Raw genomic sequence first — 69691 nt, 5'->3', positions numbered from 1 at the left:
ATTTTTTTTTAAGGCAAAAGACAAAAATGCTTATGCAGAATCTCAATTTCAAAATTATATACCGTGCAGTAAAAAACAACTGAAGAAAATACAACCTAAGATTAGCGTTGGTCAGTTTTGCATGGTAAGATATGGGGTAGCTTTCATTTTCCTCTCTACAATATTTTAAAATATTTTTGAAATTCTTGACAATGAGAATGTGTTACTTTTCTAACCATGCAGAAAAACGTTTTCTTTTGAAATGTGGGGATAGCCGATCTGACCAACATAAGGGCGCTGGTTTTCTACATTACAACTCGTTTTGTTGCATATTATGCATTTTTAAATGGCGTTTAGAAGACTGCAGAAACTTGAGAAGTTGCTTATAGCACAGAAAACGCACAGTGCTTTGAAACCAGAACAGAATACATAAATCTAAGTTGGAGAGGGGAGAGACCAAAGTAACTGGTAACACTGGTTGCAAATTGTAAAACATGAGCATTGGAATAAAGAATGGAAAAATGTCAAGAAGGTTGTTGAAAGTTTTAAAACGATGTATGTGTTTAAAGCCTCCCCGCCCCCCCTTCTATTTTCTGTGATCTGGATACGTTTCTTGTGGCTTTTTGAGTTTTCTTTTTTTTGAGGTTAGGAATGTTGGGGGTAATTATTTCAATGTGTTTATTCTGAAGCTTTTGGGTAGCCGGGTAGATGTGGCCTCTTCTTACTCGGAGTCAGATTCCACAGAAACACGAATACAACCCTTAACTTTCACAAACGCCAGGGCTTAGCGAACGCAAAACGACCCAACGCTTCAGACCATTTCTGGGAACCTCACTCCATGAAACCTTCTCCTTTCTTCTCCGACGGAATTATTTGTTCTCTTGAGCTGAGTGGAGGGGAGCGCGGGGCTGTAGTAATAATGGACCCGCCACCTAAAATCGAAAACCTTCTAGCAGTTTCTGCCCCCCCCCCCCCCCCCCCAACACACACGGTCCCTATTGCTTAGGACCCTCCGGGTCCGGATGAAAAAAAGTGGCCCCATTTGCCCTAAAAGATGCGTGCCGGTTCGTGAACTTGACCTAGGCGCCCACACTTTTTCCCCCCCCCAAAGGCTGGGTCCTGTCCAGGCCCGGGAGGCCTGGGGATCAGGTCGGGGAAGACAGCCAACCCCTTTGGTCCGAATCCTGCGGCAGGTAGCAGCCACATCGGGGGTGGGAGCAGGTAGAACCTGAGAGCGTCGTCCTGGCAGCTCTCTCCGGCCTCGGCGCCAGTTCGCCCCCTCGGACCTGCCTCTGGGCATTTTCCCCGGCCCCAAATGAGGAGCCGGGAGCTGTTCGTTGGCTCGCGGGCCGGGGCGGGTGCCGCAGCCGGTCGCCGAGCCGCCCGCCCCGGCTGTTCGCTGGAGCCGAGGCTGCCGCGCCGCCCCGGACGCTGCCAAGTCCCCGCGTCTCCCCGCCCGCCCCGCGCGGCCGGTGCCCCGGAGACCGGACTCGAAAGAGCCAGGAGAAGACCCCGGACCGAGTCTTTGATGCTCCCTCGCTCCAGGATCCCAGATTCTTAAATGACGAGAAAACAAAAGCATCAATACCGGCTCCGCGGCCGCGTGGGCCAGTCGCTGGAGGGGACGCGCCAGGTTCCCGGGCTGGCGGCTCCGGCTCAAGCCCCGATTTCCTCCGCCGGGGAGGGCCCGGCGGGGAGGGGGCTCCGGTTCATCACGTCTAACTTTCCGGGGCTCCGCGGGACTTCCGCCGCCCGCTGGGATTATTCCGCCGAGGGCGGGGCGCTTTTGTTTATTTTTAAAAAATTTTAATCTTTATTGTTGAAAATATTACATATGTCCCCTTCTCCCCCCATCGCCCCCCTTGCCCGCCCTCGCCCCATCCCCACCCCCCGCGCCCCAGACCCTCTCCACCCCACTGCGTCGGGAGGGGCGCTTTTAAAATGGAGGCGGCGGCCTCGGGTCATTTACTGCATCTTCATCTGCTTTAGCTGTTATTTGTTTGCTATTCGTGCATTTGGTCTTTTTTTTTAAAATAGGGAATTTGTAGTGCCTAACGCTAAGGTATGAAAAGATGAATTACTAATGAGCGAAAGTGAAAAGTTACATTATGTTGATCCTGACTAAAATATTGGTCTACCTTGCCGTCCGGCCTCAAAAATCGGTTTTTTTAATGCAGACCTGGGAGTTCTCCGCGGGAGGCAAGGAGCCGAGCTCGTTGATACCGCAATGCAACCCGATCTTCCCACCACCCTCCTCCGCGCCCTTGCCTTCCACCCCCTCCGCGCCCCAGTCCAGTTCCCCGAAAGGTGAAGGAATGTTTATGGCCTGACTCAAGTTCAATGACAAAACCCTGCCTGGGGGGGAGGGGCAGCGGCCAACAAAAATCAACCAGACAAAGGCCCGGCTCAGGTCTAAGGCGGGGGCGACAGGCTGGGGCCACCTGGGCTCAGGGAGCCCAGGGTCTGCAGGAGCGGGGTGCACGGATCCTGCCCTCCCAGGATCCTGTCCCCCGGTCCCCAGCCTGTGTCCTGCGGTGCGGCGCTTAGCTCCGGCACCAACATCCGGTGCGTGCCCACCTGGGTGGGAGGGGGGCGGTCACAGTCTGAATGGGCACGAGGATGTCTGTTCTCAGAGCCAGGTTCTCCAGGTGCTCGGGACTCGGTGAGACGCCCCTGCCTTCTTCCCCGGCCCAGCCCGAGCCGGAGGCCAGACGTTCTTCCTCTAGGATCTGCGTTTCCCTGCCCCCTCCTTCGAGTTTTGCTCACATTTCCTCCCCCTCCCCACCCCCATTAGATAGTCTAAGCATCTTCCTGAGTCCTCCGTCAACGAAGTCTTTTCTGGGGAGCCTTTCCAGCCTTGGGTGTGTGTGTGGGGGGGGTCTTTCTCACCCCCTGTTCCCCTTTAGCTCCACCTCACAGTATCAGAGTTGATGGAATATAGCCCACCAGCCTCAGGTCACAACTGAGGAAGCTGCAGACCCCAAGCTCTAGGTCGGAGGAGAGGCAGGGCTGGATGGAAAGGGAGGTGGTATTTCCACTGTCTCTCCTCCAGCCTCTCACCCCCAAGGGAAGGTTTTGCATGCGACGTGAGTAGCAGATTGAACTCAACTTCCACTTGTGTTTAATCCGTGTTGCACTGAAGTGTAAATCAGCCGAGGGAGTTTGCACGTGTGTGACACCGGGGGCTGGCTCCAGCTGGAAACAGGTGTCTGTCAGTGTCTGGGGGGGGGGAGGGGGGATCTTGTGAGGAGACTATGTTGGGGGTAGGGAGGAGGCTGTGGGTCCTATTCTCTTCCCTTCGTGTAGACCCAGGAGCTAAACCCTTACACACTCCTGCTTTGGGGCCTGGTTCTGCCTGCTGTCTCCGGATACCACTCAAGTAACTTCGTCTCATTTTTTAGAATTCTATAGCGTCCTCGCTCAGTCGCAGGTTTTGTCAATCTGAGGCGGTAGCTCAGAGAGGGCGTGGGCAGGAGCTGAGTGGAGGGGCGGGTTAGGGGAGCCCTAAGAGGGTCTGTAGAATACCTTGCCATCCCAAGACCAACGAGTCAGCAGTGCCAGTGGCTAAGGACGTGGGCATGTGGCCCCACACTACTTCCGTGCCAGGCCCGGACCCGCTGTGCACAGGTACCAGTTGCTCCTCACATCCTGGCCCTCCCCAAGCTTCTGAAGGGGGCACAGGAACGGGGGAAAGAATGTAGGGGCTCAGAGATTGCGTGGCACTGATTTCTTTAAGGGCCAGAGCCCTTTTTTGTTTAAGGGTGAGTTATAAATCATTATCATTTCAGTTCATTTTCACCCAGTTTTCAAAGTGAGTGACTTGTAAAGGATTGTTATACCTTTAAATAAGACTAATAACAATATTAATTGTATCTGTGCCAGGACTCCATCCAGTGGGAGACAAAGTTACATGGGGGCCTGGCGCTGCGCCTGCTCTCCGTGCCGAGGCCGACCCGCGTGCTGCGAAGCGCTTTCTTTGTCTCCGCCCTGGCGGCTGCCTGGCCCCTCCAGGAACCCACAAGCAGGGCCCCCCGCTGGGTGGTCGCTAGGAGAGCCTGCCTACCGCCTTTCCCGGCCTACCATAGAGCTGAGGCCCCCCCCCCAATTCCTAGGGGGACCCCTCCAGGGGCCGTGGTCCACGGCTCAGGCAGTTTACCTTGTTAGGGAGTAAAGCGCTCTTGGAGGCAGTGAAACGGCCGGCCTCTGGTCTGAGAAGTGGGCGCATAACGCCCTGTTCTCCCTGCAAAGGCCAGGATCCGGTTCAATTTGCCTCAAGACCCTGAGCCCCGCGCGGCTGGCCTGGGGGTGCAGCCTCCACGTGGCGCGGGGCTCTGCTCGCGCTCCTTAAGCTGGAGGAGGAAGAACAGGAAGGCAGCTCTGAGTGCACCCCCCCCCACCCCCCCCCCCCGGCACAGTCTGAGGAGAGGCTGAGCGAGAGGGCGCCCCCGTCCGCGGCTCCCCACCTCGAGGTCAGGGAGGCTGCGAGCCGGGCGAGGACTGCGGTGCCCCCCTCCCTCCAGGGCAGACCGAGACCGAGGCTCCCCGCCAGCCTCTGCGTCTCCCGGGCACGCTGGCCCTTCTCTGGCCGCTTGGCCTCCTCCCTCCTTCCCAAGGCCAGAGATGCGCCCCCTCCTTCCCTCACCCTCTTCCTATAAAGCTTTTAGCGGAGTGGGGTGGGGGCCTGCAGCTTCAAGTTCAATGGCAATGTCCCTGACCCTCCCCTCCCCTCCGGGCGCCGGCTAGACGCCGCCTTTCCCTTCCCGTCCTTCTGGGGACGATTGAACTCTTGTTGCCCCTACCCCTCTCTCATTTGGGGGGTGGGGCAGTTGAGGGGTGGGGGCAGCGGTGGAACTCGTTTTTTCTCCCTTTGCTCCGACCACCCCACCCTCTTTCTACGCAGAAACAACTGGTGGCTGAGAGAGGGAGAGCGGATGGCACCCCCTTTGGATGTTTTAAAAGCTCCGGCCCCACGGGGTGAGAGGCTGAGGGCGCCCCGGGGCCTTCTCCCCCTTCCCCAGAGAGGGCTGTTCGGGTGGGTGGGGATGTGATCTACATTTCTTTCCCCAAAAGGGAACCTCCTTTCGCCCCCTCCGCAGGAGTCGCCTCTGCGCTTTATTTCAAGTTGACGGTAACGGATTCCTTCATTTCATTCAGGATTGTAACTCTCGGGGCGAGGGCACAAGGAACCTCCCCCGCCCCGCGCCCCCGACTCAAGAAAACCTAATTAACGCGCAGCACTTGGGACCTTGAATAAAACTTTAATGAAGGGGAGGAGAGGAAGGCCGTCTGCTTCGCCTTGGAGGAGGGAGCCGGCGCCAGCCAGAGAACTGGGGGGCTCCATCGGGGCCTTTTTCCTTCCGCTGGTGGGGCTTCCGGCCCTGGTTCAGAGTCTGGGTGACCAGTGGGGCGCGGTGGGGGGCGGCGGTGCAGATAGAAACACGGCCGCCTCGGCCTCGCGAGTTCCAGGGCGGCCAGGCCCGGCGCGTTTGCCAGGATGAGCCCAGGATCCCGGGCCCGGAGCCCCGGGGGCGCTCTCCGCGGGGCCGCTGCGGGCACGGAGATCCCCAAAAACAAGCGCTTCCCGAGGACGCGTCTGCGCACCTTGTCCCTCTTGCCCCGTAATTGGGCCTCTGGACGCCTAATGAAATCCACCTGGTTTGCAGGTCCAAGTGCTCACGCTCCCGGAGCCACGCAGGCGCGAGCCACGACCCTGTTCCCACGTTTGCCGGGGCTCAGCCGGTTGACTCCGAGGGAGGGGCCGGGGGGGGGGCGGCGGGGAGCGCAGCGCCGAGTAAAACTACCGCTTGTCGGTGGAAAGACGCCGGGTGGGTCTTCCGGAGAGTGTGTGCACCTGTGCGTGCATTTGTCCTTGAGACGGTTGTCTGATTTACCTATTTGTGAACAAACGTCGGGTTTACAGGCTTCGGTCTGTGTAATTTTAGCAACACCCCCTCTCTCATAGCTCAAAAGGGTCCCCATTAAAAGCAAAGCTGCAGGCAAGTAAATATCATCGATGGGTGAATTTTGTTGCAATTTAGACACGAATTAGAGATTTTTTAAACGGTCGGTCTTGTTGGCGGGCAGTTATAATTCGCCTCAGAAGTAAAGCTGGTGATTGGTGATTTTTAAAAGAAGGTTTAGTACAAAACAACACTTAAAACAATTTCTTTTCTTTTTGCTCAGGGTCCATACAAGTAAATCGCTCAGAAAAACAGTGGGCGGTTGGCGGAGAATTGTTCAGGAGAGGAAGAGAACTATCATCTTCCAGTGGGACGAGGACCGGGTCCGAGGGTAGATGGCGCCGCAGCCCTGCTCCCGGAGGCCGGACCGCCCTGTTCGTTCTCCTTTCGGGATCGCCAGTACTGCCCTCCTGGCTTCCCTCCTGGGTCTCTTGTCGTCGGGACAGACACGTCGAAACCCTGGCCCAATTCCAGGTCCTCGCGCTCTGCAGGACGCGCAGCCCGGAGCTCTGCGACCCCGAGGCTCCCGGCACCGCGAAGCCAGACGCTCGGCTGCGGGTTACCGCGGAGCGGATCCGCAGGTTTCCCTGGAATGACGAGCTCCGGCCGGAAGGGGGCGCCCTTGTCTTTTTAATCGTCCAAACTCGCATTAGTAGCGAAATAAATCTGAAATCTCAACTCTTTTGTTCGTTCTGAAATTGTTCCCAGAGAATCATAGAGGAACCCAGAAATTTCAAGTCCCTGATAGTGAAGTGGAGGAAGTCCAGAGTCTCCTTCAGGCCTCTCTACCTAGGCAGCCCCTCTTGTGGCCTTTCCCCTCCGCACGTGGGGACCCCGCAGCATGGCGCTCCTGGTCATTTGTCCCACACCCTCCCCACACGCCTGTCTGCGCTGAAGGCTCGCCATTTCTGGAGCAGCGAGAGAGGGGTTTGCACACACTCTCCTGGAGAAACTGATACTAAAAGCTACTTGCTTGGGGCTTCCCTTGAAGGGGAACAAGAGAGGCAGAAAGCAACTTCCTCTGAGCCCGGAGTGTTACTTACGGTGGAGCTTAAATTAGGCCACGGGGCTTGGATGGATTTTTTTTTTTTAATCACAAAATTGGCACACACCACCCCCCAGTACGCACACTCTAAGAGACCCAGGAAGGGAGGGGGACCGCCCACCTGGGGGGGGGGGGGGGCTTTCCTTAGCCCTGGTTGCTTTTTGGTAAACAGATTTAGAAGAGTCCCAGCCGCTTCCCAACTCATTCCCTGGAGAGGAGCCAGGACTGAAGGGTGGAAATACCCGGATTTCTCGGCTGCAGCCTGCAGCCTGCAGCCTGCAGCCCTCATCCTGAGGTTTCCCGGAGAACTACAAGCTGGCTCCCAGAGGGAACTGCCAAGATCATGGCCGCAGCCCTCCACTGGCTGTTCTTGCGTTTCTGGGTGGCTTGGAAGTGGGTACCCCGGGTCCTCTTCACTTCACTCCTGCGGGCTGGACTGTGGGAGTATCTACCTAGATCCCCCAGCCCAGGCTGCAGGAAGATCCAGCATGAACCTGCTGGCTTTGCCGCCGCCAAGCTAGCAAGTTCCACCAGGCGCTGTGCCTCCGTGTAGGACATCAGGGAGCTGGCACAGAGGCGGAGAGTTTCTGGCTCCCCAAACAATGGGTCTGACCCAGGTTTCTGGGATTCGGCACTCTGGGTCTCTGTCTGCACGACCCAGGGAAAAGAGTTGGCACCAACCCTTCATCCACCCACCGGGGGCTCAGGGAACAGGGGCTGAAAAGTGAAAAGAAAAGGAAGTCTGTGCCCATGTCACCAAGGCCGCATGGCGTCCCCACCATGAGCCTGGATCTTTGGGCTTCTGTCACCTTGCCAGCCTCAGTTCTTGCACCCACAAAAGGGCCTAGTGCATCTCCCAGCTGACCAGCTGAGGGCCCCCAGCTCCTCTGGGTGGCATGAGGAGGCAAGCAGAGGAGAGAGGGTGGGAAATGGGGCCATTTTCTGGGGTTTTCTCTCCTGGCCAGCTCTACTAGCATGCTTGGGACATACTTGCCAGCAGGGTAGGATTCTACTCTTTGTGCCCGGAAGGGACCGTGTTAGAAGACCACGGATATCTGTTTCACACGGCTCCCAAATGTCCAATGAACCCTGGCCTGCTTAGGTCAGAACCACCAGGAACCTTAGGGGAAGACTAGGGAAGTTTTGGGGCAGAAGTGAGAAATGGTGACCTATCCAGGCACTTGCCCAAACTCCATTTCTCTGGAAGAAGACGATAGACCAGGGAGGGCAGCCTGCTGGCTTCCTTTTCACACAAGGACCCAGTAAGTGCAACCTATGGGGTGGGCAGGGGGGGGATAGAGAGGCACCCTCCAGCATGGTCCATCCTGCTGTCATCTTAGGGGTGACGCTGCCTTATCTCCTCTCCCCTGCCGGCACTGGGGTGAGGGGTGGGCTTTGGAAATGGAAGGGGATCCACAGGAAGCTTCCCGGTCACCGTCTCCTTCCAAGTTTATTCGTGATCAGTGATCAGTGATCAGTTCATTCCATGACAGCGGTTTGTAATGCTCCGCAGAGCTCTAGTAGAAAGAATGAGACTAATTATCATGGCAACTAGGACTGGTTATGGTGACGATGGCCACGGCCAGGGTGAATGCTAATGACTGGGACAGGTCCTTTGGGTCGTGTCACTCTGGCAGCTGAGGCTTTAACTTGGGCCTCCGTGGCTCACTGGGACATATGGGGTACTCAGGTTGTCCCTGGGAAATGGCACAGGAGCCATGGCCTGAAGGAAGTGTCACCTCTGGGGACCCCTCAACAGAGTCCTGGGTCCCAGCCTGTCCCTGGCAGGTTCCTGGTCTCCCCAAGATGCCGCCCACCTTCCCCCACCACCTCCCCAGCCAGAGAGCACCCTCACAGAGTTGTGTTGGTCTTGACCTTGGCAAGGACCTTCTTCTCCTTGACCCTGCGATTCTGAAACCATATGGTGATCTGGCGCTCTGAGAGGCTGGTGGCCACCGAGATCTTGCGCCTCTTGTCCTTGGTGATGAACTTGTTAGCTGAATACTCTCGCTCCAGCTCACGCAACTGCCCCTTGCTGTAGGGAATGCGCTTCTTGCGGCCTCGGTGGAAGGTGCAGCCTTCTGGAGGGTGCTGAGCGCTTGAGTCTGCCAGATGGGAGAGGGAGGAAGAGAAAGACACATTCAGATCCCCACCGACACACAGACCCAGGCCCCAGAAACTAAGGCACCCTGCAGGCCACCCTACAGTCTCATGTGCACCCCCACTGCCCCAAAGCACCCAGGGATACCTGGGCTTCTGGCTGGTTCTCTGATCACCTCTCAGCCTTGGAAAGAGCAGGCTCCTATAGGCCACCCTCACCCATCCCTGCCCTCACACCAGCAAGTCTGCAAATACACCCACTACATACAGCCAGACCTTTGCCCACAGTCATATACATCCACCCTCACGAATTCGAGACTCTTGGCCACCCTTATAGATTCTACAGGCAAATTCTGTACAGAAGGGAACACGTTTCTGCTCCTACTCCCAACACAAAACACACACACACACACACACACACACACACACACACACACACACACCAATGCACATACCTAAGTTATGACTGAGGAAAATCTAAATTTTCCTTTGGAAACTGAAAAACTCATCAAAGAGAAAGTGAGGGGTTGTATTCTTTACAGACTTTCCGATAACTGTTCCCAACCCCTTCCCACCCCCCACACTCACTGAATTGAGAGTTACTTAGCCCTTGTGTGGAATTAAACTGGGATCTGCTGGGCAGGGACACCCTAAGCCCCATCCAACGGCAAAGACAGCCAACTACTGGGATATATTGAGAGGCCTGTGGCAAGGCCTCTGGGGTTCTGTGAAGGGGCCTGGTGGCCTCCGGCTGCAGATGGTCCCCAGCTCCGGCCCCTCACACTGACCTGGGGGGGACCTCCACCCAGGCTCTCGGACTACCTGGACCCTCCTTCAGAGTCCCCATAGCCCAAGGGGCTCACCAAACTCCTCCTCCCCAGCCTCAGGTCTCCCTCTTCCTCCCAGGCAAGTGCCAGCGGGGTCTGCAACCCCGCGGCGTGGCGCCCAGGGGACCCAGAGGAGTGAGTGAGGTTACCTGCAAAGGCCGTCTTCCAGAAGGACCCCGGCGGGTTCTGGTCTCCCGGGCAGCACATCTGGCTGTTCCAGCCCCCGGGGAGGGCCCAGGGCTGGTAGCTGTCCACGGGCAGCAGGGCGTCGTGGCGCGGCTCCCCGGGGGCGCCCAGCGTCTGCACCACGGACACATCTAGGTAACTGGCCATCGGCTGGTAGGGTGCCGGGTACCCCGGGTAGAAGGCGAACTCGGCGTGGCGGCCGGGGTAGTCCTCGGCGGCCGCGGGAGGCTCGGCGGGGTAGGCGGCCAGCGCGGCTGCCTGGGCGCAGGGTTTCAGCGAGCCGCGCGCCAGGCGGCAGGAGTAGTACCCGCCTCCGAAGTAGCCGTAGGGCACCGGAGCTGGGGACGCCCCCTGGGGCGCCCCGGGACACGGGTGGCACTGCTTTGGAGGTTCCGAAGAGCCTGGCAGATCCAAGGGGGCATAGTTGACAGCTGGCATCAGCGTGGGCGCCGCCGGGTGGCTGGCCAGCGGGGAGTGGGCGAGTAGATTCCGGCTCCCTCCCGCTCCCAGCAAGCCCTCCAGGTCCTTGGCCCCATCCGCGGCGGCATAATTGCCCGGCTCCATGGGGCCGAGGGTCGGCTCATGGGGTGCTGAGAGCGGGGGATGCAGGGGGCACCCAGCTCGCTCTCCCCACCGGGCCCTGGGAATCCAAAGCGTTTTAAATCACTCCCAGCGCCAAGGGCGCCAGCGCTGGCTCGGCCCGGCCGTCCTGACGCAGGAGACGCAGGTGCCCGGGCCCTCGCGCTGATTGGCCGCCGTCTGGGGGAGAAGCTAATAAAGTCTTCGTGGCAGAAATTGCGAAAATACTTTAACTCCCCCCTTTCCCTCTCCTCTCCTCTCCTCTCCCTCTCTCCCTTCTCTCTCTCTCTCTCTCTCTCTCTCTCTCTCTCTCTCTCTCTCTCTCTCTCTCTCTCTCTCTCCTCCCACCCCCAAAGTGAGAGAGATGATGGGTGTCCTTTCGCTGCTTTCCTGGGGGGAGGGGAGAAGTGGGGGAGACGAAGGAAGAGCGGACAAGGAGCCCCCCCCCTCCTCCGTTGCTCCTTTCCCTCCCTGGCTCTGTCTCCTGCGCTTCGGCCGGTTTAACGAGAGAATAAAGCTCTCCCCATAAAGTGTCTCTCCCGTGGGGGAAGGGGAGTCGGGGGTGGAGTCGGGAGGCCGCTGGGCCTGCAAGGGGAACCTGGGAGTGCGTGCGCCTGGGCCAGCGGGAGCAAGCCACTGGGAAGGAAAGGGTATTTCTGGGGGCCCTTTCCTTTGGGTCCTGGGTGCTAGCATCCCCGTCCACCCCAGGTGCCCCTCCCATCCTGGATGCACTATAAGCGGCTCCTGGTCCCAGGAAGTGCCTGGGACGCCCCTTCCCCAGAGACCCCAGCGACTGCGCCACACAGCTCGGCTGGCTCCGGGATTGGGTTGGGGCAGAGAAAGAGGAAGGAGGACAGAGCTCCAAAGAAAGCGAAGAGAGATCTGGAGCCTGGGGCACAAAAGGTTTAGACTTAAAGGGGAAACGGGGCTTCCAGACCTGGCCCGTGAGAGGGGCTCTGGATTTCCGTTTAAGGATGGAGAAAGAGGTAAGGAGAGAAGACGCACAGGACATGTGTTCAGAGAGAGGGGTAGAGGCAGAGACAGAAAGAGGAGAGCCAGGGACAGCAGCAGGAAGAGGGAAAGAGACGAGTTGAAGGAGGGGATGGGAGAGGACCTTACAGAATCCTGGGATACCAGTGGGAAAAGATCATTCCTTCCCCCATCTATGAGAACTAAAGAATTTCCAGGAAGTCGGGCCTGATTACCTAACTGGCCATGAACTAGTTGTGGGGTTCTGGACCCCAAGAGCACAGGAGCCTGGCCTGGGTGCCGATGCCTCTCTGCCTGCAGTCCTCCTCCCTGCCTCTGGACACGTCCACTCAAGCTGAGAGGCCAGAAAGGCCAGCACCTGTCTACTCCCTACAGGCTCTACATTTTCTCAGACGGAAAGGGGATGAGGGATGGGGGAGGGGGCCCCCACCACCGGAGAAATTGCTGGAGGCCCCTCTGATGGGGCCTATTGTGCGGTGTAATTCAAGAAACTAAAACTGCTTTGTTTCACAAATCTGAGGCTTTGTGTTTCTTCGCCACCGCGCCCAAATCAAATCTGTCCAAGTCCACTTTTTCTAGAACCCCCAGTTTTTTTCTGGGGAAGACAGGAATGATTCCATTTTGCACGGGGGTCATGGCAATTATTTAGAACAGACCACCCTGAGCTCTAGGTGGTTTCGGTCATGCCCACTCACCAACTTGAACCTGAACTTGAGCCATCTTTCCAGAATGGGCCCGTGCAAACTGGAGTTGCAGGACTGTAGGGGAAATTATAGACCACCTAGAACAAATATTGCTGCCAAATATTCCTGGCCAAGTAGCTCAGTTGGTTATAGTCTCATCCTGATATGCCAAGATTGTGGGTTTGATCCCTGGTTAGGGCACATACAAGAAGCAACCAATGAATGCATAAACAACAAGTGGGACAACAAATAGATCTCTCTCTCTCTCTCTCTCTCTCTTTCTCTCTATATTTTATTGCCTTTGAAAACCACATGAGAGAAAACGGAGGTGTCTCTTCAAAGGGTCTAGGCACTTTTGCTGTAGCATCTCTGTCTGTAGACATCTTTGCTGCAAATATTTTTGCTGCAAACATTTTCACCATGTAACTCATTGGCTTAAGGCAAATTTGCCTTTAAAAAAGATAAAATCACAAGAAATAAAAGAGGGATGTTAAAAAAACAGACATAACAAAATTAAAAAGGCTTTATTGAGAAATACAAAACACTAGCATATATTTCAAATGTGTGTAGATTCATGGCAATCCTGTGCAAATAGCCGATTTTCTTTTGTGGATTGTATCTAAGCAGTTGTCTTCATTGTATGGGAACTGTGGGTTCGACTTGGTGCCCTCAAAGAGAGCCCTCAGACTCTTATCTCCTCCCAATGTACAGGTCTACCTCAGAGATATTTTGGATTCGGTTCCAAACCACTGCAATAAAAAGAGTGTCACAAAAATGAGTCACATGAATTTCGGGGTTTCCTAGTGCATATAAGTCATGTTACATGACTGTAGTCTAAAGTGTGCAATAGCATTATGTCTAAAAAAAGTACATAGCTTCATTTAAAAATTCTGTACTGCTTAAAAAAAAATATTGACCATCACCTGAGCCTTCAGCAAGTTTAGTCTTTCCCCCCCCCCCCCCAGCAAGTTTAGTCTTTTTGCTGGTGGAGAGTCTTATCTTCAGTTTGTAAAACACACAGTATCTGCGAAGCCAATAGAACAAAGAGCAATAAGATGCCTGTAGTGTGTTTCAAAATAAGAAACCAACGCTTGGGGCAAATTATTGTCCTCTGGAAGAATTAAATGCTAACTATTTTAAGACCACCATCATAGCCACTCACTGTATGGACCTTTATGTGGGCTAGCTAAGCTTTATATATAATATAAAAATGGAAGTGACTGTGAGAACTTTGTCAATGCAGAAATGAAACCAAACAACTAGCTTAAGTACATTGTCTTCAACGCAGTTACTTGGTTTGTCAATGGAGAAATAAAACGAAGCAAAAAAAAAATTAAACTGTCAACCAGTTATTTTATCTTTTTTTTTTTTACAGCAAAATTGCCTTATGGTAAATTACTTATGTGGTGAAATGTTTTTGGCAAAAATGCTTTCAGCAAAGATGCCGAAGGCAAAGATGCTTATGGTGAAAATTCTTGAGCACACTCTGGCGCTTCCCAGTTTCTTATCAGAGCTTGTAGCTTGTCTCACTATGAAAGACAGAAATATCGGGATTTTTACCTAAAGACAAAGTTTTTTTCACTTGGTAGTACAAGCATGAATAAATCCCTAAATTAAAACATAAATAATCATAGTCATTCCTGGACATATACCCAACAGAAAATGTTCCTGTCCATCAAACGCCATGTACTGGAATGTGCAAAGCAGCTTTATTCGTGATAGCTCAAAAATAGAAACAAAACTGAATGTCCACCAATAATGAATGGGTAAGTAGATTGCGCTATAATTAAAAATTAGAGTACTACACAGCGATAAAAAAAAAACTACTGCTACACACAAAATGAATAACCACAAAGGCATGTGGGTGAAAGAAGCCAGACCCAAAAGATTAACTTTTGTCTGACTATTTCTATGCAGTTCACGAACAGGCAGAATTAGGTTAGAGGAGATGACGCTGGAGAGAGGGGCTCCTGAGTGGGAGGTGCCGTAAGGAAGCTTTCGGGGGGGGGGGGGCTGCACATGTTCTCATTTACATGGGGTGTTCACTTTGTGAAAACTCAAGCTGTACGCTGGATATTTCTGCACTGTATATCAGTTTTATCTGTTTTGTAAGTACAAAAACTTAAAGATTCATAACCACATGGCTCGCCGCTGTGCTTTTTGGATACATGGTTTCCTTATTCGTGTCTATGAAAATAAGCAGCGAGGCCCTGGCTGGCTTGGCTCAGTGGATAGAGCATCAGCCTGCGGACTGAAGGGTTTGATACCTGGGTTGCGGGCTCGATCCCCAGTGTGGGGCGTGCAGGAGGCAGCCGATCAATGATTCTCTCTCATCATTGATGTTTCTATCTCTCCTCTTCCTTCCTCTCTGAAATCAATAAATATTTTTTTAAAAGAAAATAAGCAGCGAGGCTCACATAGCTCTGCGTTGTTGTGGAATAACAGCTCACCGGCAGTCAAACAGATAGATTTCCATACAAATAAAAATGATGGGGTTTGCTGGTTTTGGTTTGTTTTGCTCTACAATTTATTTAGCAACTACTAGGTCCTAGGGAACTGTTCTGAATGTCATATATATTAACATATGAGCATGTGCTCCCATTTCCAGTAAGGCATACGTATAGGCAACTGTCAGTGACGGATCATAGACCTCAACCTGAGTCAGATAAAGTAGGATTCAGTCTCATCTGTAAAAAGTATCTGTCTCCTCATGGGCACAATAACCCCTACCTCACAGGAATGCTGTGCAGATTAAATTGATATTTTGCATATGAAAGCATTTTATAAATTGAGTAAGTATGAGTTCCATTTGTGTTTCTGCGTGTGTATCTATTTCTAATGAACTACAAGACGCCTGTTTTTATTTTAAAATTAAAGGACAATTGTCCCAAAAAGTATGGGTCACTTTGTATTTGCCTCTCTCGGCCCTGAATCAGCCTGAGGTTCCCACATAAAGAAACTGAGGTTCAGATAACACGCCCCCTCCTCCCCCGCTCCCAAACCTCCCTAGGGCTCTACGGGAGGTTAAGTCTAAGGTCTCAGGACAACCCAGGCGTCTGACCGCCCAGCCAGCCCAGGCTGAGTCAGCCCTCCCCCCAGCCCCACAGAATCCTTTGTGTCCTGCTGGGAGCCTCCAGGCAGCCCCTCTCAGACCCTGAGCCTCCCCCTCCCCAGCCCCCTTTACCGACCCAACCAAACGCGCTGAAAGCCTCATCTGCTCCTTTACATACCGGCCAGACACCTCCAGGAAGGTCAAGGCCAAGTTGAAAGTTAAGAGTCTGTTTATCACCGGGAGCCCATTCAGCGCGGCCCCACAGACCGCCTGTGACCTTTACTGCTGGGCCTTTGAGCGCGGCCGCCGCGCCCCGGGGGGTTCTGGCCACGGGGACTTGGCACCTCGGTGTCAGCTCCCGCCCCCGCCCGGGCTCCGGCCCGCAACCAAAGGGAGGGGGCGAGAGGCGCCCACCCGCCCACTTGCGGCATTTGTTAAATTCTGTTTTACTTTTTTGTAAAGCAAAGATTGACCCGGTGACTTCGTTCTCCCACGTGGAACAGTGTGCGTGGTCGCGACCCCCGAGGCCCTCAGGTTGGTGGTGATCAAGAATGAGAATTTATTTGCAGTGGCGCCGCTGCTTTTTCTGGAAAAGTCGGGGCTCCGACGTCCGCCAGACTGCAAGGGGCCTGGCTAAACGGCTGGGGATCGCTTCCTTCCTGCTCTGGGTTTTATGAACTTGGCCTCATTGGGTGCGCTCTTTTCTTCCTTTCGTCTTTTCTTTCTTTTGTCTTTTCTTCTACCCTCTCTGTCTTCAGTCTCTTGCTATCTTTCCTTTCCTTCTTATATTTGTATTTTTTTCTTCCTGCCTTTCTTTCCTCCCGTTTTAGTTCTCTTGCTTCGTGTGCGTTCTTTCTTGTTTTGTTTCTTTCTGTCTTTATTGCTGACTTTCTCTCCCCTCCGGCCGCGGTTCCTCTAGCCCCCTTTTGTTCCTTTCTCCTTTCCTTTCACTTACACTATTTTTTTCTTTGTTTGCTTCTCGTCCTCTCATTTTTCTTTCGTTTTCAATTTTCCCTTCCTTCCCGCTTTTCTCTCTTTCCCTTGCATTTATTTCTTTAATTTACATCTATTTCTTTCTCCCTTATCTCCATTTTACTTTTTCTACCCCCTTTCCCTCAACACATACATACACACTCAGTTTTCCTTTCCACCCTCTCCACTTTCCATTGTTCTCCGAAGTCTGGGAAGGGCTTGCGGGCAGCTGTCTGCCTTGGCAGGGGGCAGCCTTGCGGGCAGGTCTAGATCGGTGTCGCCACCCTCGGAGCTCCTGCCAGTGACTGGAATTGCGAGGCCTCGTTGGGGATGAGAGGCGCCGGGCCCTTCTCCCTGAAGTGAAGTCAGACGGGGCCTCTCCTGGCTGTAGAGGGAAATCTTTTGGACGAAATGAAGGCGGGGTCCAGGAGCTACAAGAACCAGAGAGTGAAGGCCTGGCTGGTAGGAGGAGGCCACTATCGCCTTCGGGCTCCCCCCATCTGGGCAGCCCTGCAACATCCTTGGGATTAGGACCCTCTCAGGACAAATCCAAGTGCTTCTGAGGCTGAGATTTGAGGGCGCCAGCTATGAGGTTAGAACTGATCAACCGCGGACTCCATCGTGGTTCAAGTGTGTCTATGAAGCAATGAAAAGATGGTCTGCCAAGAGGGGAGGCTACCTCCAACCACACTGTTCCCTCACTATTAAATGCCTAAAAACAGGAAGAGCCTTAGCCAAGTCCACCAACTGTGAGTGGGGTCCTGATCAGAGGCGGGGAGTGGGGAAGGGGAGACAAAATTGAGGGTCACTGAACAGAGACCAAGGCCCCTGGTCTCTGGTCTTGCAGCTCTGGGCAGGCCAGGGGGCTGTTCCTTGCCTGCCACGTGTGTAGCTGGCAGAGTTGGAAGGCCCCCTGACCCGAGTCCCCTGGCTCCTCTTCTGACCCTGGGCTTTGCTGGGGAGGCCTGGACTGTGCCCCAACCATTAGAAATTCTGAGCCTAGAGGGCTGCACTGTAGAGCCCAAGTATCAGGCAAGGTTTTGTTCAGCTCAGTGTGATGAGCAAAGTCATTTCTCCTCTCTGTGCCTCCGTTTTCCTATCTGCACTGTGTAAGGAGGGCAGGGCTGGGCCAGCTGCTCTTTAAGTCCTCCTCGGTGCTCACTTTGGGCAGAAGAGAGGCAAGCGGGCAGAGGCAGGGATGTTACTAGAGGCTGAGGGTGTCGGAGTGGAGGAAGACTGCAGAAGGAGCCACAAAGAGGCCACTAAGCTCACCATTGAGTGTTCCATGTAGACCTAGGGTGTGGCACAGTTATTAGGGCCTTGAGGGAGCCCAGCCCCTTCACCTGGCATCTGTGAGGCAACCATCATGGCTCAGTTGAACCATCAGCTCCAGGGCATGAACTCCAAAGTACCCATTAAAGAGGTCCATTCTCACTCCATAATTCCATGAGGAACCTTCCAGCGCTCCCCCTACCCACCCACATAAACTTGGAAATGGAGTAACAGGGGTGGGATTCTTTTAATTTTATTTTAACATTTTTATTGATTTCAGAGAGGAAGGAAAGGGAGAGAGCAAGAGATAGAAATATCAATGATGAATCATTGACTGGCTGCCCACAACCGAGGCATGTGCCCTTGACCGGAATCAAACCTGGGACCCTTCAGTCCCTAGGCCGAAGCTCTATCCACCGAACCAAACCAGCCAGGGCGGGGGTGGGATTTTTAAATGGAACCCATAACCAAGGTCTTTGTTGTTTGTAGCAGCTTCCAGGGTCCTGGGAGACTCAGCTTCCTTTGTTCCAGCCCCTGAGATCCTGGCTGGCACTCAGAAATGAGGAATATATGGGAAAAAACTACCTACAAGTTCAAGAAAGCAATTAAAGTTGCTTACAACCACCACCCCCATCTCCACCTTATAATCCCCCCCCCCCGCCTCAGGGAATGTAGAGGTAGGTGATAATTATCAGGATAAATACTGACTATTCTTAGGGCTGCTCTTGTATAGACGCTGCTAGAGACAAAGACTGAGTTTTTACTCTTTAAATCAAGAGGAATGTCAGTGCCAAGGCCCTGGTCCCCTGAGTCCCAAACCCACCTAATTGGCCTGAAGTGGAGCTGTCAGTTTGAGGCTTGGAGGAAAGTACACTTTGAGAGGTTGGATCTCTTGCTCTGATTCCCCCATTTCCCTTGCTGAGAAGCCTGAGACCATTCCAGTGGCCCAGAACTTGACCATCTCTCCCTTCTCTGTCTCTTCCCCACTCCCACAGCAAAAGGTTTTCCCTTCTCTTCCCACTAAGTTATCTGTTCCAAGAAACGAAGCTGGGAGAGGAGAAAGGCAGACATCTCACACACACATGAGATCCATCCGTGGGTGCCTTTCTGAATTTCGGCTCTAGCCTGAGATGAGCCAGGTTGTTCCCGGTTACTACCTGAGGACTCTGACCTGAGGGGGGCGGGAGGGGCGTCTATCTTAGCATGAGGTTCCCAAGGTTCTGGACCAGCCATTTACCCCAGATCCCAACACCTCATGAGGCGGGAAGAGTCTGCCTGATCGTCTGCAGTCTGTCTACACTGATCCTAAATGTCCAGAGCTGATAGTGAGCCATACACATGGACCCCTTTTATCAAAGTGAGATTTGGAGCAGAGCTCTGGGCTCATACTCTGTGTTGGCTCTGGACTGCCTGAGTTTAAACTAGTACTTCTTCCCCTCCAGCATCCTTCAGAGATTTTCTAAGAATGCCTTTCACTTTAAACCAGAAAATCACCCAGAAAATAAATTTTTTTAATAATCTCCAGAGAGTCTGTAGCTTTATCCATGACTGGAGGGGATTGTAGCTGTTACTGGGCCTGGGTGCCAGAACTCTTTCCCCAAATACATTAAGATCTTTGCTGTCCCTTTGTGTGGCTTATATCATTGTGATAGGGCTTGAGAAGAGATTCCCATCTTGGAGGCTACTAACACCAGGGGCTAAGAATCTAGAAGCTTAGAAGAATAAAAAAAAAAATTTTCCAATGAAATAATTAATTAGAGCAGTGCTGTCTCTGATTGAGGGGATATGTGGGGCTCCCCCTTTCTCCCTTCTTTTGAACAACAGGAAGCCCCAAATTCCCCAGTTATGCAAACCAATCAACTGGTGTTTGGGGTTGGGAGGATCCTTACAGATCATTCCCTTCTAGTCAGCTATGTGCTCAAGTGGCTGGGTGGCAGATACCTAGGGAAATAAGCTGTTTTGTCCAAGTCAGAATGAATTGACTTCAAGAAACCAGTGGTCAGTTCTGTGGTTCCAGGCAGTTCCAAAATGCCATAGCGGGAGCAGGAGGAGGGGTGAATCACAGGGCATGTAGGCACGATGGCAGCTGGATGCAATGTTGGACCTTCCAGGGATGCTCTGTCCTTCCCAGGGGACTCCCAAAAGTCAGACAGACTGGGACATGAGAGTAGAGAAGCTCCTCAAGTTCAGCTCCATGTCTACCAGGTCCTACAGGGCCAAAGCTTGGTCACACGGCACCCCCTCCCAGGCACTGCTGGTCGAGCTGTTCCAGCTCCACTATACTAGGCCAGTGCTCCCAGTTTCTTATCCCTAAAGTCAGCCTGGAAACTTTCCATAGAATGGAGGCCTAGAGCAGACTCCATCTCTCTGTCCCCTCCAATCTCTCAATAACCCTGGGATCTGGCACAGGCCCAGCCAGATCTCCAGGTGTGTGTGTGTGGGTGTGTGTGTGTGTGTGTGTGTGTGTGTGTGTGTGTGTAGATGGTGCAGAAAGGGTTGGGGTGCTCTCTGACTTGGAATCCTCCACACCAGTCTGCCTTCAGATTCTGCTTCATTTGTCCTCTGCTCAGACCATCTGCATGATTCTTCCGGCCTGTGAATCATCTGTCCCAGCGGCACAGGTCAAGCCTTGGGCCAGGGAAGGCACAAATGGACCCTGGGCCAGCCCCTCACCCCAAGGCCCTTCGTGGCCCTAGATCCGTGTATGGTAGGCCGGCGAGGGGGCCCCTCCAGGGTAGGAGAATTCATAGGAACTATGGAGACCACAGCAACTCTCCATCTAGATGAGGGGCGGCCTAAGGACCTTCCCTCTTGTGTCCAAAAGCTTTACTTCCCCTCCTTCCGCGTGTCAACACCTAGCCCGGCAGATTTGTCAGTAATGAGACGGTAGACTCTGCACCCCGCGAGGTTTACCTCGGCTCTTGGATGGCAAAGCGGTCCGCGGGGCGGGCGGGTGAGTTCTCTAACTGCAGCGCAGCTGGAGAGCGCGGGAGCTTCCTCCCAGACCCTCCTCCCAGACCCTCCTCCACACTCCCAGAGACCTCCGCTAGGCCAGCAGGTGCGCCCTGCCCTCCAGGGATCCCTCACCTTGAGCCGGAGGTCCCACCGCAAGGCGGATGTGCCCGCTGGACCAAATCCCGTTTAGTGCGTCTGCGGGAGGCACCCTCCCTCCTGCGGACCCAGTTAACACCCGGGGAGTGGGGTGTGGGGGGAGGCGCTCCCTCGATGCCACTTTGCCCAGCACCTGGCGCCCAGACTCTTAAGTTACATCCCGGGGTTCTCGGGGGCGGCCCGTTCAGAGTCCTCATCATCTTAGCGGCTGTGCCAGGAACGTAAATGCCCTGTAAGCGTGTGCCTTTCATTTAATCCGCACAATAGAATCGGGTAGAGGGCGATTGTCACTCCCGCTTCCCCGTTCCACTTTGGAGCTGTGTCCATATGAACAACAAGGGAGCCAGGCCTGGAAAACTTCACCTACAGCGGAATCAACTGAGGCCCTAACTCCCCAGCGTCTGAGAGTGGGCACCTCCAGCACCGCAGAGGGAAAACATGGTTGGGTCCATTTGGTGCCAAAACATTTTCCAATTCTGACCTCTCCCTGGGGGAAAGTTTGGTGAATCCATGGGGGTTCTCGAAGGCTAACCCTCAGAAAGTGAGGGTGAACGTTGATGTGTGTGTGTGTGTGTGTGTGTGTGTGTGTGTGTGTGTGTGTGTGTGTCCTGTTTCTAGGACATTACTGACGTGGGGAGCTTGAACTTCTGTCCCTGCTCTGGCCCGTCGTGGCAGCTGTTTGGTTTTCAGCTCTCTGACCCTCAGTCTCTTCAGCTGTAAAATGGAAGTGATCCTCTCTGCCCACAGGAAGATGAGGGAAGTGGAAACTCTATAAAGAGTACAACACGTTCTAACTAATCTCTTGTAGAGAGCTCACTCAGTCAGCTGGGGTACGAAGAAGAGATTGAGTCTTGTTTTCTCAAATGCTGGTTTCTTTCTTAGAGGTCTTTTCTCTCGTAGTTGGTGGTCTTTGAGGACTTCTGCTGGGGAATAGGAACCAGCCTACCACCTTGTGCTGGCCTCATGGAGAGACCCCCCCCCCAAAAAAAAAAAAACTAAGAAGAGACCTGTGTGTGGTGGTTCCCAGACAGAAAAGCTGTGACCTCCTGGCACAGAGGAGAGTGTCAGGACACCACTCCTCTCCCAGAAACTGCCAAGGAGCGTGGAGCCGGGATTTTTATCTCATCCCTGAACCCCACTCCTGCTCCTTCCCCCTCCCCCCCCCTTTCCAGGGCTCCAGCTTTGGTGCTTCAACCACCCCAAAGCCCCAAATTGTCTTCAAGAGGAACTCCTGGAAACACTGGCTGGGACGTGGGGGCAGAAGCTGAAGGGGGTCCAATAAATTGGCTCTACCCTTCCAAGTCAACCCCTCTGCTGGGTCCTGCTCTCTGGGACCGGTGAGAGGGAGTCTCCATGCCTGGCCATGCCTGGGCAGAATGCGGCGCAGACAGCACTGAAGTCCTCGCATTTTCCATTTCCCAACTATAGCTAGGTCATAAAAAGCCAGCAAGTGGAATAAATTCTCCCTGTAGAACCTGGTTTTACTAGTAATTGATGGTTGGGTTATTCAAGGTGAGTTGTGTGTGAAACACAGTTTGCCTTCGTAAACTTAATTGCACGAAATCCATCCTGAGCAACAAGGCTGTGTGTGATCCCCTTCAAAGACTTGCACAAAACTTCTGTTTATCCTTTGAAGGTCTTGGGCTGAAATTTAAGTGTGACTTTAGCTTGTAGAGAGCTCACTCAGTCAGCTGGGGTACGAAGAAGAGATTGAGTCTTGTTTTCTCAACTGCTGGTTTCTTTCTTAGAAAATCTAGTGTTTTATACACGCCATTTATCTATGCTAGTTGCTAGTCACTTGTTTTGCACTACCTGCAAAGGACCTGTGAAGCCATCTCATTGCAGAAGAGAAAGTTATGCTGAATGTTGTTTCAGCTGACCTGGCAGCTGTCTCTCCTTCTACTACTGGGGCCTCTAAAATTCGGTCTTATCACCCAAGGTTCATGTTCGCCTCCCATCACGAGGTCTCTGCTGTGCCGCGTGGAATTGCTCTTGTCTGGCCTTTAGATTCCTCTCTGTCTAACTGAAAAGCCCCTACTCTAGGCCCCACATCTACAAAGCAGGCTGCTTCCCAGAATGAGTGCAGGGTCCCTGCAGAGCCGTTAGCCCTGCAGGGCTGGTCCACGGCATCAGGGAGTCTACATTTTAAAAACATTTTTGAGATAGTGGGGCTGGGGGACCTGAAGCTGTTTGGTTAAAGAGAATCTGGAATATAGAATGGGGTAGGGGGGAGGGCGTGTAGGCTGGGCAGTGACACCTGTTTGCCAAGCTCCTTGCCCAGACAGACCAAGGCAATTCAGAGTGGGGGATGGGAGGAGGAAGAGGAGCAGGGATCCGAGGCCAACTTTGAACACCCCCCCCACCCCCCCCCCCCCGCCGCCCCAATCCAGGGTTTAACTAGAGAAGGGGAGGGAGACTCAGCATTGTCTGGGTTCCTATCCCAGAGGAGCATGCGGGGCTTTTGGAGGAAGAAAAGAAGGGGAGACTTAAGGAAGAACAGCGGGGTGGCTTGTTTTGTCTTAGTCTTTTGTTTGGCCCCAGAGCTGGGTGTGGAGGGTTCTGACAAGGGGCTCTGTACTGAGCCAGTTCCGCTCCAGCTTTCTTCTTCCCGGTTTTCTTTTCCCTTCGGACTCCTTTAATGTTTTATCTTGATCTGGACACCAGCATTTATTCACTTAGTTTTTAGTAAAAGGGAAGCTAGGTTTCAAACACCCTGTAGCTCCCTCCAGGCCCCAGAACTCTACCCTCGCTAGTCCCCAAAGTCCCCCAGGTCCTACCAGATGGTAAAGTCTGTCTCAGCTTCAGTGGCGGCCTGGAATTTTTTTCTACTCGCGGCCAGGCCAAGGAGACTGCAAACTGAAACAAAATTAAACCCTCTTCTCTCCCTCGGCCACTTAACAATTTCAGTTTCAGGAGGAAAAAAACAATGGATGTCATTTCAAAGTGTGTGGGAATGTAACAAACACAAACTGTGGCAGCTCACCCGCCCCATGAAGACAAATTTACCTACTCCATAAGGCATCCGAAACCCTTCCCACGAGCACCACCTGCAAAAAGACAGGCGGACAGAACCACAGACAGCAGCCGCCCACACATGCTCCGACCTAGCATCTGAATGAGCCAGTTAACCAGTGACTGGTTAACTCCTTCACCAGATCTGAGGCACTGGATCCAAAGGAACCTCCCACCTCCCAGAGAAATGAATGCAATCTGTGACAGGCAGACAGGAGGAGAGATGGGAGCATAGATGGAGACAAGAAGAGGGATGCAAATTAGAGTTAAAGGAATTGGGGAATTCAGTGCACACAGGGCCGAGGGGAAGTCCTAGCCAGCTGGACAGGAGAGCAGCAGGGGCTGGAACTGTCCAGAACCCATGTTGATACAGACACAGATCGCCCAGCTCAGCACCCATCCAGGTTGGCTTTCTGAGATGCCAAAATAACCAGCCAGCTCAGCCAATTCCAGGAGAAATCAGCCAGAGCCACTGTTTGGTTTTTCTTTGACCAAACAATAGTTGATTGGCTGGAATTTTCACTTTACCTGAGTTAACTCCTGGGGAGTTGGTCAACTGCCTCCCCCTTTGCCCTCATCTAGGAGTAGGCGTGTTTCCCCACCCACTGCTCCCCATGGTGGGGGTGGGGGGGAGGGATCCTCTCACCTCCACGGATTGAACATTGGAGAGAAAGTATTCTGGTTTGTTGCTTATAAACAAAACAACCTAGAGTGATCCTGAAGTTTTGCCAACTCTACTCTCATCTCCTAGGTCAGGTTAGAGGCCAGAAGTAGGACCAGAGAGAAACCCACCCACAATTTTTAAGTCCCGAAAAGCCAACGCATTTTTGTTTTAATTTGTATTATTTGTCTTATTCTTGGTCATCTGTTCTTGCTTGGTGTCACAGAGCCACACCACGTTTAGACAAAGAAAACTGGTGGTTTGGGGCAAATATTCAGATTCCAAGCCCCCCTCCCCCCATTTTAGCCACGCAAATCAAATGGAACCGAACTGTATACTGGGGGGGGGGGGGGGGGCGGGGGGAGGTGACAGAGGAATAAAATTCCAAGGACCCTGCTGGTCTGACAAGGATCTTTCCAGCACGTAACAGTTTTCCTTTGGAGGGGACTGACAATGGGGAGCAGGATCCCCAGGAAGGGAGAGAAAGGAGGAAAGGGAGGGAATTGCTGTTGGGGATAAATCCAGTCGGTTTGTAATTCCTGTGGTGTTTGAACCACCTCGGACCCGCAGCCCAGGAGGTTGGCTTGCCCGCTCTCAAGTCAGAGACCTCCTCTCAGGGGCTCTTTGTGGGGTTCCTGGACCGTGGGCTCTCCCTGCCCCCCTCTCCTAACCCAGATGTTCCCCAGCCCCAACTTGAGCCCCCCTTCCCGGTCTGTTTCCCTTCACACAATTCATTCTCCAAGCTTCCTAAGGATCCTTCCGACCAAGAAACCATCCGCACACTCTTTTTAACCCAGTTTTCAGCAGATCTCTTTCCTCTTTCTGTGCGTGCCTCAGTTGCCCTATATTTTTCGCGAGGCAGACTCCAGAGACAGCGGAGACGCCGCCAGGGAAGGCAGGAAAGGGAGGGTGTGGGCAAAGCTATGGGGAGGGGGACCTGCGTTTCTCCTGCGCGAGTAGGAGCTGTTGCTGCTCGCTCCAGGGACCCCCAGCCAGCGCCTAACCAACGCGGGTGGGAGCCGCGGACCCACAGAGAACAGCCGAGGGCGGGGGTGCAGCTCAGGGCAGTGAGCCTGGGAACCCCAGGACGCCCGCTACCTCGGCGAGTCCGGGGATAACCTGCACGGCGGGCGCCCGGCCTGTGAATAAGGCGCGGAGCCTGCCCAACCCGATGAGAAGGGACCCAGGGGCCCCAGCAGTCGGGGAGGGTCGGGGAGGGTCGGGGAGCCAGGGGCTCCTGGGTCTGGGCCCTCAATTCTCGCCTCGGCACCGGGAGGCCGCAGAGGGGCGCAGAGGGCGCAGGGGGGCATTTCCCTCTGGGAGCATTTATTCCCATCAGGGGTGGGGTGCCCGCTACTGCTGTCCGAGCTCCATCCCCCGATGCCCCTCGGTTCCTCCGGAGGCGCCCCGAGACTCCTCGCCGGAGCGGCGGCAGGAACCGCAGAGCCGGAGCCGCCAGCGGGTGAGAAGACCCGAAGCCAGGGAGCCCAGCGCGTGTATTTCAACTTGAAAATGAGTACAAATCAACTTGAACATTCGGACCCATGTCCCGAATGGTGCCAACCATTTCCCTTTTCACTCTTCAGTGGGAGATCTGGGCTGTCTGGGAGCGGAAAGAGCTCGTCCTTATTACCCCGAATAGAGCTTTGTACCCCGATGCCAACCTCATGCTGGTCGCGTTAGATTTCGCAAACTTGCTCTAGAAAGAAAAAAATACCGCGTATTTATTTTTTAAAACGAATTAAGTCAGTGGTCTGGGTTGTTATTAGTTCTAATTATCCGGGGAAAGTCTACATTTTGGTTGTTATAAAGATTGTGTAGATCAGACCCGAATAAGCAGAAATATAGTTTAACATTTTTCTGTTTTCAACATTTTCCATAATCAGCTTTTATTGCCTGTATAATTAAACACGATTAGAGTAAAAATGTCCAGATTTTACTTTCTTTAAAGAAACACATAACCTATGCAAGAGGAAACATTCAAACGTTACGGAAGGACCTACGCTGAGAAGTACACCCTGCCTCCTGCCCCTCACCTCACATCTTCCCAGAGTCCTGGGCGTCCTTACAGACTCGCCTTTAACACAATGGCAGCGTGCCACACACAGAGCTTTGTATTCTGCCTTTTATTTTTAAAAAACACATATTGCCCTAGCCGGCTTGGCTCAGTGGATAGAGCATTGGCCTGCAGACTCAAGGGTCCCAGGTTCGATTCCGGTCAAGGGCATGTACCTTGGTTGCGGGCACATCCCCAGTAGGGAGTGTGCAGGAGGCGGCTGATCGATGTTTCTTTCTCTTCGATGTTTCTAGCTCTCTATCCCTCTCCCTTTCTCTCTGTAAAAAATTAATAAAATATATTTTTTAAAAAGAAAATAAAATAAATAAAAAACACAGGTTGAGGGTTCTAAATCGTTACTAATGTGCCCTTCTTTGTAACGGCTGTTTTATTGTATTGCTGTGCGGTACTTTATTTAACCAGGCAACTGTTGAGAGAGATTTAGATTGTTTCCAAATTTCTCTTCCTTTCTACGTGCTGGTGCATATAATCTACACGACTCTGTGTATATGTGCGAGTATGTCTGTCTTAGAAATGGGCCGTATATCGAAGGCCTCGTGCATTTTTAATATTCATAGAGGTTGAATCTATTTTTAGAGTGTTGGAAGCACAGAGTGCGTCCTTTTTCAGATAACTGTGTATGTCCTCTCCGTTTTCTATTTTTGTTGTTGTTGATCTAGCTTCTCGTTCATTTGTTCTAATATTTTCTAAAACACGAAGTTGTGCTTTTGTTTGGTGAGCAGGATTGTACATGTGAGGGAGGGTTTCACATGTATCCGCCTGTGTATACTGCAGTTTCCCAAGCAATTTCTCCTGTAGGTGGAGGACAGAACAGAGGGGATGGAGCGTGGATTTCAGACTATCACCCGTTCGGATTTTCTCTTGCGGAATTCCCATCTTGACTGGAAAATGGGGAGAGATTTGTTTTTTCTTAATCGTGTCCTCATCCTCTCCGCCTGTCCTTCGGATTAGAAGCCGCAGGAAAGTCCAGGTTGGACTGTGATGCAAACCGGCTTGGGCTGCGGACCTGAGACCTCAGGCCCCGTGCCCCCGGCAGCCTCTCTGCTCAGAGCCTCGGCCCAGGGCTAACCCCGCGCGGTCAGCAGGCTCTCCTCCCGCAAGAGCTTGAGCTTACAAAACACTAGAAAACGGGGTGGGGGAGGCTTAGATAAGGCCCCGCGGGCACCAGGCAGATGGGTTACTGGAGATCCTGCACTTTCTCGGCATCCACTCAGCCAACTGGTAGAAAGTTACCGGTGCCGGCTGCTGCCACGACCTAGTGATGGCCACGCGCCTATGTGTCCTCAGAGGACAAGGGGACATAGGAGGACGACAGCGAAGAAGGGTCCCATGGGACTGGAGTTGGAGGGGTGAGGGAGGCAAAGGAGGAGTCGAGGGTCCGGAGGGGTGGGAGTGGAGGGGTGGGAGTGGAGGGATGCGAGTGGCCACAGAAGCCGCCTCTCACTCTCCTCTCCAGAGCGGCGCTCTTCAGCCTCAGGGGTCCCCACCCCCTCTCACCACCACCCCTCGCTGGACCACCTCCATCCCCCTCTTGGCGCCCAAAACTCCAGGTGCTCCGTGGGCCCAGGCTCGTTCACAAACGCAGCCCTTCAGTCGCCGGGATGTTCCCACGCGGGATGTTCCCACGCGGGGGCGCACAGTGAGCCGCGGCCCGCGCTCGCAGGAATTCTTTGGAAGACGGAATGGTCGGCGTCCATTTGCTGCACCTGAGATGCCAGTCGGGAAACTGCACTCGCGTGGGCACACCTTTAGGGGAAGGTCCGGAGGGAAGTCCAGCCCGGCCCAGCTCCAGCATTAGGGTCCGCTAGCCTTGCCCTGACTGAGCGCTGACTTCGCGCAGGGAGGGCGCTCAATGCCTCAGGGTAGTGTTTAAGGTCCCAAAAAACGAGATATACACGCTTTCTCCAGGGTTTTGTTAGTTTTAATCCCTCCAAACGGTTGGAAGTGAGGTCTGGATTTGGTCAATCAAATTTTAAAGATTAAAAAATATTCAGATAATAACTTACCTATTTCTTTGCCTGTCAAAAGAGCTCTCCCCCAGGACTTCTGACCAAAGGATATTTAATTTTTGGTCCCGTTCTTGTATTATTTTACGTGAGAAAAGTGTCCCAGTTTATTTAAAAATTGTTTGAATTCATGGACAATTTTTGGGCTTAAGAACTCTGCTTCCGTCTAAAAGGGCAGGTGGTCCCTACCCATCCCCACCACGACGGGGGGGGGGGAGGGCATGGGCCCTCCCCTGTGGATATCACTTCTCCACACCCCACCCGTCAGAGCCCGCCTTCCAGGGGCCTTTTCCAGGACCGTCTCTTTCTCGGGAGAAGGTGGGGAGAAGAGCACCAGGGAAGGGTTTGAAAGGAGAGCCAGCGGCAGTGGTGGCGCCTGCAGCCGCAAAGGGTCCGCTTTCCAATGATGGTGGCTCTCCCCACCCTGGGAACCTGGGACCATGACCCACGAGGGCTCTGTCCACCCTCCACGACCCACGGGAAAACCACCATCTTCCTGCAGCGCAGCCGGGTGTTTGGGGGTACACACTGCCTCCTATCAGTCTGATCCCCTTTTTGTGTGAGTGAGCCAAAGTTTTAAAGGCAATAGGAAATAAGAAACTAAGAACTGCTTGGGGGTGCAGTCCCAAGGGACAATCCAACCCTCCTCCCTCCCTGTTCAGGGTTGAGCTGAGATTTTTAAGCTTCAATTCTTGAAATCCTCGTTGGCATTCTCTGACATCCCCTTCCCCTTTCTCTCTCTTAATGTGTTACTGTTTCCTGGGGCTCTTCTGAGGCAGAGTCCATGTGGGTAAGGGGGCTTGGGCGGGGTAGCGGATGAGCAAAGACTATTTTTAGACCAACCGAGTGTCTCGGAATGTTGGCTCCCCATCCCCAAGCAGGAGGGGCAGGGCGGGGGGGGGGGGTGGCAAAGACGGAAGGCTGGGGCCCTGGAAGCCAGCACCTAGGAGAAGTGCAGGCACCCGGGCCCCCCCTCCGCTGGGGTCGGGGAAAGGACAGGGAGAGAACTCTAGAAAGGCAAAGAAGTTAACGATGTTTGGCCGTCTGGGGGCTTATCAGTGTGTCTGGGTCAGCCAGGGGCCGAGGGGAATCCGGGGGCAGACACACTGAGGTGGGACTGCACAGGTGAGGAGGGGCTGCCTGGGGGCCAGTGCCCCCCTCCCCGCTGACAACCTGGGACCGACCACACGTCAGCTGGGCTTCCGGAAAAGCCTTTGGGGATTCTTCAGGTGAAAGAAGGGGGCAGCTGGTGAAATATTAACCCCTTCTGGGCTCTGAAGGCGGGAGTCAGTGAGTGGAGAAAAAGAGGGGGTTAATCCTAACCCCTACTCCTAACCCCTTCTCCTAACCCCATCCTGGGAGTCACTGCCAAAGCCTTTGAATGCCCAATCCCTGGCTTCTGGGAAAGTGCACGTTTTTGGGTTTCCTCCCGGCTCCTCCTCCCCAGGAGTGAAGAGAAGCCAGGCAGGGGGTAAGGGGCGATGAGAGAAATCCCTGGCTAGTTGGGATGATGCTTCAGGTAGGTCAGGAGTGTCTTGGGGGCAAGGTGGAGCGGATTATGGAGTCCCCTCTCCACAGCCCTCACCCTCAATCTGACAGCTGGGGCGGGCTGCTGACCTCAGAGGCATCCGGCCTGCTCCCAGGGTAAACAACCTCTGCCCTTCCAAAACCGGCGGGAGGAGGAAGGTAAAGCACGAGGTGCCAGGGACCAGGGAGGCTGAGGGAGGGGAGGTTCTGAAGCCCTCTTTCTCTCTCCCGCCTGGAATCCAGCAGTGGCCTTCCCTGGGCACAGGCAGGCAGCAAACTTTGTCCAATTCTGGACAAAGAATCAAGTCAATGGAGCCTTGGAAAAGCTGAGCCTCCGTTTTCCCCTCTGTGAGATGGGGGTAACCACCATTCCCACCTGACCTCACCTGGAGCCCCTGTGGGAGCAGTGACAGGATGGAGGGGACCACACCGGCCACGCGGCCTCACACTGCTCTCCACACGGAACTGAATTCAGAGCACACAGGCCAAGTGCAGGCCACCGTGGTCTGGGAAGGGCCTCACCGGGGTCCCTGTGGCCTCGGAGTCATGGCTGAATCTTGCCTCCTACATATCTGGGTTCACTCCGCCACTGGGGCCCACCGTTCTCACCTGTAAATGGAGATGGCAGCCCCCTCTTGGGGAGACCTGGGGGGTAAGGAAGCCCATAAAGCGCTTTGCCCCAGTGCCCATAGCAACAGCAGCGACGCCTGTGCTTAAGCTGATGCCTGAGGAAGCGGGTCTCACGCTCCCCTGGGGAGCCAGCTTTACCGCGGCTGCTTTGGGGTCCCTGAGCAGCAGCCGCAGGGGAGACGCGTGGAGCGGAGCCAGAGAAAGGCGCCCCATAACGCGCTGCCGGGCCCTGCACCGAGCATTTCTGCTGGGAGCTCCGGAGGCGCAGCGCTCCCAACCTGTCCCGCTTCTTCCAGCCGCGGGCGGATCGTCCTGGGACCCCGCTGGGGCGAAGTCCCGGTGTCTTAGCGGGAGCCTTTTGACCCCGCGGCAGCGGTTCGGATCACCGGGCCTGGCTCCAGAGCGGGATGCGGGAGGCGGGAGGCGGGAGGCGGGATGCGTGCGGACTGGACAGCGCGTTCGGGGTGCGGTGTCGGGGAAGCGCGCAGAGAGCAGCGGTGGACCCGGGATTTTTCTCGGCTCAGCGCCTGGGATCAGCCCTCCTCCTCGGTCGCTTGGGACAGCAACGCAGGCCTGGGGGGTGGGAGGTAAGGTTTTCTTCTCGTTGCGTCTTATTCGCCGCCCCGACGCGCCTTGCCCGTGCGCACCTTCTCCAACAGAACCTCCAAACCAGCCCTGCACCGGCCTCTCTCTCCTCGGGACCCCCAGCCCGCCCTGTGCTCTGCAGAGGGAGACATGGGGGACGTGCTCCCAGCAGGCCCTCCGCCTCCACTTCCCCAGGCCCCCCTGACTAATGGCATTTCCCTGCAGGTCCCCAGGAGAGCAAATCAGAATGCTGGGTGGTGAAAAGGACTGGTTATAAGATCCACTGAGTTCAATGAAGGGTTCCTCTCTTCTCCTGTCCTTCTCTCCCCTCAAACGGGGATGTTGGGGAATAATCAGGAAATCTCCGATCATCAGGAAATCGGTTGAGGAACGGGGACTTGGAAGGGTGCAGCCAACCCAACAGCTGGCTCTTCTCTCAGTAGGCGCCCAGCCCCTCCAGGAGACAAGAATACAGCCACTGTGTGTCTCTCCGTGAAATATACAGTTCCCAACCAGGTGGCAAGAGAGACGCATTTTCGTAGGTAGCAGGTCATAAGAGGGTCTATTAAGTCTATGTTTAAATGCAACCACATTGTAACATGAAGAAAAAAAAACACAGAGATCTTGATTCAGATCTCTCATGTTTAAATAAAAGGGGGAGGGGTTCGTGACTTGTTAAAATATGCAAATAATGGAAAATATTTGTAATCGTATTCATTTTCCTGGGCCTCTGTGTTGGTGGGTGTGGCAGATAAAGACTCAGGGGTGTCAACTAGCTGGTCTAAAAGCAAAAACAACCCCTACCCTCCTCTGAGCTCTGCCCAGGAAGGGACTGTGGGAATTGAAATGGGAGAGTTTGGGTGGAGAGGTGGGAGGGTGGAGGGAATGAGAAATGCAGCAGACCCTGAGTCAGAGGACCCCACACTAAGTCCTGGCTCTGATGTCCTTCCCCTAGCCTCAATTTTCTCATCTGTAAGATGGGGTAATACTGATCTCACAGACTGCTGGGAAGAATAGCCAAAGTAATACATGTGACATGCTTTACCATTATCAGACTTTCCTTGGCCAAAGTGCCAAAATGAAAGGGGACTATGCCAAAGAGATGGGTATGAGCATACCCATGGCTATCCGATGCCCTGGTACGTGGGCTCAGCCAGCTCAATCTCACCCTCTGCCAGATCTAGATCTGAGTAAGAGTGAGAGTTCATTGCAGCTGGCCTGCCTCAGCCTCTGTTTGCTTTGGCCACAGTGTGATGGCCCTGCTGGCTTTGCCAACAGGATTTCAGTGTTTGCTCTCCCACCTGGCATAACTGCTGAGGCAGCTGGCATTCTGCTCCTGAGGATCATGCCCACCAATGTTGCTCACAGCAAGAGGGATCTGTCTCAGCACTGCCTGCTGCAGCTTCCTGCTGCTTCCATCTCTTTCTCAGATGGCTGGGGTCCAATTTGTGTGATCTTTCCTAAGACTACTAGGCTTCAGAAAGCAGGGTGGGGGAGGAACACCCAGGCCTTTCCTTTCACAAGGGTTGCCCAAAAAGTACATTTTCAAGGGTTAAAAGGAACCAGGAAATAACAGGAAAAGAAATCAAAGGGCCAGAGAAACCAGGCACCAACCCTAGATTTTTAAAGGACTGGTTTTGCTGAAGGTCACCCCAGACCAGTCAGAGCACATGGTGTGGGAATGTCTTGACGGAAGCATGATTAGCAGGTGTCTCATGGGAAGAACACATGCTCAGGACAATCACAACCCCTCCCACCCCGAGGCAGTTCCTAGAGCCTCCAGCCACCTCCCCAGCACACAGTGTGCACTCAGGAGGCATGAAGTACCCTCCACAGGACACGCTGCCTGTTTGGTTTTCCCAGGCTACTGGTTAGAGTCATGGCTGGAGAATGCAAAATAATTGAAAGCAATCCTTAGGAAATTGCAGTCCCAAGGTCTTCATTGCCTCCCTATCAATTTGCAAAACCCATTTTATTGCTGTTTTAGATTCCTCAAGTTGAAACGCCACAGTGCACTGTAATTAAGCTAAGTGACATGCCAGCTGTAAAGAACGAGGGTTGTGAATGATTATATTCGGTTCATGTAATCACCCGGGATGGGTGGGGGAGGACGCTAAGAACAGCTGCCAATCTGTCTGATTTATACTCCCTGCCAGGGTGGAAGCAAAACTAGAATCTGAAATCGCCCTTTTAAGGCTCAGAGGAGGTGTCCTGCCTGTGTGAGGTGGGTTAGGGGCTGTCCAGTGCGGGTGAGCCAGATAAGTGGGTCCCAAACATGGCTATGCATCAGAACCCTCCGAGGGAGCGTTCTAGATCCAGGGCACCCCCATCCCACTATGGCCCCCCCGCTCCACTGACCAATTTGATCTACACTAAGGTGAGAGCACATAGTCTTTTTAGCTGCCCAGATAGTTCTGAGCCTAGAAAAACCTGCCCAGACCAAGGTGGCCATTTTCCTAATAATTTTAGGGAAATTATTTTTGCATTGAGAAACTTCTCCTTTAGTGCTGCTCTTTTAAACCCATCTGAGGACAGGAACTCATCCACTTGCTTTATGACACAGACACTCTGATCTCCATCCCGCAAAGCTTCTTCTCCCAATGTCCCTATTTCCTTACAGGGACTCGTTCTTTGGAAGCCACCTTTTTCTTCCCTTTTCCTTATTCCTTACAGTTGTTCAACTGCTATGTCCAGCTCTACACTGGCTCACTGACCTGCCCTCGTTTCTTTCCCAGAGTCAGCCATTCTGATGGGGGCTGCCAGGGCTTAAAACTCAGGCCACTGTATGAGCCTCCAAACCACTCTCCTACCTCAGGCTCTCTCCTTGCCAGTCATCCATTCTACCATCTGCTACCAGATTCACCTTTCTCACCCTAAATAAAATCCCTCTCCCATTCAAAAGCCTTCAGTGGTTTCTCACAGCCCACTAAGTTAAGAGGAACACTTCCCGGGATAACATTTTAGACCCTTCACAATATTAATTAATTCGGCAAATATTTACTGAATCTCTATTATGACCCAAGCAGTAGCTAAAAGCAGGGGATTTGGGAATACAAAAACTTGGTACAGTCCAATGGAGAGACAGTCACACAAACAAGTTCACTGTCATGAGGAGTGCAATGAGGATGATAAGGGTGCCTGGGTCTCCAATGTGCTCTCTTAAGCCATCTTTCCATCATCCTCTCCCAGTTCTCCATTCTAATTCAGCCCAATTGGACTAGACCTTACTTCTTGACCATGTTCAGGGTTGTTTTTATTTTTCTTCCAGGGCTCTATAGCTCAGCCCCACACCTCATTTTCGCTTTTTAAAAGCCTGTTTGTGTTTTCCTGCCTCCTCAAATAAGTCATCCAAATGAAGCTGCCTTGACCCTCCTGGCTGGGTGTGTGAGGTCAATTCCTTGTCCCCTATTGGCCATCTTTTCTTTAGTGGCTGGTTATCTGAGGCCCTTCCTCCGAGGGGGCAAGGACAGCCACAAGCACTTTTGTCTCCCACAAGCATTCAGCAGACCGGAGCCCTGTAGAGCCCTGCGGGTGAACACAGGAGGGGGTGGGGCTAGGAAGGCAGCCCTCCATTTTGCCTTCTCACTGGATAACCAGAGCTGTTAAACGTTTCTAGTTAGAGCTGGCTACATAATTTGGTGGGCCCACTGCCCAATGAAACGGCACAACTCCTTGTTCAAAAATTATTCAGAATTTCAAGACGGTGACCAAGAGCATTAAACCAAGTGCAGGGCCCTTCCAAGGGTGGAGCCCTGCGCCACGGCATAGACTGCAGGCCCACGAAGTTGACCCTGTCGCTAGGATCAAAGGGGCTGGCGCCAAATTGTCCCTTAGAAACACAAATAATTCTGACTTCACCTTATTAAGAGACGTGCTTTTTATCAGCTCAGATATCTTGACTGGGTGGGGAAAGTGACTGGGGAGAAATGTAGAGCCCCATTTTAGCAAGTCTTACATCTTTTGGGTGGGCCTGGTTATGACCTATGACAGCCTGACAATAACAATGGGAATACTAGCCTCAGGTCAGTCTGTTTTCAGCCTTCTAAATGGCATCAGGAAAGGGCTGGTGAATCGGGGAGTGGGAGGGAGGGGTTTCAAGGCGATGATTGAGCTTTTACTAGTCGCCCCACAGTAACCAGGGCTTCTGTCTTCCGCCATCTAGATGACCTTCACTTATTTACTACAAAGAACCTTACACCAGGAATCTTTGAAAAGCAGGCCTAGGTGCGGATGAAGGTATTATATACTTGTGTGTGTTTTACAGCTGGACACAGATGGCTTGAGTCTAATTTCTCTATTTAATATCATGGATAATTAAGGTCTTTTGCTTGAGGGATACTATAGGTTTCAGGTACCCTAGAATCCCCTGACATCCCTGAGGCCAGAAATTCATTCCATTGGGAATCCACAAGGCAAAGCTGAGTCCACATTGTGAAGCAGGTGTTTGACTTCATACCCCACCTTTCTTCCACCTCTGCTCCTCCAAAGCTCTCTCCAGGGATCTACCTTAGGAAGTGCAAGTGAGGCGAAAATCTTGGATTACATTCCTGGAGAGGGTAAGGAATAAACTGGCAGGCAAAGTGAGATGTTAGGCCTGGAGTTGAGCCAGGCCCAATGCTGGGCAGAGTCACGGCAGCTACAGTGCACCCCACCGCCAAAAAAACCACCTCAGACTCTGGGCTCCCAGCAAGGTAGGCAGGGCTCACTGTAGACCATTCATCCAAAGAAATTCTTCAAAGGTCCTTGACGCATTTTCAGTGGATTTGGGGCTTTCTTAATGAGGGAGAACTATCTTTCCTCCCACCCCTTCCCATTCTGACTCTGAATCAGGCTCCTTGTCCTGGCATTGAGCATGGTGATTTATTTTATTAATGTACACATGAGGGGGAAATGCAGCATTTCTGTAGGTCGATGGAAGAAACATCTGCAGGCTGGGCACTCTCACCTCACCTCTGTCTTCACTGGCGAGATTGAGTCGGGCTGGTAAGGGCAGTAGCAGGAAGATGTCTGGGTACTGAGGTGGCTGGGATGGGAGGAAGTATGATCTGTACCTGGTGGTTATGACTGCCCCAATTCTCTTACTCGGGGCTTTGAGTTCTCCATCATGTCTAGCCCTCTCTCTGCCTTTGCTCTTTGGAGTTGAAGACCAACTGGCAACTGGCACAGGCCGGTTGGTGGACTGAGGGCTTTGGATTCTTGACAGTTGTGAATCCTTCTCTGACACACTCCTCCCTCACATTGCTCTATCTGGGGGAGTGTTCTGGATGATGGTGCCATGTGAGGGGCCCATCGGAATGACACTGGTAGGAGCAACTGGGGTATGTCCTGGGACAACATCAATAACTCCCAGAAGTCATGGTCCTACAGCACTGTTAGCTAACTGGGAGGGCACAAAAGGCAAGGCTGTTGGCCTCAGTGGTGCTAGTGAGAGGGAGGGACTTATAAGACTAGGATATCTAGATGAGAAAATAAAACTTTTGGTTGATCCCATGGGCATTGTAGACACTGTAAGAAGAGACAAATCATTTCCTGGGAGTAAAAAGTAAAATGGGGGTGGGGTGGGGTGGGGTAGGGTGGGGTGGGGGATGGCAGAGATCCAGTCTGATTCTAGGGGGGGGAAAAAAGATTTTTTTAGATTTTCCTGTAAAATGGTAAAATGGCCTCTAGAATATTCAAGTCAATTAACGCATCATCGCCATTCTTATCTAGTGTATCAGAAGATGCTCAGGTGATTCACATCCATGGTCACCAGAAACTCATTTTACCTACATTCATCTTCCTACATCACTATAGCTCCAAACATTTGCTATAGATTATTTAAGAGCAGCCAAGACGGCTGGCCAGAGATAATAAGTGGTAGTGATTAAGAGCATAAGCTTAGGAGCCCATTATCTGTATATTCTTGGGCAAGTTACTTAACCTCTCTAAACTTCGGTTTCCTCATTTGAAAAAGAAAAAAGAATAACAATGGTATCAACCACTTAGAATTTCTTTGAGGATTGAGATAATGCATGCAAGGCTTTTGGTACACCAAAAGCAAGTGTGCCCAGCAGCACAAACCCCTCTACTATGCAATGCTCTGTTGCAGCGTTCTCTTAAGTTTTTATATACCAACTGAAGTTCTGACAGAGGGCTCCTTGGTCCCTCTGGTCCTTTCACACAGTAGAATCAAAGCTTAAAGATCTTTGTTTCCAAATCTCAGTATCCACTGTCGGGTTGTTCAGTCCCTTCAGTACACTCCACTACAGGGCCAGCTTTGGGGCAAGTGGCCTGGACCTAGGCCAGGCTGGCACAGCATGAAAGATGTGGGAATCAACCCCTCATAGTTGACATGGTTCTACTTCTGGGACCGGCATTAATGAGGGTCTCAATTTTAGCCATAAGTGAAGACAAGGCAAAGTACACTTAAAGCAGTGGGGACAGCCCTAACCGGTTTGGCTCAGTGGGTAGAGCGGACTGAAGGGTCCCAGGTTCGATTCCGGTCAAGGGCATGTACCTTGGTTGCGGGCACATCCCCAGTAGGGGGTGTGTAGGAGGCAGCTGATTGATGTTTCTCTCTCATCAGTGTTTCTAACTCTCTATCCCTTTCCCTTCCTTTCTGTAAAAAATCAATAAAATAAAAATAAAATATATATATAAATATATAAATATATATATATATTTTAAAAAGCAGTGGGGACAGATTAGTCCTAGCAAAAATATAAATTGCAAGGGGGTCACATTTTAACTAAGGTTAGTCTTAATTGTCTACTTACCTGTCTGGATTTATCAATCAATCCATCCATCCACCTACTTACCCAACATTCATTCCAGAAGTATATACATATGGTGCTTGCCAATGCACCAGGCACATTAAGGGAATGTGGGTGGGCCTACCTATTTCCTCTCACATCCTTTTTGGCCAGAGATCAGGCAGTGATTGCATGCTTCCCGATCCTGTATACACGGGTCCCTCATAACACCCAAACGTCTTCTGCCAGGCCTCGGATCCAGTCGGGCTGAAGTGGCAACCACCAGTAGATCCCTCAGAGAAACATCACGGCGGTGAGAATTCTTCAAGAAGAGGAGGGAGGACATATCCAGCGGCCTCTTTTCATGAGAGCTTTGGCTGCGCAAGTAACACTCCTGGGGCAGGGAGAAGTTTTCTGGAAAGGCAAAGAAATTGATAAATTGTCATTATCAATTTAGGCTGCTGGACTCAGCACAAATTCTTGGATAAGGCCACCTCCCTCTAGGGTCTCCTGGTCTACATCTGATCCTGAATCAGAATCATCCCTTGTTCTTTTCTCCAAATAGCTTCTCTTCCCTGTTTTTTTCATACTTAATGCCTCCATCTGGTACAGATTTAGCTGAATGGGCCTCAACTGAATGAGAACCAGGGAATGTTGAAGAGGGTCCTTAGACATAGCATTCTATTTTTATCTTTCTTATCTTCCCAATAAGACTGGAGACTCCCTAAGGACACAGACTATGTCTCCACCATCAGACTGCGGTCACCCTAAGGACAGGGAATGTATCCCCCTTCAGACTGGATGCTCCCCAAAGATTAGGACTGGTCCTGCTGGTTACTCCATGTGCTCTTGGTATATCCCTGGGCAGGCTGGCACTCACGTGACTGGTTACTTAACACCAGCTTGGAGTTGTAGGGAGCTGGGAACGAGGAGAGCTTCTCCCTCAGTTGAACCTTGGTGAACAACTCTGACATCAGATGCTGTTTCTTCATGTTATTCTTTAGCCAAGTCCAACGTGGGTTCAACGAGTAGCGCTGGGATTTTGTAGGCAGAGAAATTCTTGCTATTTTCTCCTGGAAGAGGTGCTGGGGGGCCTGCTGCTGTTTGCCTTTAAAGGAGACCACTCTGTCCATCTCTGGGCTACTGCATTCCGGGCTGTTTGTCATGCTCAGCAGGGACTCAGGGGAGTCTGAGAACTGGGTGCAGGTTTCTGAGGTTTCTAATGAAGTGAAGAGCTGGGAGAGAAAACAATCCAAAATGAGATTGTGGAAAGCAAAGGGCTCCTTGCTATGCCATTCTTGATTTAAACAGATTCAGAACTGATTTCATCAGCAGGATGAAAGATTGGGTTAGAATAGTTTCCCAACCAGGAACTGGTTAAACACTAGGGCAGAATATGGTGGGGATGTCCACAGAGCTTCCTCAGGTCTTTAAATATGACAGAGATTTTAAACACTAGAGATTAGTAACCAGAGAAATAGCTATTTTACAGCTATTAGATTAGCAAAAATTAGAAAGCTGTTGGTGGGATGCAGAGGTACAGGGACTCTCATGCACTGCTGATGAGAATGCAGACAGTCATTCTGGTGAACCATCTAGAAATACTTGGTGAAATGATTACAAATACCCTGTGACCAGCAATTCTGTGCCTTAGATATACATTCAAAATAAGTTATTAGATAGCTCTTTTTTAAAAAATATATATATTCTATTGATTTTTTACAGAGAGGAAGAGAGAGCTAGAAACATAGATGAGAGAGAAACATCAATCAGCTGCCTCCTGCACACCCCCCCACTGGGGATGTGCCCACAACCAAGGTACATGCCCTTGACTGGAATCGACCCTGGGACCCTTCAGTCCGCAGGCCGACGCTCTATCCACTGAGCTAAACTGGCTAGGGCTAGATAGCTCCTTTTAAAAAATTACGTACACCAATGATCCTAGCAACATTTTTTAAAAAAATATATTTTATTATTGATTTTTTTTTTCCACAGAGAGGAAGGGAGAGCGATAGAGAGTTAGAAACATTGATGAGAGAGAAACATCAATCAGCTGTCTCCTGCATACCCCCTACTGGGGATGTGCCCTGCAACCAAGGTACATGCCCTTCACCGGAATCGAACCTGGGACCCTTCAGTCCGCAGGCCGACGCTCTATCCACTGAGCCAAACCAGTCAGGGCCTCAGCAACATTATTCACAATAGCCAAACATAGCCAAATGTCCACCAAAAGATGAATGAATAAATAAAGTGTGGTATATGCATATAATGGAATACTATTCAGTCTTAAAAAAGAAGAAAATTCTGATACATAATACAACATGAATGAACTTTGAAAACATTATGCTAAGTGAAATAAACCAGGCATGTAAGTACAAATATTGTATATTTCTACGTATATGAGGTACCTAGAGCAGTCATAGAGACAGAAAGTAAAACAGAAAGGAATAGAATAAGGCAGAAAAAATATTTGAAGAAATAACAGCTATAAACTTCTCAAATTTGGTGAAAGTCCTCAATTTATAAAACCTATAAGTTCAAGTTTCCTAAATAGGATAAATGCAAATAAAATTACACCCAGACACATCATAATCAAATTGCTTAAATTCAGGGATAAAGAGAGCATTATTACAAAGTGACACAACGCATACAGGGGACAATGTTATGAATTAAAAAAAAAATAAAAAATAAAAAGGAAAAAAAAGAAAAGAAAAAAAAAAAGAGAGAGCCCTGGCCAGTGTGGCTCACTTGGTTGGGCATCGGTCCATCCACCAAGAGGTTGCTGGTTCAATTGCAGTCAGGGCACATGCCCAGTTGCAGGTTCGATCCCCCATGGCAACCATCAATGTTCTATTCTCACATTGATGTTTCCTCTCTCTCTCTCTCTCTCTCTCTCTCTCTCAAAATCAATTAAAAATCTTTAAAAAAGAAAGGAAACTAAAAGACAGTGGAACAACATTTTTAAAGAGTTGCAAGAAAAATACTGTTAACCCAGAATTCTAGGTCCAACAAAAATATCCTTCAAAGTGAAAAGCTAAATAAAGACTTTTTCAAATAAACAAAACTAGAAAGTTCATCACCAGCAGATAGGGAAGCATTACAATAAATACTAAAGGGAGTGTTTCAGGCTAAAGAGAAATGGCATCAAACAAAACAATAAATAAATAGCCCTAGAGTTTTGGCTCAAAGACCTCCTTTTCTTTTCTCCACTCCCCATGTCCGTGAAATCCTGAGGTGACCCTGTTATGAGTTCATGCAGTGATAGCAGCAGAATCAACAGCAGGGCCTAAGGAACCAGGAGTTCTGAGGGAGGGGAAACTTCATCTCCAAGTGAAGGGGCTGTGGTCCCAAGAGGTGAAGTGACCCCCTAATACTTATTCTCTCTGTGACTTCCTGCCACTTGGCCCTTGTTTTCAGACTTCTAGCCTTCAGAACTTGAGAGAATAAATGTGTGTGTTTGTTTGTTTGTTAAATATGCATTTTATTGATTTTTTTTTTACAGAGAGGAAGGGAGAGGGATAGAGAGTTAGAAACATCGATGAGAGAGAAACATTCATCAGCTGCCTCCTGCACACCCCCTACTGGGGATGTGCCCACAACCAAGGTACATGCCCTTGACTGGAATCGAACCTGGGACCTTTCAGTCTTCAGGCCAATGCTCCATCCACTGAGCCAAACCGGGTAGGGCAATGAATGTGTGTTTTAAGCCACCAACTTTGTGGTAATTTGTTACAGTAGTCCTAGGAGGTACCTGCCTAAAAAGAGGGGATGCCTAGGACAGCCTTTCTAAAAGCCCTAAAAGTATAGGCCTCTATTCCTAGCAGCTTGGGCATCACCGTGGGGAAATCAAGGCCCAGGGGGGTTAAGAGGCTTACTCAGAGGACCAATAGGAAGTCAGGGGCAGAGAAGGGACAAGAAAGCAAGAGTCCCATCACCGCCTCCCGAACTCAGCCATCTGGGAGGCAGACCGCTCCACTTACCACGGGGCCGGGGAGCAAGTTCACTATAGTGGCACACTTGGCTTCCTTGAGTCTGGAGATGGGTTTACTGAGCTCCAGCCCGGAGCAGCTGAAAAGGCTTGAATTCCTCAGGTCGGGCAGAGAGCAGTAATGTCTCGCAGAGGAAGGCTCAGGGGAAGCGGGGCCATCTTCCTTCTTGGGGGCCTCCTGGTTGAGGCTGATCTCTGTCTCATTTTTCTTTGCATCGCTGACATTCAAGAGCATGTCAGGCGTGAAGGACATTAATGTCAATGGCTGGAGGGATTGGAAAGGAGGAAACTAAACACACAGCTCATGGGAACCCAGCTCTGTCCACTTCCAGATTCATCGGCACCCAATAGTTGGGTGCAAAGGAGATGAGGGGGAGAAGGAAAGCAATCAGTATTGAAGTCTCTCTAATCTGGGGCTCTTAACCTCGAGTTCAGGGACTCCTGGAGAGCTCCTGGATGGTTTCATGGGGTCTTTGAACCACTTAAAACTATCTTTGTATACGTCATGGTAAGAGATTCCATAGCTTTTATCAGATACTCAGAGGGTCTATGGCCCCAATAAAGTTATGAAAAACAAACACTGCTCTACTCCTGTCCCTTTGGGTGAGTTGTTTAAAAGAAGGAGATGGGCCCTGACCGGTTTGGCTCAGTGGATAGAGCATCGGCCTGCGGACTGAAGGGTCCCAGGTTCAATTCTGGTCAAGGGCATGTACCTTGGTTGCGGGCACGTCCCCAGTGGGGGGCGTGCAGGAGGCAGCTCATCAATGTTTCTAACTCTCTATCCCTCTCCCTTCCTCTCTGTAAAAAATCAATAAAATCTACTAGAAAGAAAGAAAGAAAGAAAGAAAGAAAGAAAGAAAGAAAGAAAGAAAGAAAGAAGAAAGAAAAGAAAAGAAGGAGATGGACTGAAAAGTCAATTGAATCTCTCTACTGAGCCTACAGAGAGAGAGCTAGGCAGAGATGGGGGAATCCAGAGATTCAGATCACAGGACAACTGTGGCCCACAGTGGGGGACTGCCCACACTCTGAGCAGAGAGCAGGCTGGAAGGACCCAGCTGTGGTCAGTCACCCCACATAATGTTCTGAGGGTCCTGCCTCCCAGAACCTCTTCCCTGCTTCCTCCTTTCTAGGCGGAGCCCCTGGCCTCCTGGAAGAGAGCGTTACCACCCAAACTGGAGTTGGGAACAATGAGTACATGTTGTCCTGGAGCCCGCTCCCTGCGTGGGGATTGTGCCCACCCTCCCAGCTGCCAACTCCTACTGATGGAGGCAAGGACAGACCAGTGAGCGTCCTCTCTGCCTGGATGGAGGAATCCTCTGAAGGACGCTGGGCTCCTTGTGACTTCAGGCTCCCCCTCCTGTGGCCCAGCCCTCCGTACAGCCCATTCCCTCAGTGCGTCTGGGCTCTGAGCAGTGGCTTCCTCAGCACCCCCGCCCCGGCACCCCCTAAATGAATTGGCCCCAGCCAGGGAAGGGTGCTGGGCACGGGTGCTCCCCTCCCATCCGGGTTTACTTGTTTGGAGACTTGGGTGGCGGCGGCCTTGTATTTTCGCTGTTGTGTCTGTTGCCAGCTTTTCGCCCCCTTGCCTCTCGCGTGCTCGCCTGCCGATTCTCCCTGCATCTCTACCTTCTTCTCTTTCATTTGCAAGGATTTCTTCTCCTGTTTTAGTCTCAGCTCCTGGATCAGTTGCCTGCCCATTGAGGAACAGGGAGTGTCAGTAGGTTAGGGATGGGCTTTGAATGAGGGCATTCTCCTGGAGAGGTGGACAAGACTGGGCAAAGAGCAGAGAACGCCCCCGTGCCTCCCCCAGCATGTCCAGTCTGCACACGTGATTGAAGGTCACAGAACAGGAGGTGGAGGAGAGTCATCTCTTAAACCACATCATTCCCAGTCTTAGGAATAGTATCCAACGAGAAATACGGAGGAAGGGGACTCCACCACACTCCACCACAACCCTGTCTCGCTCCCCACCTCCCAGAAGGACAGATCTCATACAGGACAGGTGCTGAAAAGAGGGTCTGGACAGGCCAAAGTCAGGGGCTCCCACAGTGGACCACATCATATCCTGGGCCTCTGGCCAATAATGTAGTGGAAATAACAGAGTCCCATGAATCAGGAGAGGAACTGTAGTCTCTTTTCTGTCATTACTCTATATGATGTCTTCTCTGCTCCGTCCTCCCCTTCCATAAAATGAGGTGATGGGCGGGGACAGGACTGGATGGGATGAGTCCCTCCCAGCTCTCAGATTATATACCTGCAGGAATCCAGGAGGCAGCTCTGAGGGGCTGGGCATTCTGGAGAGGGGTGAATGGGGCGGGGGCGGGGGGAGGGGGATGCCTGTCTCAGGGATGAGTTTCTAGAAACAGCCACATAGCTACTTAACAACACTGGTCCTGGTGACACTAAAGCAAATGTTTCCCTGTCAAGTTCAAGGTTAGAGACTGAAGCTCACAAACCCTCCTCACTGACCTAGGCCAATCACCCAGCAGGTCAAGCACAATCCTCCCAACACCCCACCCACCTCGAAGGTGCTTTCCTACCGGGCATACAGCTCCCGGGCCCTGGAGGTGGCAGTATTCTGGAAGAGGGAGTTGTTGTCCTGGAAAAACTTCTCATACTTCTCCGAATTCAGACTGGGATAAATCAGGTGGAACCTTCCACAGTTTTCCTTCTCATACTTCTCAGTTTTCTCTCGACGCAAGGCCTGGAAACCCTTGAGTTCCTCGATCCTGTTGGCAAGCAGAACACAGGGCTGCGTTGGGACACGGCTCGATGCTTGGAAGAACTGTGACCAAGCTGGCTGTCATCTAGGGCCGGGCAGAGGCCTTGCACACACCAGTGGTCAATCGCCATTTCCTAAATGTTTCCCTGAGAGGATTCTAGCCATCCCGTCATATGTGCTAACAGCTGTGTAGAACAGTCTCCTCTGGCCCTGGCGGTTTGGCTCAGTGGATAGAGCATAGGCTTGTAGCCTGAAGGGTCCCCGGTTCGATTCCGGTCAAGGGCACGTGCCTGGGTTGTGGGCTCGATCCCCAGTAGGGGATGTGCAGGAGGCAGCTGATTAATGATTCTCTCTCATCATTTATGTTTCTATCTCTCCCTTCCTCTCTGAAATCAATACAAATATATATACACTAGAGGCCCGGTGCACGAATTCATGCACCAGTGGGGTCCCTCAGCCTGGCCTGCGGGATCGGGCCGAAACCAGCTCTCTGAAATCCCCTAAGGGGTCCCAGATTGCGAGAGGGCTCAAGCCAGGCCGAGGGACCCCACTGGTGCACGATTGGGGCCAGGGAGGGATGTGGGAGGTTGGCCAGCTAGAGAGGGACTGTGGGAGGGCTCTAGGGCATGTCCGGCCCATCTCGCTCAGTCTCGATCGGCTGGACCCCAGCAGCAAGGTAACCTACCAGTAGGAGCATCTGCACCCTGGTGGTCAGTGCACATCATAGTGAGTGGTTGAGCAGCCTTAGCATATCATTAGCATATTATGCTTTGATTGGTTGAATGACTGACTGGACACTTAGCATATTAGGCTTTTATTATATAGGATTTTTAAAAGAACAGTCTTCTCTGACAGTTCATCAGATTCTCTCCTGTTGCAGGTAAAACCCATTTCCCTCTTGGCTTGGTTCTGACCAGGCAGACTACGGCCACCTTCCCAATCACAGCCCCTCCTACCCTGTCACTCTCTGGAGAACGACAGCTTGTGTTTTGCTAAATTTGAGGGCTTCTTGGATGAGCTTTTATGAGCTCTGATGATCTCACTCTTCCTCACAGCCCCCTGGGGAGGTGGAGGTCAGCGAGGGGGGGGAATGATAAGCCCCTTTTACAGCAGGAAAACCAAGAGCCGCTGAGCTATCCAGGGCCAAGTTGTGACAAGGAGGATGATTCAGGAGAGCGCCCTAGCTGCTCCTTAACGGGCGCTGCCTCCTCCGCAAGCAGTTTAGAGAAAGCTAGCACAGTGGAGGGCGTCCTGGAACCCCAGGCCACACACCCCTGGGGCTCTGGGTCCAGACCTGCCGCCTACCAGCGAGGTGACCTAGTACAAGTCAGTTCCCCTTCCAGGGTCTTTGTCTCCTTAGCTTCCAAACGGGACCACACTACACCCCACTGCCTACCACCCTCCTTACGGAGAAGACAGTACACATGAAAATGCCTTCCAAACACAGATGCTATTGCCTCGGTTCCAGAAGTTGCATCTGGAAGGACCGGGCTAGCTCCGCACATGAGAGCAGGGGCCACAGCGGGTCTGAAAATCAACACAGGCATCTCCTCGCCCAGGCTCAGAGTCTTCTGACACTAGGCTCACTCTGCAGGAGGAGGCCTCTGCAAGGCAAGTGCTTCCCAGCAGGGAGCAGGGACACGTGAGCTCCTGCCAACGCAGTAACACAGGGTAGGACAGGCAAATCTTTCTTTTGGTTTAAAAAAAAAAAAAAAAAGAATGGTTTTACTTTTCGTCTTGGTAATCCCTAAATCTTCACATGATATTAATAAGCGTATCTCCATTATGTATAGTTATACCTATAACTTAAATCTCCTAAAATAGAGACAAAGGAATAGTCACAGTAAAAATATTCAAACTGCCACATTCCACAAATATAAACTAATTTTCCAAGTAGGATAATCATTTGTAAAGTTGTTGGGGGGAATGAAATGAGATCATGTGTATAAAAGGCTTACTTACCATCATGCCTGGTGTTGTCATTTGTGTTTGAGACTATTAAGAATTTTGCCTATGCCAAAACCGGTTTGGCTCAGTGGATAGAGCGTCGGCCTGCGGACTCAAGGGTCCCAGGTTCGATTCCGGTCAAGGGCATGTACCTTGGTTGCGGGCACATCCCCAGTAGGGGGTGTGCAAGAGGCAGCTGATCGATGTTTCTAACTCTCTATCCCTCTCTCTTTCTCTCTGTAAAAAATCAATAAAAAATATTTTAAAAAAAAGAATTTTGCCTCCCCTCTCCACCAACTCCAGGCAAAATTTTTAATAGTCTCAAACACAAATGACAACGCCAGGCATGATGGTAAGTTAAGCCTTTTATACACATGATCTCATTTCATTCCCCCCAACAACTTTATGTATCACTCGCTCCATTTCACAGAAAGAACACTGAGGCGCAGAGAAGTGACAGAAAGGCCACGTGACGAGTAGGCTATTGTATCATAACTTGGATCAGGACAGACCAATCATAAAAATGGGGTCCCTGGGGGGGGGCGGGGAAGGGGTGCTACTGTACTTGGCCTCCCGAGAACGGCATTGCTGCAGGAACCGGCCCCGTTGCTTCTCCTCCTCCAAGACTTTCTTTTTGTCACAGCTCCCCAGGTTGATCAGGACCAAGGTGTCATACAGCAGGCTGTCCTTCACCTCCTTATCCAAGCTGGAGTCGGTGGAGAAGCTCGGAGAGTGGTTGACCTGTGAGGGCAAGACGGCAGCTGGAAGCTGGGCTGTCCAGAGCGAAAGCAGAGAGTGAGGCCAAAACACCGCCTCCAGGGAGCTAGCTAAGCCCACCTTGGGGCCCTGGCTTCCAATATGATGGAAGGGAGAAAGGAAGAAGGTCTGGACTGAAGCCACAGTGAGGAATGGAAGAAGTGGAACCCCTCTAGTTTAACTAGCTATTTTATTTCTATATATCTTTTTTTATTATTATTATTTCAGAGAGAGGAACGGAGAGGGAGAAAGAGATAGAAACATCAATGATGAGAGAAAATCATTGATCGGCTGCCTCCTGCACGCCCCCTACTGGGGATCGGGCCCACAACCTGGGCATGTGCCCTTGACCCGAATCAAACCCGGACCCTTCAGTCCACAGGCTGACGCTCTATCCACTGAGCCAATCCAGCTAGGGCTAACTAGCTGTTATTTTAGTTCTTGCTCTTTGGGAGGCATCAGGGAGTACCCCGTCTTTGGTTTCCCCTCCATCTGGTGCGGGGTGTCCTCTCACGTGCCTGGAGCAGATGGAAGGGGCGGTCCAAAGGACCAGGCGGGAAGGTAGGGAGTAGAAAGAAATGATGCATTCGAGATCCTGACCGGGCTTGCGGGGGAGACAGGTGGGAGAAGGGAGAAGACACATTCCTGCTCACAGAAAAGCCCATATTATTCAGAGGCACTCTGTGACATTTGAAGAGTTCTAGCAGTTTCTGCAGGCTTGCTCCGGGTAGCTAATTCTGCTCTTGAGGTAAGAGCTCCAAACAGCCATATTCCCCTTCCCACCCACACCTGGGAACAAGGACTGAGAGTGGAGGAAAGGCAAGGCCTCGGGGATCTGATCTATAATTCTGGGTTTCCCACCCCAAAGGCTGACTCTTGTCATTGGCAGCTGGCACTAGCACCTCTGACTTGCACCCCCAACCCACACCCCTCCGCCCAGTGTGCATACTGAATAGCTAACCGCTTGGGACGGCTGCCGAGCACAAGCACAATCTGGAAAAGAGACAGCCACCCAGAAGCTTCTCTTCCTCCTCCTCCCATCACCCTGGGGTCTAGGGGAGGCAGGAAAATCACTGAGTGGCTCCACACCCATTCCTGTGGCCACAGAAACCAGGCCATTGTCTGTTAATGCTTGGAACTGAGTGGTCCAGGCCCCTGAGAGCCAGGCCTGCAGCTCCCATCTGATCTTCAACATCATCAACCCAGCTTTGATGGAGAGCACCTCCTTTCTGGGAAACGAAAGGACTCTGTTACAAAAGGTAGAGCTGTCACTGTGTCTGGGATCCGTTTCCAAGTCTGGGTGGACCTCAAAGAGGCCCAAGGAATTCTCCAATTCCTGGCCGTCTAACCCCCTCTGGTGGCCACTTCTCAGCTAAGGGAGGAGAGCCCGAGGCAGCAAGCACCATGGGAGGAACTGGCGCAATGAAGTTGATTAAACAGATCTAGCTGAGCTGGGAGGGCGGAGAGATGAGCCTGAAGCTGGCTGATCCCCAAAACAGGGGCCAGTGTTCACCCCTCGCCCCAACCTCCCTACCTCCAGCAACCAGGGCTTGAGTTTGCGGTCCAACAAAATGTCGAAGCCCAGGATTTCGAAGCAGGCGCTGTTGAGTGTGTGGTTGGGGAAGCAGGTGTGGTAGTTGTGCTTGATGATGGGGTAGGCGGAGATGATCGTCTTGATGATGACGTCCTCGATATCTCTCCATATCTGCTCCACGTTGTAGCCATGGCTCTCCATGTACGTGTTGAAGGTGGAGAGCTTCCTGGAGGGGAACCACAGGCCATGAGGCTGGGCAGCCCACCTCCGGTCAGCTAAGGCCATGGCATGCTGAGAACCAGAAACTTCTGAAGAAAATAAGGTGCCAGAGCCAATAGGGATGGACACCCAAGAGCTAGGGTGGCACCAGGACTTTGTCAGCTCAGGAGGGTCGTGCGGGAGCCACAGGGCCACACGCCTCAAGCCGCCACAGCCCTGGAGTGGGCACAGATATGATGCCATGTAAGGCCTGCCTGGGCACTTTCACTGTGACCCAGAACCCACCCGTGGGCTTGGACAGGGACCCAGCATCCTGGGTGGAAAGCTTAATGGGTAAATTAAAAAATAAAAAAACCAATACCCTACCTCATGCTTTTGTTTTGGTGGTTATTTCTTTGGTGTTCATTAGAAGTACTTAGGGAGCCTTTTAAGAACACAACTACCACCCTGGTGGGTAGCTCAGTTGGTTAGAGCATCGTCCCAATATGCCGAGGTTGTGGGTTCCAACCCCAGTCAGGGCACACACAAGGGTCAACCAATGAATGCATGGATGGGTGGAAAAATGGGTTGTTTCTCTCTCTCTCTCTCTCTCTCTCTCTCTCAGATCAATAGATAGACTTACACACACACACACACACACACACACACACACTACTGCCTGAGTTCTACCTCAATCATCTGAGGGGGTTCTGGGACATTAATACAGAAATTTTGAGTCAGGATTGCCCACTCGGAAAAGGCAGCCCCAGGGCATGTCCACAGATAGAGTTTCCAACTGCCCCAGGAAGTCCCACATCCCAGGAAACCCCTCACTCCCAGGCCAACCGACATGGCTGGTCATCCTATCACAGAGGTCAGAGGATGTGCACAGGTTTCTGAGGACACATCTGAGGGGTTGCTCCAGTCAGCTCCACACTGGGCAGGTGAGAGGGAGCTTCCATGACAAATCAGCATAGCCTCTTCGGGATGATGCAGGCACATCACCATGGATGTATATTGTCATTTTAATGCCCAGGGGTTAGCCAGTTCCATTTAACACACCAGCTATGTGCCAGGCTCCCTGAGAGAGGAAGAGGACCTGGTCTCTGCCTCAGAGGCCTGCTGAGAAAGGGAGATCACCCCCACCCAGCCGGACACATCCCTGCAAGCAGGCTTCGCCTAGTGATTTCCCATTTGCTCTTTGGAACTCTGCCACGGAGGACACCGTGATTTCCCCAGCACCGAGCCCCTCTGATGCTCTGAAGCCAAACAGGTTGCCTGTTTATCAGTCCTTTGAATCTGGTGCAGGAGAAGGAACATGCGCCTCGGAGTCTGCAGACCGACCTTCTTGTCCTGCTGTAGCATTCAGAACTGTGTGACCTTAGGCAACTGAACCTCTCAGAGTCTTGGTTTCCTCATCTGTCAAATGAGATGGCACCTAACTCACAGTTCCCCATCTACAAAGGGTAGTTTATAATGCCTCTGCCATGGTGTTGTAAAAATTTAACGGGGGCGGAAATGCAGCCTGGACGGTGTGGCTCAGTGGTTGAGCGTCAACCTATGAACCAGGTCATGGTTCGATTCCAGGTCAGGGCACGTGCCCGGGTTGCGGGCTCGATCCCCAGTGTGGAGCCTGCAGGAGGCAGCCAATCAATGATTCTTTCTCATCATTGATGTTTCTATCTCCCTTTCTCTCTCCCTTCCTCTCTGAAATCAATAAAAATATATTTTTTAAATGCACCCAAAGCACCCAGCTCAGGCCCAAACACACGGGAGACCTCCATGAACACTTCCTTTTTCTGTCTCCTTTGTCTGGCCGTGTTCACATTCTTCAGTCCCCCTTTTTCTTAAAACTCAAATGAGACAGGATTAGACGCTAGCAGGCATATAAAAGCTGCTTGGGAAGATACTCAGGCCTTGCTTTCATGTTTCCCCTTCTTCTGGAGAACCTTGAAGCCAGCTAGCCACAGGTCAGGCCACACCAGGCTTCGCGACACACCATTTGAGAATCTCAGCTGGAGCAACACACCAGGGAACCAGAGCTTAGGAACCACTGCCTGGCACGGCCTTTCCCGCGGCAGACCAGAATCAATAAATATCTGTTGGCTTGGAAATGTCAGCAGGGCCAACTGTAACAAGAGTATGTGTTGGTGTGTGTGTGTGTACCCTGCTGGGGAAACAGTTCATGTTTATCTCTCCTCCTCCCACCCTCCTAGGGTTTACGATGTGGCCTTCCTTTAATGATTAACAGCCAGAGGGCAGAGACTAAGGAGTCTGTTCTGGGTGCAGAGGCCAGGAAATATTTTCTGAGAGCATGTGACCCAAGATGGAAACACTGATGCGGGCTGACAGGGCTTGGGTGGAATCCCAGAGAGCCGCTCTGAGACTGGCAGGGAAAGAAGAGAGACGTGAGGCCGCTTGCTTACCTCTTGCTGCCAGAGTGCGAATCTTGAATGAAATTGGAACTGTGCTTATTGATGGAGTAATTAGTCAGGTGCATGCAGATATCATCCTGGGGGAAGAGACGCAAGTCTATGGAGTCAGAGGAAGGGCAGGCCTCCCGCCTCCTCCTAAGGCCCCTGGGGCTTAAAGAATTAAGGGGGTCCAGCCTGGTGTGGCTCAGTGGTTGAGTGTTGATCCAGGAACCAAGAGGTCACCGGTTCGATTCTGAGTCAGGGGACATGCTCGGGTTGCGGGCTCAATCCCCAGTGGGAGGCATGTAGGAGGCAGCCAATCGATGATTCTCTCTCATGATTGATGCTTCTATCTCTCCCTCTCCCTTCCTCTCTGAAATCAATAAAAATATTTTAAAAAGCGGGGGGGGGGGGGTCTTAGGGCTTACTTAAACTGGCAGCACAGTGGAAGAAAGAAGGGGTATCCCACAGCCTGGAGTATGAGAAACTCCAATTCCTCCTGAGACTGGGTGGTGCCCTGCCTGAGGGACACTCCAGGGGTGTGGAACTGGCACTGGCTTTGCAGTCAAGCAGACCTGGCCTTGAGTCCCAGTCTGATCTCTGTTCTATGACCTTGGACAAGGCCTCACTCTCTCTGGGTTTTCATTTCCTCTCTGTAAAAGGGAGGTGATAATCCCTATTCCTGAGGGCTCCTGGGAGGGCTCAAGGAAAGAATATACGCAACCCAGCAAGTGGTAAGTGCTCAGCCAAGGCAGCCAAATCCACAATGTTAGTGAATGTGTTAGTGGATTTAACTAGGATTTTTTTTATTTATTTTTATCACACTAAGGGAGGGAGGTAAGGCAGCATGCCCCCGAGCTCACCAGGTTGTCTGTGCAAGGGTGGGAGTAAGAGGTCGTGGCGAAGCGGGCCAGTCCTTCCTTGTACGTAAAAATCCTGAGAGGGTCACAGGATGTAATCAGCACATAAATCCGTAGGTCAAACTTGAACCCGTCAATGATAAAGGGCTGGAGGAGAGAACAGAAGTTACACCAGCATCGGAGAGATTCAGACTTGCAAGTCATTAGCACCCCGTCTAGTTTTCTTGGCGTCAGCTCCAACATTGCCTCTTGCTACAGAGTGCAGACTTGGCCAGGGCTGGGGACAGGGAAAAGGGGGTTTGGGCTCAGTGACTAGCCACATGACCTTGTACAAGTCACTAAACCACACTGTGCCTGTCCCTTATTCTATCAAATGTCATGAGTAACCACCTCCAAGGGAACTCTTGTCAACTAAACAAAATAGCATTCAAAAGTCCTGTGATGCCTTGGTCAGGTGGCTCAGTTGGTTGAGCATCATCCCATACACCAAAAGGTTGCAAGTTCGATCCCCGGTTAGGGCACATACCTAGGTTGTGAGTTCAGTCCCCAGTCAGGGCATGTGTGGGAGGCAACTGATCGCTGTTTCTCACCTCTCTCTCTCTCTCTCTCAATGTCTCTTCCTCTCTCTCTAAAAATCAATAGAAACATATCCTCGGGTGAGGATTAAAAAAATAAAAACATCCTGTGATGAAGAACATGCTGTCACTATCCAGGGCTCTGTTATTGCTGCAGTTCTGTAAGCGTTCTCCCTGCAGTGCTGGCCGGTGCCTCCCCGTCCATGCACACTTCTGCAGGACTCCCTTCCTGCAGTGGCTATACCGCTGTGACCTCTGACCTCCAGCCATGGAGTAGAGCTGGTTACCACTATCTATCCAGGACTGCTCTCCTCTCCTCAATGAGCTGAGGCCTCCACAGACCAAAGGTGCTCTCCCAGCTGTCGTCTCTTAGAGGCAAGGGACCAGCCTGGTAGAGCCAGACCAAGGGACAGGGTGCAAGGGTGAGGGACACTCTGGCCCGGGCATGTGTCACCTCCCCGGTCAGAAGGCTTGAGCTGACAAAGTCCAAGGCAGAAGGCAGGACGCAGCTTCCCCCTCACCCCTGCCCTCCATTCCCTCATTTCTCCTTCGGTCCAGTGGAGCCACAGCCTGAGGTTGCTGTGGGGATAAATAAACAATCACAATGAAGAAGTACCTTTGAAATATAGAGCTGACAGATCATATCCTCCCCTGGTTTGATTTCTTTCACCGTCCGGGTGATGAATATACCTCTCCCTTGGCAGCCCGAATCCGGCTTACAAATGTATGTCTTATTTTTTCTTGACCTGCTGTAGTTCTGCAAGTCTCCCCAGCTACCAGACAGGGAGGGAATGAGATACACTTTTAGCTGGGGAGCTAAAGGAAGGCTAACGCTTTATTTAAAAAAACAAACAAACAAAACGATCTAATGTGACAAACACCTTGGAGCTGACAGACAGATGCCCAGAGGCCTGGTAATAGAAGAGTCAGTAAAGCACCCACAGTGGGGAGAAGATGGGCTCTGGAGGGAATGCAGGCCTGGATTTAAACCCAGACAACACCACTTACCAGTGTAACCCTATGCAAGGACTTGGCCTCTGAAAGCCTCAATTCCATCATCTTCACAATGAGAGTGATGATACCCATCTTGTACATGGCATAACACAGACAGGGTGCTGATATATACTGCACACCCCATAAAGTTAGCCGTGACCAAGGAGTTTGATTTTCTGGTTTGCAGATTGGAGATTTGGAGATCTGAATCCGGCTCAAGCCCCGTGTCGTGGCCTTGGGTCAATCGGCCTCTTGCCCCACTCTGGGCTCAGCTCTTCCTCTGTAGTATCTCCACTCCAGCCAGAGTGTGAGAGTAAATACCATCTTTCAACATACTTTGAAGAAAGTATATTCAGCCTGGCCAGCGTGACTTGGTGGTTGAGCATTGACCTATGAACCAGGAGGTCACAGTTCAATTCCCCTTCGGGGCACATGCCCGGGTTGTGGGCTTGATCCCCAGAGTGGGGCATGCAGGAAGCAGCCGATCAATGAGTCTCTCTCATCATTGATGTTTCTATCTCCCTCTCTCCCTCTCCCTTCCTTTCTGAAATAAAAATATATATATATAAAGTATAGCCCTAACTGGTTTGGCTCAGTGGATAGAGCATCGGCCTGCGGACTGAAGGATCCCAGGTTCGATTCTGGTCATGGGCATGTACTTCGGTTGCGGGCACATCCCCAGTAGGGGGTGTTCAGGAGGCAGCTGATCGATGTTTCTCTCTCATCAATGTTTCTGGCTCTCTATCCCTCTCCCTTCCTCTCTGTAAAAAATCAATAAAATATATTTTTTTAAAAAAGAAAGTATATTCAGAAGAGAGAAAGAAACTTAATGGACTATAAATCTCAGTCTTCCTATATTTCTTGTTTTGCACTTTAACTCAAAGGAGCCTTGTGACCAGTGGAGAAGTCACTTAACTCAATGGTCCTCGGTGGCTATGAAATCCGGAGGTGCCTGTTGACCTGATGGCCAACACATTTCCTCCTAAGTTGCTACTAAGCCCTGAAAGTCGTTCCAGACAAGTGAGGAAAGTCTGGGAACCCTGGCCACAGCCTATATCCCTTCTCTTCCTGAACAGGAGAGAGAGATGGGAGATCCCGTGGGAAATGGAATTGGGGTGGGCAGTGGAGAAGGGAGCTCAGGTAGGCACTCACTCAGCAGGAAGACACCAGGTCCGAGGGAAAAAGTGGAAATCTTTAGGGAACAACTTTGACATGCGACACATATTCCTGGCCAGCAAGTCCTTGCGGCAGATTTCACTCATCCCTGGGAAGTGATTGATTTTCTGCAAAGGAAGCCGGAACTCATGAACAATGGGGGACACGGGAGTACCCATGGGAGACCCTTGGGGGACAGTGAGGACCCCACTTATGCTGAGGACCAGCTCTGACCCAGATACCTGGTAACTTTTCATCTCCATCACCCGCTCCAGCGACACTGAGAAGTCAGTCCAGTAGAGAGTCCAGTCATCGTTTTCCCCTCCCTCTCGAAGGCCATACTGTTGGGCGGCCCTACGCACTGCCGTGGGGTTGGAGAGAGAAAGGCCTATGAGCCCGGGAGGTGAGGGAGCAGCATAAAGTGGGGCAGTTACATTCCCAGGTGCTCCCAGACTAAGCACCAAAGTGAGACACTCGGCTCCCTGGGACTGAAGCCATACATCATCGCCAAGAAAGGAACACCAAGAGTTGAAAACTATTTTAAAAATACAGCCTATGTCCCATAATCCCCACAGAAGGTTATCTGGGATGAATGTTTTAATCACCCTGGCTTCCCCTGACCAGGAAGTGGGCGTCTGGCTTTCCCCTAAACACGATGCACTGAATGTTCAGGGAATATAAACCAAAATCCTTAACATCAGCGAGAGCCAAGCTTAATTAGTAAAGTCAATTAACAGAAAAAAAATTACACAATGTATTTCAAATCCACACACATGCTCTCACATCCTTCTCCCCCTGTCCCTGTTAGCATTGATAACTGGGAGCTGATTCCAACCCCAACGCAAATGCCTTCCAGGGCCTGGAAAGGAAGAAGTGCCTGCAGTGCCCAGGAGAGGCAGGGCCGGCCCAAAGCATCCAGATCTGAAATTAAAATAACGACAACACTCTGCTCTGTAGAACAAAGTAGGTCTACACGTCACCTCCAGCTCAGGGACTGCCAGTTTGGAAGTTGTGCTCTAAAAAAAGAGCCACTGGCTGTAGCAACAGCTGCCTTCCCTACAATCAGATCCCCTAATAACACAGCATTGCGGTCAAACCCATATTTTCTTGGAATGAGCTCCCCAACTTCCTCAGATAGTTAAATGAGCCGAGAGAAGCAAAGAACAGGATTGGGAGACACCCCTTTTCTTCCTCAAAAATATATAAGAGTGACCCTTCCCAACCCTGTGGGGGAATCCAGTGGGTCCCCATCGCGGATTCCTTGAATGCAGATGCTCACCACTCTCATATCGGCAGCTGGATAGATTGATCACCAATCATCTGGAAAAGAGAAAAAGAAAAGCAGCAAGACAGAGACAGACACACTTGCCAGAACAAGAGACTGCACACAGGAACATCCCTCCTACCACCCGTCCCAGGTGGGGCTGCAGGAACACGAGCCCGCCACATACAATTTAAAAAATAAAATAAAAGGCAGCCTGAACACAGACACAACAAAGATTAGGGCGAGGTATGGTTTTAGATTACATGCACCATTGTTTCATTCTAGAAAACATCATCAAAAAGTGGCCTCTTTTTATCTGAATCGAAAGGGATGTGATTTTGGCAGTCATATCAGACAGTTCCTCCTTTCCCCATGCATTAGCAGCCAAGGCCCCCTTCCTCCCAGGCCCCTCCTGCTCTTACCACCATGGATCCCCATTTCCCATCTTTCAATCCTAACCTCTTTTTCTTCCTCTTCTTCTTGCCTTGCTGCTGGGCATTCTGAAGCCCCTTTTGTGTCCCAATGTTCTCTCCCACCAAAGCCAGGGTGACGATTTCTTTCAGATCTGCCATGGAACTCTCCTCCCTCTCTTCTGACTCTGTCCCTTTCTTGCCTTCCAAAGGCTGACGCTGGAGCATCTCCCTGGACTAGGAGGAGACTCTGGGGAAATACAGGCCCCCCCCTGGAAAGAAGGCAGAGAAAGCGGCAATTACTTGGGTCCACCTGCAGGGGGACCCCCTCTCTTGCTCATGGGGGTGGTCCACCAGTGCTCTGGGACCAGGCAACAGGTTGCAGTTTACAAAAGGCCACCACACCTCCACCGTTGGTGCCAGGCTCCAGGAGGGAGCTGAATCCATCTTCTGCCGCTGACTATGACCTGAGGGACTCACTCAGCCAATCCTGGCTTTGGTTTCTCCCTCCTGGGATGTCCAGGAGCAGGCTGAGATGCTATGCAGGGCACCGCCTGGTAAACAATCTTATTATTAAAGTGAGTGAGTGTCTGGAGACAGCCTCAGAACCAAGCCCCAAGCCTTCCTAGCTGAGCGAGTCAGTCCCAGTGGGTGCAGATGAGGCGCTCTGCGGAGGCCTGTTCACGTTGGGGCACTGCACGAAACTTCTTGCAGGCAACCTGCTGGCCTGAGAGCAAAAGCAACCGGTGCTCATGGAGTGCAGGACTGACTTGCAGCTGACTGGACAGGATTCAAGCCCAGGGCCCAAAGCAGAGCTTCAGAGACCCCAACCACAGAAGAGGCTGTCGTGTCTCCCCCACCATCCCATTCCAAGTGAAAACAAGACCAATCGGAAAATACTCGTGAGGAAGTCCAGCAAAGTTCTCATCCCTCCACCCTCATGATGACTTCTTGGATGTTTGCTTGAATTTCATATATCAAGTCTTTTTTTTTAATGGTTTTTAATACCCCTGCTTCACTAATCCTTAAGAAGGTACTCAGTTTGCCTCTGAGTAACCCAGAACTGCCTAGGCCTAAATAATTGATTTATATCCTGTTCACATCTAAGACTTCCATGATCATCAAGCCTATTTCTGGTGTTTTCCTGCCTCTCCTCACCTCCAACCCTGGCCAACCTCCCACCACCCAGTCCTCTCCTTTAATGCCTGTAGACCTCTTCCCTCGCATACTCTTCGACTTCTTGTAAAGATAGTAATAATATCTTTATTCTAATTTATTATTACTATTCTTGAAATACTATAATATTAAAGCAAGTTTAGGGGAGGGGAGGGTGAGAATTCACCGTTAGCTCTTCTACCCTAACATGGCAACATTGGCCCTTTTGTATATTCTTTTTTATTCTTAATTTTTTTAAAATTTTTTATTGATTTCAGAGAGAGGAAGAGATGGAGAGAGAGATGGAAACATCAATGATGAGAATCACTGATGGGCTGCCTCCTGCATGCCTCCTGGGGATGAAGCCCACAACCCAGGCATGTGCCCTGACTGGGAATCGAACCAGTGACCTCCTGGTTCAAAGGTGGAGGGCTCAACCACTGAGCCACACCAGCGGGGCTATTCTTAATTTTAAGCATAATTATTCTTACATAATTGTAACCATAACACGTAAAGAATTTTGTATCCGCTTTTTGACCACTTTATATCATATCAACATCCTTTCAGTTATGGCCAACTTTACATATTTCTGGTTTTTAATGGTTGTGTAATAATAACCCATTGAAGGAATGTGTCTGAATTTAACCAACCATTGCCCTATTGTTAACAATGTAAGTTGCTTTCAATATTATTATTCTATAACTAGCTCTAAAATGTATACTTTCATGTACAGAAATCCTTTTACTTCTTTGGGATTATTTTCTTATAATACATATCCAGAATCAGGAGTACTAGGTTATTGAATATGAAAATTCTGTAGCTTATGTATGTTATGTATTTATTTCTTTATATCACCATGTTGTTTCCCAGAGGGATTCCAACCCTTTGGACTACAACCAGCAATATGCAATTACAGTAGGCTCACCAGTCACACAACCTCTTGGGAATCACCTCTCCTCTGTACCCAGACTTGCTCATTTGAGACAATTTTATGCCTTACGGCCATGTTTTTAACATTACTACACCCTTCCTCCTCGCTCTGCCCCTTTCCCAAACCAAAATTGGGGACAGGGGCTCTAGACCTATAAATAATCTATATATATAAAAGACTAATATGCTAAGTGTCCAACCATCCGACCAGTCGCTATGACATGCAGTGACCACCAGGGGGCAGATGCTCAACGCAGGAGCTGCCAAGCTGCAGTGACTTAGCAGTGGCGGTTCTTGGGTGATGCACCCCGAAACCAGAGAGGAGGGAGCCCAATTCCTCTAGAAGCCGCACGATTCCACCTTTGGCCGTGGGTTATGTTGTTGCTGGGGCACTGTCAGCCCTGAATCTGGTTTACTGCACACTTGCATTTGCGTTCCACACCCTGTACGACAGCAACTTTGCAGAGTGCCCTCTCCCACTCTGGGACCCCTCGGGGGATGTTGGAGAGCCAGTTTTGGCCGATCCCCGCAGGCCAGGCCAAGGGACCCCACCTGCAAGGAGGGACACCGCTCACTCCACAAACGCCAGGGAGGGACCAAGGGAAGTTGGCTCCAGGATGTGTCCGGCCCATCTCACCCAGTCCCACCCCGCCAGCCACCTTCTAATTAATTTCCTTTCAATGTGCACAAATCTGTGCACTGGGTCGCTAGTTTAATAATAAACCCGTATGTGGACTTTTCACAAAATCGTCACATACTCCATCTCACTGAATGCTCACAGCCACCCCCAAAAGGGAGGCACAGTTATGAAGGTGGCCAAGGATGGGCACGTGTTTCCCTCTCTTGCTGAAGGGGCTGTCACCTACACCCAGGTCCCTTTAGGGGGCACCCGCGCAGGGGGAGAAAGAGTTGTGCTCAGTGCAACTAAGTGATGAAACCTGGGCCCTGAGAGTCAGTTGTTCCCAGTGAACAGGCACATTCTTGGCCAAGTTCAAGAAGGCTAAAGTACACGAAATCCTGACCTTAGGCTGCTCCCTTCCTTCCAGGTAAACAGCCAGCTCCACTCCCTCCACCCTCCACAACGGCTCCGGTTTACCAAGCCCTGGAGGAGTGGCCCCGTTTACCTAAAGGTTAATGTTAACTTGAGGAGAGAAAACCGACCCTGAATGTGGCCTCGAGTTGTGGGTTGTCTTTGCTCTTTTTCATATCCTTGTCCAAGTAGCAAGAACAAGTCATGCCTGCTTATATTTGTCTGCCTCCACGAGAACAACATCAACAACAAAGGTCAAATTGTTCATTCTTACAAGGGAGCGCCTCAGGCACATACAGCAAGAAACTTGGCCCGTGTACTTTTTTTTTTTTTTTTTCAGAGAGGAAGAGAGATGTAGGAACATCAATGATGAGAGAGAATCATTGATCGGCTGCCTCCTGCACGCCCCCTACTAGGGATCGAGCCCACAACCTAGGCATGTGCCCTTAACCGGAATCGAACCCAGGACCCTTCAGTCTGCAGGCCTACGCTCTATCCACTGAGCCAAACCAGCTAGGGCTAGGCCCATGGACTTTTAAAGGAACTGGTTCACTATTGCCTACCTTCCCCTGAGCCACTTCGATGACACTTGAGACAGGTGTTAAGGCAAACAACTGTCATTGTCATTGTCATATGTGACCATTGTTGCTGTCTTTGGTCCCCTGGCTTTCTCTTCCCCCAGTCTCGTCTTCCTGCTTCATCCCAGAGGCTAGATCCTGCCAGCTTCTCTCCACGGTCTCCCAAAAGAGAGAATCTTGCTCAAAGGTTGCTGCTGGGGCTTGCATCATGAATCTAGCCTGCAGGAACGTTTACTCCGCCCACAATAGTGTGTGGTGGTGGTTATAGCTGTTCAATAGTAGTTACCAGTTCTAGAAAATACAGATTTTTTTTTTTCATAAAACCCCCAGATTCCCATTTCTTTCAGAAAATAGGTCCCCGTTGCTTCATGCCAGCAATTAACCAGAGCGGGGGAATGGCTTCCTCTTTAGACATTTTCCGTGTCTGCCCCAGTCCCTACCATTCCCTATTGTCTCTCTGATACAGGAGCCAAGTGATGGTTGCCCTTGTGCTACTGTTTTCCTTAGAGTAGCATTAAGAGAGAGAAAAACATGTTAGTATGTCCAGGTCACTTCTCTCATGTAGGCTACATGCCTGGCCCCATAGACATCTGGATGTACCAGACCTCCAAGGCTGGACCAAAAACATTTTAACCCCCTCATTTTCAGAACAGGAATTAGATATGACCCTGGCTGAAGCTAGAACCCTCTCAGTCTACTCAGATGTGGGCCTTACTAGACTCTACCAGATTTTCCTTCCCAGTCTCAGCAACTACTTCCTCCCTGCTAACCTGGGGATTCCCGCCTTCTCTCCTGCCTTCTGATAAAGTCATATCATAGGTATTATTTTCAATCTATTACAGATGAGAAGTCTAAGGCAAGGAGAGAGCAAGGTAAGAGGCAGAGCTGGGGTTAGAAGTCAGGCTGTCTGACTCCACAGGCTGTTTTGCCTCCACGTTCCACCCACTGCCTTTCCCTCTCTGCTCATCACCCGTATGTGGTACAATCATAACGTGAAGCAACTGACCTCCTGGCTCCCACAAGGAGTCTTGGTGACTTTTGTCCCTTAAGAATCAGTTGGTCCCACAGCATTTTCCTTAAAGCCAACTGCTGCCAAATTCCCACAAGGGCCTGGGTCTCCCAAATTTGCCATAACCTGAGACCAGTTCAATGGTTTCTACTAGGTAATTATTTTCACTCTTTCTTTCCCTTCTTTTTACCAATATCAACCTTGTACCAGGGGCCTTATTAGGGGTATAACTAGAACATTTTCCAAGCTCTATGGAATTCCTGAACATTACAGCTGGGAGGGATTTTTGGAGAGTGTCTAGGTCAACCTGTTTTATTTTTATTTTTTTAAATATATATTTTATTGATTTTTTTACAGAGAGATAGACAGTTAGAAACATCAATGAGAGAGAAACATCGATCAGCTGCCTCTTGCACACCATCCACCGGGGATGTGCCCGCAACCAAGGTACATGCCCTTGACCGGAATCGAACTTGGGATCCTTCAGTCCGCAGGCCGACGCTCTATCCACTGAACCAAACCGGTTAGGGCAATCTGTTTGATTTTTAGAGGAGGCTTTGACTTGCACAAAGCCAGAGAGCAAGTTAGTGGAACCAGGCCTGAAGCCCCGGCTTCCTGCCCCTCTACATACCTTTGCATTATGCCAGGTTAGTGACCAGGCAGTGTGCGCCTTTACTTTGGGAACTTAAAAAAGAAGACTACGTTGGCCTACCAATATAGCAAACACAGTAACACCATCTTCAGTTTTTCTTAATGACACAAGACACATTCAGTTCACCTTTCCGAATAGGATAGTGAAGACAGTGAAAAACATCTGATATTTTCTTCCATTTTAGAATGGGGTTTGAGCTTGGGATCTTCCAAGCCAGAGGCTGCCAACCAAAGCCGGGTGAGACTGCATGAAAATGACCTTCCCTGGCCACCAGGGGGAGGAAATGAACTCTAGGATGGCTCCATGCAAACACTGCACGTTATTTCTGGACTATACTTGTTGACTACTCTTCTTGGCGCTAGAGGTGGTGCAAAGGGGTAGAAAAATGTTTTGTGCTTCCTTTTGCAAGGCTGAATTAACACAGTGTCCTGTAAATGGCAGGAAAGGATCATTTGATTAAGAACAATAGGGGAGCTCGGCTGGGGTGGCTTGGTGGTTGAGCATCGACCTATGAACCAGGAGGTCAGGGTTCGATTCCTGTCAGGGCACATGCCCGGGTTGGTCAAGGCACATGCCCGGGTAGCATTGCAGACTCGGTTCCCCTTGGGGGGCACGCAGGAGGCAGCCAATCAGTGATTCTCATTGTTGATGTTTCTATCTCTCTCTCTCTCTCGCCCTCTCCCTTCCTCTATAAAAATATGTGGGTTTTTTTTTTTAAAAAAGAACAATAGGGAAACCTGTTTCAAGTTTTAGCCAATTCTTTTCATCCCAACCTTCAGAGCCCAGACTTTTCTTTCAGTCTGCAGAAATGTGTAGCACTGAAGAGCCCTCCTACTGTGTCTGCCTGTAACTTCCTTCTCTTCCCCCAAATAATAGGCTTTCCTTTAACCCCTCCCCTTTTCATCTTTTGGTCCTCATTCCTCTACAGAAGCATCTCTCCATAGGCTTCCAGGGGCTAGCTCTTGGAAAAGGTTGACGTGGATTGGGGTGAGGGGAAGATGTGGAGGTAGGAGGTCTGCTTACAGACTTGCTCTCAGATTTGCCTCTTTGACAACGTATACCCTAAGAAGCCAAGTACATAGGTCCCCCATTATTCACGGTTTTGCCTTCCGAAGTCAACTGAGGTTTGAAAATATTACATTTCCCCAACCATCGACATCATCTGCTCCTGACACCCACCCATCAACACTGTCATTGCTCAATGATCCTCTTTCTGAGGACTCGTCAAAAGGCCAGTAGTAGTCTAATGCTACGTCACAATGCCTACATCACTCTCCTCACTTCATCTTACCACACAGGCTTTGTACCATCTCACAGCATCACAAGAAGGGTGAGTACAGTACAATAAGATATTTTGAGAGACTACATTCACATAACTTTTATTACAGTATATTGTTGTAATTATTCTATTTTATTATTAGTTGTTTATCTCTTACTGTGCCGAATTTATAAATTAAACTTTATCACAGGTATGTAGCTATAGGAAAAAACAGTACATATAGGGTTTGGTACTATCTGTGGTTTCAGGCATCCATTGGGGGATCTTGGAGTATATCCCCCACAGATAAGGGGGGACTACTATGATTATCTCCTCCTCCCTCATTCCCTATCTTCTCTGTGATTACAAGATCACCAAGAAGATTAAAAACTTGCTATCTAGAAAAGTGCTTTGAGCGTTGATGGAGGCAGGACCAAATAAGATGCCTTTTATGGCCTTTTGGCTTTTCATTCTAGCCACCCTTTGAATTTTTGCCAATAAGAAGTGCTGAGACTAATGTGTAGCACAGGAAATATAATCAACTAGAGGCCCAGTGCACAAATTCATGCACAGGGTCCAGCCAGCCCCCTCCCATCAGGGCCAACTGGGGTGGGGCCAGCCAGGGGGAGGGGCCCTAGGCAGTTGGCCAGCCGGCCCCACTCCCTGGTCGAACTCCTGGTCAAGGGGATAATTTGCATATTAGGCTTTTATTATATAGGATAATATCATAATAACTTTGTGTGGTGGCAGATAGGTATTAGACTTATCATGGTGATCACCTTGTAAGGTATATAAATGTCAAATCACTATGTTGTACACCTGAAACTAATATAATAGTGTATGTCAACTATAATTTTTAAATAAATGAATTAATTTTTTTTTTAAAGTGCTGAGAATGACCGGCCACATTCACTGGGAACAATAAGAATCTTGCTGACTCAAATGCCATCTTTTATTCTGCTAAAAATTAAGGAATTTCGCAAGACTGGAGGATGCAATTTTCAGAGCAAGCTCATGCCCACCCATTTTCTCCACAATACTCAGGGGATCACTAGCAAAGACAGATGGATCTGGATCCAACCTAGCTCTACCACTTACTAGAAGGGTGACTATGGATGAGAAACTGAGCCTCTTATACCTCAGTTTCTTCCTAAGTAAAATGAGGATAATATTCATCCTATGGGGTTGCTTTAAAGATAAGTTAGTATTTTTTAAAAGCAGGGCATGGTTCAAAATAAGGGCTATACTGTAAAATAAAAATATGATGGTAGGACTGGTGTACATATTAAAAGTGCCTGCCACATACCAGTGCTTAGTCAATGTTAGCACATCCCCACATAGAAGTTACATTTCTCCTAGGATTCAAATCCCAAAAGAGGTCTTTCCTCAAGAAGAACTTCCCTTTAGGAGAGTGAGAAATAACAAATGGAGGTGAGAGGAAAAGAGGGGGAAGGAGGCAGGAGCATTTGCAGAGGGCTGTGCCGGCCATGAAAACCAGAGGTGTGTTTCTGGAAGGTGTCTCCAGAAAAAGGAAGACAGGTGATCAAGAGAGGATGTAATGACGGGGAAAGAGGGGGCGGAGAGAGGGGCGCGATTCCCAGGAATCTCTGGTATCTAAGGGACAGCTCCCTGGGGGCGAGGGGCTTGGGACACCGCGGGAGGGCAGGAAGCGGGGGTGCCCCCGGAGATATGTGACGGCAGAAGGGTGTGTGGAGCTAGGAAAAGAAGGGTCGGTTTGTGGGGCAAGGTCCTGGCATCGGGGTCTTGAGGATGAGAAAAGGGAATGAGGGTATTTTAGCGGTAAATTCGCGTATGGGGCGGGGGAGAGAGGGAGCGTTACTGGGACCAACTGGGAAGAGAGAGGCTGGGGAGCCCACGGGGAGCAGGGGCCGTCGCGGGGAGAGGCTTTGGCCTTAGAACGCTAGCAGGGAGGGCAGAGGAACAGCCCTGGGGAAATGAGCCCCGTGGGGACCTGGGGGGCGTGTAGACCCAGGTTTCCAGTGGGGAGGCCCTAAGAGGCCGCGATCTAGGGCCAGAACCTGGCTTTGGGGCGCTCTTACCCACGATTCCTACTCCCCCGTCTCGCCCGGGCGGTGCGGGCCCTGGTCGCTCGCAAGCACGCTTGAGGACCCCCTCCTCGGAGGGTTGAGACACGCTCCCATTGGCTGCCAGACAACCCCTAACCCCAACCCGCGCTCTTCCTACTTTGGGGTCCGCCCGGCCCTCATATTTGCATATAGGGCTTTCTAGGCCTTCGATTGGCCCCTGAGGTGGGCTGCCATGACCCCCCTCCTCCCTCCTCATCCAATTAACCGCCCCTGCGCTCGGAGCGGCCAGCGCCTGAGGTTGTCCCGGGAGACGCGGGGGACGCGGAGCCACGCGCGCCCCGAGCGCGGGGCTGGACTGCTGCGCGCCCGCCCCCTCCCCGCGGGTCCGCCGCGACCGACCGCACCGTCGGGGCGCCAGGCGCAGGCGCAGATCCGAACCGTCTGGCTCCGCAGCTCCAGCCTGCGCTGATCGAGGGGCGCCTGGTACTGAGGCCCTCTGGGGAGCAGGAGCGCCGTACAGAGAGCATTGGATTGGGACCCAAGTAGAGATCTCAGGACCTCTCTTAGGCCTAGCTTCTCAACTGTAAAATGGGTATCGCAAACCTATATGAACGGCTGAGCTCTTTCTAATCCTGACAACTCCCCAGCGTATGGGAGAGATCGTGGCTCCTCCGCTGAGTTGGTCAATAAGAGAGGGCAGCCCAAGGTTGGGGGGTCTTGGCTTCTCACAGGAACATGTTGACTGTCCTCAGACAGGTGGGGGGGATCAGAGTCCTGACTGGTTTCAAATAATAGGGGCCCCCTTCCTTTTCTTCCTGTGTCAACCTAACATCCAAACCTGGAGAGAATCTGTCAGACAGACAGGAGCAGAGCAAGGACGGTGGGCCAGGTGCAGAAACTCACCAGGGCTGATGCCTAGCAAGAAGCAAAACTGGGAAAACAAGAGCCTCACCCCCAGGGTAACCTTTTCTTCCCTTAGCATATCACTGGCCATGTGGTTTGGACCCCAGATATTTCATATCGACAGTCAGGCTGTTTAGACCTCCTGACCTTTTCCTCCCTAAAGACAACATCGAGGCCTCAGTTGTATTTTAACTCCAGACCCAGAAAAGCAGCAAAATCAGACAAGTGACTCCGCGGCTGCCTCAGGACCAGGGACAGTGACTAATGACTTCCTGCCCTGGCACTGACCAATCAGTGGAGACCATGACCCTGAAAGAGCACACCTGGAAAGCTGATGAATAGTCTATTGAAACACTCTCCTGAGGCCTCCCCTAAGATTTCTACCTATGAAAGAGAGATAAATCCGCTCAGGACAAAGGACCCAGCACCGGTTCTCCCCAAGAGAAGCATGTCAGCGCTATTCCCTTTTTCCCTCTTCCCCCTAAGGGTCCCCAGGAGACTTGCAACCAGGGGAGCAATGGGCAGCAGCAGCTCATCCCAGGCTCACCCCTGAACCTGTCTCCAAGGCCTTCTTTTCTCTGACTTTTCAGTGAATGAAAGCAGCCCAGCCGCGGCTCTCCTGTTGCTCCTTCTATGGCCTTCCTTGTTTTACTGTCCTAAGCACATTTTTGCTGCCATCATGGACCCAATACCCTTTGGCTCAGTGCTGTGTAGCTCTTCCCTTTGGATATTCCCATCCCCCCATCCCCTTTTCTTTAAATAAATTCAAATTTTCTTTAATTATCGTCTGAGGTGGCTGTTTAGCCTGCCCGAGCACCACGGACTTGAACCTTTCAGAATCGTTTTGAGTTCATTTGAGCCAAACTGATGACAATTACCGGGAGGCAAACACTCAACGGATTGAGAAAATGCTCTGGAAAATGGCAGTTTTACCATTTATTTTATACATCAGAATCAAAGGACAAGACTGTAAGGGGGTTACATGAAATCCATTGTTGATAGATTAGGGAAGCAGGAGAAAGCAAAATGGGGAAATCCTGGGGTTAGATAACAAGTAAAATGAATAGACACATACTTCTTTGACTTGGGCGGGTATAGATAATGAATAGATAACAACATGAGTAACAATGAGGGGTTTGTGGTTGATGCTCTGGTGCAGTGTTTGTGCCCTGAGGGGTCACCTGACATTCCCAAGGTTTGTTATCCTAGATGCAAAAAGACAATAGACAGGCTCAGTTAAGGTACAGGCTGACCTTTGTCAGAGAAGATACCGGCCTCGACGTGACTACCCGCCATGACTCGCTGTTATTAGGAGGTTTTAATTCAGACCACCGGTAGTTACTTTAGGTCTCTGAGTTTGTAAGGCCTCCCCTGAGCTTGTCAGGTTTGGTACGTGGCCCCCTTTTCGTCCACACCTGGCTAAACCCAGACTCCTACCTTCTAAGGATTGGCAGCCAGTAGAGCTGTTTCTGCCTGGATTAATTCAGGATTGGTGCAAGATGAAACAAAAAATCAGCTTCAAGTTCCTGAATCATAGTGATTTTAGAAACACCTGTAAGGACTCAGCTGAGGATTCTTGTGGCCTATGTCCATCCATCCCTCTTCATTCTTGAGAGCTTCCCAGGTGCTTGATTTGATGCCACGGAAACGTAGCGGCTCCTGTGAAAGTGATTATTTAGTCCCAAGAAGTGAGACTAGGGGTCATTACTCTCTTTTGAGGGTAGAAATCTTTCCTGGCAGTTGAAGGGAAACACACATGGAGGAGAAACGGGCCCTTCTCAGGAAACCTCTTCAAAAGGGCTCATGGAAGAGGCAATAGCCACATCTGATGGAGCTGGTCCAGCAAAGTTTCCTAGAGGGTGGTAAAAGCTTGGGAACAGGTGTCCCATGCGTGTGCCAAGGACATCAGGCTGTGATATGACATCAGAGAAATGGCAGGTGAAGGGACTAAAAAAATCCTTCCACCTGCCATGAACACATTTGAGCTACAGAAGATGCAGAAAGAAACCTTATCTGAACTTCCCTTATTTGAATAGCAGAGCTTTAGTAGAGGAACCGCCATAATCCCCCACCTCTGGGGAGTCAGGGAGGCTTAACATGGACATTCCAAAGCAAACACACACACACACACACACACACACACACACACACACAACAAACCTGTGTAGCCCTAACTGGTTTGGCTCAGTGGCTAAAGCGTCAGCCTGCGGACTGAAGGGTCCCGGGTTCAATTCTGGTCAAGGGCACATGCCCGGGTTGAAGGCTTGATCCCCAGTGTGGGGTGTGCAGGAGGCAGCCAATCAATGATTCTCATCATTGACATTTCTAGCTCTCTCTCTCTCCCTCTCTCTCTTCTCCCCTCTCTCTCTCTCTCCCTTCCTCTCTGAAATCAATAAAAATATTTTTTTAAAAAAAGAATTGCCTGTTATCATGGAAAGATTAACAAATGTGTTGCCCAAACAATGAAGCCCCATCCCAACCTGCATAGCCTACTTCCCCATGCCTATAAACAGCTGGCTTGTGTGGGGGTGCAGAGCAGATTTTTGTGGGTGACCTGCTGCTCTCCCTACTGCGGCAGTATTGAAGTAAACGCTCCTGTATGATTCAACCCTGTCTCTGCTGAATTGGCTCAAGTAGTGACAGGCAGCCGGACCTATTGGGCCTATTGGTTGTCCGGTTTTACCTATACCTGCTGATCTGGCCAGGCAGGAGGCTAGAGGCAAAGGCATGGCTTAGTGACAAGCAGCCTGCTACCTGGTGCTTAACTTCATCCTGGAGGGTGAAATCGGTGGCCCATCTGCTGATCTTCCAGAAACCTCTCGTGTCCTCTTCCCTCTTTCCTCCAGGTGGCCCTGGGTTATCTTGCCCCTCCCCTTCTCCAAGGCCCTGGGAGCCCAGGTGACCATCATCAACTGGCCACCCAGCAGATGCTTCCCTAACACCAACTGTCCCAGCTCTGTTCCCCTCCCCCATCCCGCCTTTTTCTTTCCCTGGTGTCCCACCAATCTGCTCTCCCGAGCTCCCGCTTCGGTCTCTGGTCCCTCTGGAGTGACATTGTGATGGAAATGAGGGAGAGGATGCTGGAGGGAACCGCAAAGATTTACGGTTTCCTGAGGGTTTCCATTAAAATCCCTGACAGCCAGTTCTTTTTGAGAGTTCTGGCTGCAGGAGGAGCTAATAGGCCAGGGCCTGGCACCGCTGTCCTTTCATGGGTGATGACAGGAACAAACAGAGCGAACGGTAGAGCTGCCCCCACTGAGAGCAAAGCAGGCTTGAACCCCCATCGGGCATCCCCTCCGGGCCCAGAGAGAGGCAGCCGGGAAATCA

The 69691-nt window shown here is 51.1% G+C and overlaps 2 protein-coding genes across 6 annotated transcripts; both read right to left on the bottom strand.

Moving 5' to 3' along the window:
- Positions 1 to 8835: 8835 nt before the first annotated feature.
- On the bottom strand, positions 8836 to 10661 carry HOXB13 (homeobox B13). The gene is made up of 2 exons (XM_008153856.3): positions 10061 to 10661; positions 8836 to 9089 (listed from the first exon to the last, which is right to left on the bottom strand). The coding sequence occupies exons 1-2, from the start codon at positions 10659 to 10661 to the stop codon at positions 8836 to 8838; spliced, it is 855 nt and encodes a 284-aa protein (XP_008152078.2).
- A 2373-nt stretch (positions 10662 to 13034) lies between these two features.
- On the bottom strand, positions 13035 to 65557 carry TTLL6 (tubulin tyrosine ligase like 6). Of its 5 annotated transcripts, XM_054709279.1 has the most exons (16): positions 65474 to 65557; positions 56852 to 57073; positions 56407 to 56445; positions 55370 to 55488; positions 55125 to 55255; positions 53596 to 53752; positions 52408 to 52551; positions 51557 to 51642; positions 48933 to 49158; positions 47208 to 47383; positions 44514 to 44702; positions 43486 to 43663; positions 41966 to 42238; positions 38866 to 39220; positions 38131 to 38399; positions 35525 to 35760 (listed from the first exon to the last, which is right to left on the bottom strand). In XM_054709279.1, the coding sequence occupies exons 2-15, from the start codon at positions 57027 to 57029 to the stop codon at positions 38131 to 38133; spliced, it is 2520 nt and encodes an 839-aa protein (XP_054565254.1). In that variant the 5' UTR covers positions 57030 to 57073; positions 65474 to 65557; the 3' UTR covers positions 35525 to 35760. The 5 variants fall into 5 exon arrangements, with proteins under 5 accessions (XP_054565251.1, XP_054565252.1, XP_054565254.1 ...); XM_054709276.1 differs by lacking the exons at positions 35525 to 35760; positions 56852 to 57073; positions 65474 to 65557 and adding an exon at positions 13035 to 13098 and having other exon boundaries at positions 56407 to 56447; XM_054709277.1 differs by lacking the exons at positions 35525 to 35760; positions 56852 to 57073; positions 65474 to 65557 and adding an exon at positions 34704 to 34779 and having other exon boundaries at positions 56407 to 56447.
- Between the last annotated feature and the right edge of the window lie 4134 nt (positions 65558 to 69691).

The sequence above is a fragment of the Eptesicus fuscus genome, chromosome 20 (assembly GCF_027574615.1).
Source record: "Eptesicus fuscus isolate TK198812 chromosome 20, DD_ASM_mEF_20220401, whole genome shotgun sequence".
Classification (NCBI taxonomy): Eukaryota; Metazoa; Chordata; class Mammalia; order Chiroptera; family Vespertilionidae; genus Eptesicus; species Eptesicus fuscus.
This window is presented reverse-complemented; position numbering and strand designations above follow the sequence as displayed.

What these genes read in the sequence shown, in the direction of transcription:
- HOXB13 (XM_008153856.3), bottom strand. Translation starts at nt 10,661, where the DNA reads ATGGAGCCGGGCAATTATGCCGCCGCGGATGGGGCCAAGGACCTGGAG. An exon ending in CTGGAAGACGGCCTTTGCAG is followed by an intron (nt 9,090 to 10,060) that starts GTAACCTCACTC and finishes CCCATCTGGCAG; the next exon opens with ACTCAAGCGCTCAGCACCCT.
- TTLL6 (XM_054709279.1), bottom strand. Translation starts at nt 57,029, where the DNA reads ATGCTCCAGCGTCAGCCTTTGGAAGGCAAGAAAGGGACAGAGTCAGAA. An exon ending in GCCCGGGAGCTGTATGCCCG is followed by an intron (nt 43,664 to 44,513) that starts GTAGGAAAGCAC and finishes CTCAATGGGCAG; the next exon opens with GCAACTGATCCAGGAGCTGA. An exon ending in CCACCCAAGTCTCCAAACAA is followed by an intron (nt 42,239 to 43,485) that starts GTAAACCCGGAT and finishes CAATCCCTCCAG; the next exon opens with CCATTGACATTAATGTCCTT.